Here is a 72089-nt window from a genome sequence, read left to right as displayed (position 1 = left end):
TCCGAGACCAGCCACCAGGACAGCTGATGAAACTGTGGGTTTGCACAACCAAAGAATTTCTGCACGAATTGTCAGACACCGTGTCAGGGAAGTGCATCTGTGTGCTCGTCGTCCTCACCAGGGTCTTGACCTGATTGCATTTCAGCGTTGCAACTGACTTCAGTGGGAAAATGCGCACCTTCGATAGCCACTTGCAAGCTGGAGAAGTGTGCTCTTCACGGATGAATCCTGGCTTCAACTGTACCGGGCAGATGGTAGACTTTGTGTGGGTGGGTGGACAATGAACACAATTGCATTTTATCGATGCCAATTTCAATCCCCAGAGATACTGTGACAAGATCCTGAGGCCCATTGTCGTGCCATTCATTCGCCGCTATCACCTCATGTTAGAACATGATAATTCACAGCCTCATTTCGCACGGATCTGTACACAATTCCTGGAAGCTGAATGTCTCTGGAGTAATGAAACACGCTTCACCATCTGGCAGTCTGACGGACGAATCTGGGTTTGGGAGATGCCAAGAGAATGCTACCTGCCCGAATACATAGTGCCAACTGTAACATTTGGCGGAGGAGGAATAATGGTCCAGGGTGGTTTTTCATAGTTCGGGCTAGGCTCCTTTTAGTTCCAGTGACGGGAAATCTTAACACTACAGCATACAATGACATTCTAGACAATTCTGCACTCCCAACTTTGTGGCAACAGTATGGGGAAGGCCCTTTCCTGCTTCAACATGACAATGCCCCCGTGCACAAAGCAAAGTCCATACAGAAAGGGTTTATTGAGATCGGTGTGGAAGAACTTGACTGGCATGCACAGAGCCCTGCCCTCAACCCCATCGAACACCTTTGGGATGAATTGGAATGCCCACAGCAATGATCCAACATCTAGTGGAAAGCTTTCCCAGAAGAGACCAACTCTATATTCTTGCCCATGATTTTGGGATAATGTTCAACCAGCAGGTGTCCACATACTTTTGGTCATGTAGTGTAGCTGGTCTTTACATGCCCATTAGATATTAATTTAGTATCCTCTAAATTCACAGAAGAAAAAACATTTTTTACATAAGCTCCACAAATATCTTGTTAACAAACTATAGTTTTGGCAAGTTGGTTAGGACATCTACTTTGTACGTGACAAGTAATTTTTCCAACAATTGTTTAGACAGATTATTTCACTTATAATTCACTATCAGATTTCCAGTGGGTCAGAAGTTCACTGTGCATTTAAAAATTCCAGAAAATGTCATGGCTTTAGAAGCTTCTGATTGGCTAATTGACATCATTTGAGTCAATTGGAGATGTACCTGTGGATGTATTTCAAGGACTACCTTCAAACTCAGTGCCTCTTTGATTGACATCATGGGAAAATCTAAAAAAAATCTGCCAAGACCTCAGAAAAAGAATTGTAGACCTCCACAGGTCTGGCTCATCCTTGGGAGCAATTTCCAAATGCCTGAAGGTACCACGTTCATCTGTACAAACAATAGTACGCAAGTATAAAAACCATGGGACCATGCAGCCGTCATACCGCTCAGGAAGGAGACGTGTTCTGTCTCCTAGAGATGAACGTACTTTGGTGTGAAAAGTGCAAATCAATCCTAGAACAACAGCAACGGACCTTGTGAAGATGCAGGACGAAACGGGTACCAAAGTATCTATATCCACAGTAAAACGAGTCATATATCGACATAACTTGAAAGGCCGCTCAGCATGGAAGAAGCCACTGCTCCAAAACCGCCATAAAAAAGCCAGACTACGGTTTGCAACTGCACATGAGGACAAAGATCACACTTTTTGGAAAAATGTCCTCTGGTCTGATGAAACAAAAATTGAACTGTTTGGCCATAATGTCCATCGTTATGTTTGGAGGATAAAGGGCTTGCAAGACGAAGAAACACCATCCCAACTGTGAAGCACGGGAGTGGCAGCATCATGTTATGGGGGTGATTTGCTGCAGGAGGGGCTGGTGCACTTCACAAAATAGATGGCATTGTGAGGAAGAAACATTTTGTGGATATATTGAAGCAACATCTCAAGACATCAGGAAGTTAAAGCTTGATTGCAAATGGGTCTTCCAAATGGACAATGACCCCAAGCATACTTCCAAAGTTGTGGCAAAAGGGCTTAAGGACAACAAAGTCCAGTTATTGGAGTGGCCATCAAAGCCCTGACCTCAATCCTATAGAACATTTGTGGGCAGAACTGAAAAAGTGAGTGCCAGCAAGGAGGCCTACAAACCTGGCTGTTACACCAGCTCTTCAGGAGGAATGGGCCAAAATTCACCCAACTTATTGTGGGAAGCTTGTGGAAGGCTACCTGAAACATTTGACCCAAGTTAAACAATTTAAAGACACACTCAATTAGTATTTGGCAGGTTTATGTAAACATTCTGATCCACTGGGAATGTGATGAAAGAAGTAAAAGCGGAATTAAATCATTCTCTCTACTATTTTTCTGACATTTCACATTCTTAAAATAAAGTGGTGATCCTAACTGTCCTAAGACAGCTGATTTTTACTAGGATTAAATGTCAGGAATTGTGAAAAAATGAGTTTAAATGTACTTGGCTAAGGTGTATGTAAACTTCCGACTTCAACTGTACACTGTAGGCCTACCATAGGCGACATGAGTCACTAGTGCTGAGTAATGTGCTGTGTAATGTGTGTTAAAAGTGGTCTAAGTCTTATTTAAGTTAGAAGCAATAGGATTTGAAACAATAGCCTCCCGCCGTGGTCAATTATTTCAGAACTGTTTCGCGCTGCTCTGAGATAAGCATTGGGACTGGTCTTGATAAATCAATGAGGTTGTTTTCACTGAATCTCCTTTTGGGTATTGGTTAGATTGCAATTAGGGTGTGGAAATGTTATGTTCTTAGTACTGTAGCCTATTCCTGACCGTCACATTTTCCTGATTTAAAACCCAGAGTTTTTTTCTTTTTTCTTGGAATAGAAACGTCATATTAATCAAATTCAGCTACATTTCTTAAATCAATCCCACGTACTATGTTCTTCTTCTAAAAAAAAAAAAGGTAAAAATGATCTGATTTAGCCAATATTGAAGACTATCAAATTCTTCTCTGCCCTCTGGTGGTCAAACTAGCATTAATGGCAACAACGGCAGACAATTTAAATAACGTGGCATAGAATTCTGCGGCAGCCCGCAAGGTGTGCTGCATTATGACGCAACTTTTACAGGAGGAACCACTAGGTTCTAGTTCATGTGGTTTTAGATGATTCATAGCACAGCTGGCATACACTAAGTACAATTAAAGCCAGCTCTGCATAAACAACTGCACATATACCATGCTGTTAAGGTAAGTCATACCATGCTGTTCCTACAAACATTTTTAAAACAAAGGGTTAGACAATTCAGCCACACAGCACTCAGCGGATTGCAATGTCCCTACAGGTAGCTAACTGTAAGCCTGTGGTGCATTTAACAGCTTGTTCTGCAGCCTTGAGCATATCCTGTATATTGTCCTCCCTGCACTGAATATATTTTACATTTCTGAAGACCTCCCTACACTGAGAACTGTATCCATAGATAAGGAATATTATTTCAGAGGTGTGTTGCTCAGTATGTACGAGTTTAACACTGGTAACATCAATGCATCACCATGGATTCAATTCCCGCAGCGATCACATACATCTAACATTCATTTTTTTTTATTTGGCATAGCAACTTGTACATAAAAAGTCAAAAGCAGACAAAGAAACTAGGTCTCAAACTGCAATTGCTCACACGAAGTTGACAAAGTATACTACTAAACATCTTTAAGCCTACACAACATTTGAGCAAATTGACCTTGAAAGATACACTGCCCTACCAAGCAAAAATGCAGTAACTGCTCATAGTGTGGAAAAATGACTTTTATTTACCTTGGTTTCACAGTACGTTTATGCAGTTAGTTCTAACATGACCCCCATTTTCTCCAAAACACAATATAAGGCAGGATACTTGTCCACATGATTAAGCATGTATTTAATGTAGCAAAAATGACTTAACTCATTTTTGACCAAATGAGCAGTTACTGCCTGCTTGGTAGGACAGTACAGATTACACAGATTTGGACTTAATTGACCCAGCATGCCTTGTGGTGCATTATGACCATTGGCCACCCTGCTGCAATATAAATTAAACATTAGAACACAATAGTTTAATTTACCTGTTGCCCAAAGATAAGTAGAATTAGAAAACATTTAACTTAAGTGCAGATCATTTAAAAAACACAAATAATTCAATATTCCTCCCCACTTTAGACCATTTAATGCAAGGCACCATTTTAAAACTCATGGTGGAGTATCAATTTACATGTAGCAAAAGAACCAGTAAGCCCCTTTACTTCCATTTATCATGTTCCAATACAGATTCAATTAATGTAACTGATGACTTTCAGTTTGATTTGATGTGATTAAAACATGTAATGAGTCATTTTGACTCTCTCTCATTGCAACATGAATGCAGGTTTAACATTTATGATAAAACAATTACTCCCATAACACCAATAATATCAGGATACATAAACATGAAATTACAAATACCACTCCCACTACAAATAGATATACACAAACACATACAGTAGTTTGACAATCACTAGTCTGAAAATCATTTGAAGCAGTGGTTCGATCATGCATTGCAGTATTTACAAAGTGGCTCTAAAATACAATGGCATTTGGTTATTGTAAAAACCTATTACAAGATGGTAGACTTCCCTCACATGGGGAGGCTTCCAGTTGTCAGAATAATACATACCTGTGTCTGCAGGCAAGTACTGTCTGTGTCAAATGACATGCTGCACAAACACTGCTATCACAATTGGAGTCAAATATATATCCGTTTAAATTTTGAGGTAAACTGAAAATCCAATTTTCCTCAAGGTTTACAAGTGCGGTATGATCTCCAAAGTGCACAGGGAATGAGGGCTTAAGGTTGACATTGGATTGGCCAGAGTTTATCTGGTGCCGTCCGTTTCCAGCCCTGCCTTTGTTTCCTTCGGTTTATATCGCAGATCGCTTGCTACGGCCCACCACCTGTCTGCTTTAGTTTGAGACGATCAATCTCTGTCGAAGGAGATGTTTTTTTTAAACTTATTGTGTATATGTATTTATTCTGAACACATCTCCGTTTGTTGGCAATGTCAATTCTTGCAAATGTAGTAATAATAATAAAATAAAAAAATTGGTTAGCTAGCTGGACAGGCAAAACGCCGCCCAGTACTAAACTGTAAAACCTGTGTTCTATCTCTGCTGATCATGTTATCTGTATCTAAGGTAGTAGACAGCTGGTGACAAACTGCTATCAGGTTTTTATTGATTTATTTGTAAGCTATCTTTTGAGTTATAGAAATGTGATACAATCAATGCAAGCTGTAAAATGACTCCAAACAGAACACAGCAACCCTAGCAATGTGGCTAGCTAGTCACAAGTACTGTAGATCTGTTGCTAGCTAGCAGGAGCAGATAGCTGTATCACTAGCTAGCATGTCATTCTGGGACAAGGAGTTTAAGCTATCAGTTTGTTCAAAGTAATAATTTAAGACTACAAAAATCTATAGGACAAGTAGTGTAAATGTAATAGTCATCAAGGCACCACCCACTATTTTCATTCATACTAACAAATAAAGAATGCCAAATTATCCCTGTCTATATTTGGAGTAGGATGATTCCAGACCACTCTGCCTCAGACTGTCGGGATGTTCATTTTCTAGCTCTCAAACTACATTCCTTTGATGTGATTTATTCAGCACTCCTGTATCCTTCTTCCAGAGATCAACCAAGTGCTATTCACCAAGCATGGGTTGACTCACTCATCTGTGAGAACTATCCTACTACAGTTTGAATTAGCCCTGCCGTCACTATTTATACATCAGAATGCAGAAGAAGAAAAATTGGCAGGGCTGAAGAAGTCTATATTGGTCCACTGATACAGAACTAGTAAAGGCCCAGTGCACTACTTTTTTAATTTATTTTTTAAGTAAACTAAACATATGAGTGTTTACTAACATTTGTAACTTGAGTCTGATCATACTTGTCTGATCATACTATGTAAAATCTGAAATGGTCTATTTCCTATTCCATTTTAGTAGACACTCTTATCCAGTGTAAATTTCAGTAGTGAGTGCATACTTTTTCCCAGTGGGAATTGAACCCACAACAGTAGCATTGCAAGCGTCATGCTCTACCAAATGAGCCACACCATCACAAATCACTTGATGTCTCAACTTACTCAATTACTGTATTGTGCATAGTTTTTCTTCATGGTGATGGAAAGTCTACAGGTACAAACCTAGATGACCAGACTATGCAAAATACAGTAATGTACATTAAGTAAATCATTACTGCACAAAGTGGTTTTCTATGTTATTTGATAAAGATAAATATTTAATTTGATATGGATATTTTGTCCTTGAGCATTTTGAGGACAGGGTTTTGTTCTTTACTGATTCCATTGGAATAAAAATCACAGAATGGGACAGGGCAACAACTCTTAACTCCAACTATTGAATCCTGAAAGATACAATTCTTTATTAAACAACTCTCCAAAGTGGAGATGCTGGAGAAAAAAATGTGTACCTGTGCTACAGACACCTGTCCACTAACACTAAAAGCCCAATGCACTACTTTTGTGTAGAAAAAAACGTTTTTTTAATTCAAATTTCTCAGGTCAGCAACCCTACCTCCCATGGCTATGGCCCAAAAAAATGGGTCTTAATAAATGGTCAACAAGTTACCTTTTCATACGATCAAGACCATTCGTATTGCATGCTGCATATTTCAAATGCACTCAAACATATATTTCTCTTAATTCATTCTTTGGGAGCAAGTTACAGTGCATTCAAGTATTCAGACCTTGACTTTTCTACATTTGTTATGCTACAGCCTTATACTAAAACGGATGACATTTTACCCCCTTAATCTATGCACCATACCTGATAATGACAATACGAAAAACAGGTTTAGACATTATTGCAAATCTATTAAAAATGAAAAACATACCTTATTTACATAAGTATTCAGACCCTGCCATGAGACTCAAAATTGAGCTCAGCTGCATCCTGTTTCCATTGATCATCCGTGAGATGTTTCTCTAACTTGATTGAAGTCCACCTGTGGTAAATTTAATTGAGTGGTCCGTAGAGCTCTGAGACAGGATTGTGTTGCAGCATAGATCTGGGGAAGGATACCAAACAATTTAAACAACATTGAAAGTCCCCAAGAACACAGTGTTCTCCATCATTCTTAAATGGAAGAAGTTTGGAACCACCAAAACCCTTCCTATAATTGGCCGGCCAGGCAAACTGCGATCGGGGGAGAAGGGCCTTGGTCAGGGAGGTGACCAAGAACCCAATGGTCACTCTGACAGAGCTCCAGAGTTGCTCTGTGGAGATGGGAGAACCTTCCAGAAGGACAACCATCTCTGCAGCACTTCACCAATCAGGCCTTTATGGTAGAGTGGCCAGACGGAAGACACTCAGTAAAAGGCACATACATGAAGCATGGTGGTGGCAGCATCATGCTGTGGAGATGTGTTTCAGAGGCAGGGACTGGGAGACTAGTCAGGATCGAGGGGAAAGATTAAAGGAGAAAAGTACAGAGAAATTTTTGATGAAAATCTGCTCCAAAGCGCTTAGGACCTCAAACTGGGGCACAGATTCACCCTCCAACAGGACAACGACCCTAAACACACAGCCAAGACAACGCAGAAGTTTCTTCGGGACAAGTCTCAATTTCCTTGAGTGGGCTAGCCAGAGCCTGGACTTGAACCCGATCAAACATCTCTGGAGAGAAAATAGCTGTGCAGCGATGCTCCCCATCCAACCTGATAGAGCTTGAGAGAATCTGCAGAGAAGAATGGGAGAAAATCCCCAAATACAGGTATGCCAAGCTTGTAGTGTCATACCCAAGAATACTTGAGGCTGTAATCACTTCCAAAGGTGTTTCAACAAAATACAGGGTCTGAAAATGTATGTAAATGTAATATTTAGGTTTTTAAAAATTAAGTGTAAAAACCTGTTTGATTTGTCATTATGGGGTATTGTGTGTAGATTGAGGGGGAAAAAATAAATGAATCAATGTTAGAATAAGGCTGTAACAAAATGTGGATAAAAGTCAAGGGGTCTGAACAGTTTCCGACTGCACTGCATATCTGAATGCAGTTCGTATTTTCACAAGAGGCTGTGTTTACATCATAGATAGAAGCAGGCCATTGGCTGCCTTCATCAGGAGGGGTATGTACGGGAGATCTGATTTGGTTTAGCAGTTTGGCAAATTTGCCTGAGCAGACAGTGTTAAAATATGCTTTTTATGAGAACATTTTATAGTCATAAGAATGTTTGAGCGTCATACAATAAATCCCCACACATCGCCTCCCGAGGAAAATAGGAATTTCATTTTTCATTAGCATGTATTGGGGGTATGAGCTTCGACACTAACCTTCTCACTCAATTCATTCAGGATTATCTGTAGTCATGGTAGCATCCACATGAATGTAGAAGTATTTAGAAACATTCTATTCTTATTTACAATGTAGATGACTCCAAAATGACTACATTATTTACCCTTAATATCTATTGGGCACAAAATATAATCTGGAAAAACAACCAAAAACTTTAAATGCATCCAACAAGTTTGTAGAGTCACAAGCTTGATGTCATTGCGTGCTAGGAATATGTTCCATCTAGGAATATGTTCCATCTAGGAATATGTTCCATCTAGGAATATGGGACGTTCTAAACTTTTTACTACGTTATGTATACAAATCCTTAGGAATACCACTTTTCTTGTTGTACAATTGCTCAGAGAAAGATTTAAGTATAATTTTTTTTTAAATACAGTATAGTGCAATATGAATATATTCATTATTGCTAATCTTTATCAAGGGCGTCAATAATTTTGTACCCCACTGTATATACTTAACACAACACATATGGAGGCTTTAAGTGCACCAATGCAGTATCATGCCATTGCAACTGTCAATACAACCGTTGTAACGGTACCATAACGGTACCATACCACTTGAACATGATTCAGCAGATCTTATTGCAAGCAACTTTGATCTTTAAACAGTTGCAAATGAGTTATCGTTTGTTCAATTGTATCTTATCAGCTTACGGTTTGTTATCTTGTATTCAATGAAATATTAGCTAGATTTAGTCTTGTAAGTGTTACATACCCCAATAAGAAACTAAAAATCGTTGCTCAACAGGTAGGTAATTAACAAATGAGCCATGGAAATCCAAAAAACAAAACGCATTGGGTCCCAAACATGGGTTCCGAATGGCATCCATGGGAGAGCTGGGCAAGCATCTCCAGTTGAGTCCTAAAAGATCCCCACCATGGACACCCACTGGACTTGCCCTAGTTCCGACAAAAACCAATTTAGGATAGGGAGCGAAAACAAAAGTGGCGCAAACTCAAATATGGGAAGGCAAAGGCTCTGTTCAACAACCTAAAGCCAAGTGGAAGCGCTAAACAGAGGAGTAGCAGCTCTTCCAACAACCTTTCGGTTACTGGCCCAACGCTCTAAACGCAACATCTAGTTGGTCTACAAATAAATGCTTGATATGTTCGACTCACGTCTCCATCTTTACCAAAAATCTAAGTCTAAAAATAGTTCTAAATCAAACTTTATTTGAAGTGCATTTAGAGTTTTTGATTTGATTTAGTGCTATTCTTTAACTTAGATTTTTGGTTGAGATAGAAACGTGAATCTAACATATCAAGCATTTATTTGTAGACAAACCAAATGTTGCATTTAGAGCGTTGTGCCAGTAACCGAAAGGTTGTTGGTTCAAACGCCAGAGCCAACAAGGTGAAAAATATGTTGATGTGCCCTTGAGCAAGGCAGTTAACCCTAATTTGCTCCAGGGGTGCCGTACTACTATGACTGACCCTGTAAAACTGCACCTAGCCGGTGTATGTGGCAAAAAAAGATGACGATTAACAAGTAATACTTTTTTTCTCTAAGGTAGGGGTAAAAATGTTCACCCTAAAAGATTATGAATACAGTAGTCAAAACTTTAGTATTTGGTCCCATTATTTCTAGCACGCAATGACTACATCAAGCTTGTGACTACAAACTTCTTGGATGCATTTGCAATTAGTTTTGGTTGTGTTTCAGACTATTTTGTACCCAATAGCAATGAATGGTAAATAATGTATTGCCATTTTGGAGTCATTTGTGTTATAATTAAGAATAGAATATATGTTTCTAAACACTAGTACATTAATGTGGATGCTCATAGCAGCGGGAAGTAGGGAAGCTGAGAGCGCTGCAACACCCACCCCTTGTGGAAAAAAAAATATACAGTACCAGTTGAGTTTGGACACACATACTCATTCAAGGGTTTTTCTTGTTTTAGCAATGAAACAAGATAGTACCTACTAACAATTGGATACCATGAAAATTGGGGAGCCGCACCAATGTGTCGGAGGAAACACCGTGCACCTGGCGACCTGGTTAGCGCGCACTGCGCCCAGCCTGCCACAGGAGTCGCTAGTGCGCGATGAGACAAGGATATCCCTACCGGCCAAACCCTCCCTAATCCGGACGATGCTAGGCCAATTGTACGTCGCCCCATGGACCTCCCGGTCGCGGCCGGCTGCGACCAGAGCCTGGGCGCAAATCCGGAGTCTCTGGTGGCACAGCTAGCACTGCGATGCAGTGCCCTAGACCACTGCGCCATCCGGGAGGCTTCCTTCTTAATACGTTTGAGCCAATCAGTTGTGTTGTGACAAGTAAGGGGTGGTATAAAGAAGATGGCTCTATTTAGTAAAAGACCAAGTCCATATTATGGCAAGAACAGCTCTAATAATCAAAGAGAAACGACAGTTCATTACTTTAAGACATGAAGGTCAGTCAATCCGGAACATTTCAAGAACTTTGAAAGTTTCTTCAAGTGCAGTCGTAAAAACCATCAAGCGCTATTATGAAACTGGCTCTCATGAGGACCGCCACAGGAAAGGAAGACCTCTGCTATAGAGAATAAGTTCATTAGAGTTACCAGCCTCAGAAATGGCAGCCCAAATAAATGCTTCACAGAGTTCAAGTAACAGACACTTCTCAACATCAACTGTTCAGAGGACACTGCGTGAATCAGGCCTTTGTGGTCAAATTGCTGCAAAGAAACCACTACTAAAGGACACCAATAAAAAGAGACTTGCTTGGGCCAAGAAACATGAGCAATGGACATTAGACCGGTGGAAATCTGTCCTTTGGTCTGATGAGTGCAAACTGGAGATTTTTGGTTCCAACCGCCGTGTCTTTGTGAGACACAGAGTATGTGAACGGATGATCTCTGCATGTGTGATTCCCACTGTGAAGCATGGAGGAGGTGTGGGGGTGCTTTGCTGGTGACACTGCGTGATTTATTTAGAATTCAAGGCACACTTAACCAGCATGGCTACCACAGCATTCTGCAGCGATACTCCATCCCATCTGGTTTGCACTTAGTGGGACTATCATTTGTTTTCAACAGGACAATGACCCAACACACCTCCAGGCTGTGCAAGGGCTATTTGACCAAGGAGAGTGATGGTGTGCTGCATCAGACGACCTGACCTCCACAATCACCCGACCACAACCCAATTGAGATGGTTTGGGATGAGTTGGTCCACAGAGTGAAGGAAAAGCAGCCAACAAGTGCTCAGCATATGTGGGAACTCCTTCAAGACTGTTGGAAAAGCATTCCAGGTGAAGCTCGTTGAGAGAATGCCAAGAGTGTGCAAAGCTGTCAAGGCAAAGGGTTGGCTACTTTGAAGAATCTCAAATAAACAAATCCAAATATTTTTACAACACTTTGTTGGTTATTTCAGAGTTTTGATGTCTTCACTATTATTCTACAATATAGAAAATAGTAAAAAAATAAAAACCCTGGAATGAGTAGGTGTGTCAACTTTTGACTAGTACTGTATATCACCTTAAAAATAGTTTATTTACAACTTCTGGGATTTAACATGTTGGGCAAAGTGGTAAAGGAGAGCCTGACCTATAACCCCTAACTTGAGTTCAGTCTTCGACAATGAGAACCAAGAGGGGCCTACTTCGTCCTTCCTGACAGGGAAAGGACTCGATTCTAGGCCGTAAAAAAAATCCTACTTCCATCTCATTAGATCAGACCAGGATGGAACAACGGTGGTTTGCATCCTAAAAAAATAGTTGTTTTTTCTTGCATAACACACCATTATTTGTCTACCCATATGATGTGGATCATTGTCAGGTTATTAGATATTCATGCTTCAGTAACAAAACACCACCATGGTTGTAATAACACTTTAAACAGGTAGTTAGTAAATGTGTAGAATGTGTTTTTGTTTTTTGGTCCACACTGGTAAGTTAACTTATGTAAATTAGACAGTCACAGAGGATTTCCTTCTGAATAACTGGTCAGGGCAAAGCACTTTCCATTCAGCTTCAGGCAACTTTGATGTAATGCTTGATTACACCTGTAGTGGCTACTTCTATCCATCACGGTCCGCTTGTGGAATATAACATTGTTGCTTATCCATTGTTCACTAGCTATATCACCGTAATTACACCCAACACAGTGTTGAAAAACAGAATGCTTCCCACCACTAGATCACATAATTAGACGCAAGCTGTATGTGATTCCAACGCTGCCACCAATGAAGTGGAAGAGTGAAAGCTGCAACAGGGACTCTGAACACGGCTCATACCTAGGAAAAAAAGTCAGCTCTAACGGCAGTTGCCATGGAAGCCTAGTAGGTCCTCTGGACAAAGCCAGTAGGCCTACAATGCTGGCATATACCTTGTTACAATAGCCTAAGTACATAACATGATTGACACGACCATAATAATCATAATGAAACAGCCTTGGAAGTGCTATAAGTGACAGCCAACATTAATTCATTCTTTTCCATGAACCTGTTTAACTGCATTTATAGCTTGATCATAGCCCAGACTCGTTATAGTTGCAAACATAGCACCAGTATCCCAAAGTATTAAGCAAAAACAAACATAGAAGACAGCATAGGCATTAATCAAAAAGATTCCAAAACTATTTCGGTGACAACCTGGTTGATTAACAATATTGGGTTGTCCACAGTTTTTATATGAATAAATGTGGGACACAAAAAGGCAGTGTAGAACAGCATTTGTCAAAATGCATTGCTCCAATAACTTTCAAAGATTGTTCCTCAGTTTGCACCCGACAAAATGTATTTTCCTCTGAATGAAGTTGCACAAAAATGTATATTTTCACATAAATGAAGCCTCTCAAACGCACAATCTGCCAAAATACTTTTTGTACATATTTGCATGAATTTAGTGTGAGATTTCATTGGTATTGTACATAGGCTCTTCATCTAGGTTTGTACCTGTAGACTTTCCATCGCCAAGAAGAAAAACTATGCACAATACAGTAATTGAGTACATTGAGACATGAAGTGGTTTGTGAAGACATGATGTGGCTCAGTTGGTAGAGCATGGTGCTTGCAATGCTATGGTTGTGGGTTCAATTCCCACGAGGGACCAGTATGAAAATGTATGCACTCACTAAGTAGCCCTGGATAAGAGTGTATGCAAAAATGGAATAGGAATGAATAGGCCATGTCAGGTTTTACATAGAAATAAGTTGCATTTGCAACATATTTCAAGAAACTGGAAAACATATCAAGAAAGTATTTTTATATTCCACAAGTATTATCAGATTAACTATTTTGTACACAATTATCAGACTCAAGTTACAAATGCTGGTAAACACTCATACGTTTAGTTTTTTTTCTTTTCTCATAAAAGTAGTGCACTGGGCCTTTACTAATTCTGTATTAGCGGATCGATATAGACTTCTTCAGCTCCGGGAATTGTTTTTTGCTGCCTCCCTCTTTTCTACAAGTTATTGAGTCAAGGGTGTGAATACTTATGTAAATGAGATTCCTGTATTCCATTTTCAATAAATGTGCAAAGAAATATTTGTAATGATGGGGTACTGTGTGTAGACGGGTGAGAAAAATAGATTTAAATGTGGAATAAGTCTAGGGGTATGAGTACTTTCTGAAGGCACTGTATGTCTAATCAAATATGAAATTCAACATAATTCCAACCACCCAGAACAATGTATATTGAATATAGGATGAAAAAGATTAACATTTCTATGTAGAATTTAACCCAGTTTAAAGTAGACATGATTATTATGTTGGAATTAGATTAACAGGTTGTTTAATCTATGTATTTAAGTTTGTTTTATTCTAATTTCAATTACAACGCTGGTACAACGCTGGTTGAAATATGATAAACGGCACACGTTGATTCCACGGCACAACGCGTTGACAAATTACGTTGAAACAACGTTGATTCAACCAGTGTGCACCCAGTGGGATGTCTCTATTCTCAGCACTTATTATGACCAATTTTCTATTCAGACACTTTGTGGATACGGGCCCAGGTCTTTTTTTTTGTGGTTGGAGGGATCTTAGAATGACTCCAAGATCAAAGTTTGTCATGTGGTCTAATTCAATGTTGACTTGAGTCCACATACCACATCATCTGAAAGAAAATGAAATAAGACTGTGCCTATCTTTTCTATTCGTAAGGGATGCTGAAATCACCTCCATGGTTTCAATCCCCACTAATGATCCCAGGCCTGACACACTCCCATTGGGCTGGTGGGCTCCTCAACATGAATCCCCTTTTTGTTCATCACATAGCCAATCCCCATTCCTCCACTCGCCCCAGTCCCCCTGCCCTCAATATGGGCCGTGTTGCTTCCCACCTTAGAATTCTTCTTCAACTCCAGCTCAAGGAGCACAGAGTCTGCTACATTACCGTCGGTGTATACTTTGTTTCTTGCCCCAAACAAGAGAGGATTGGGGTTGCTTGTGGGATCCCTCAGTCCGCCTCCATCCAATCCACCATTACCCCCATCTCTTGCTCTACCTTCCCTAGTTCCCCTTCCCGTTACCTCACCCCTATTCCCTGTGGGGCAGCAAGAGTTGGTCTGGCAGACGGCCTGGAAGCCCCTCTTGAAGTTCTCGTTGAAGTATCCGTAGATGATGGGGTTGACAGAAGAGTTGGAAAAGGCTAGCCAGTGGGCGAAGGGAAAGATGTATCCAGTGAGGAGCTCCAGCTGTTCTTCTCCCAGCCCTCCGTAGTCCGTCAGCAGCATCAGAGTCCACAGCGGCAGCCAGGACAGCATGAACAGCAGGGCCACCACGATCAGCATCTTGATCACCTTGATCTTCTTCTGGGAGATCTGTGGCCTTCCCCCCTCATGCCTTGCTGGGGGGGGAGGAGGTGCTGCATTCTGAGGTTCTCTGCTTGACACCACAGAGGTGTAGAGCTTCACCCCGATGCGCCCGTACATGACAGTGATGAGAGTCAGGGGCACCAAGTAGATGTGGGCGAACAGAACCGTGGTGTAGACCTTCCTCATCTTCGGGTCAGCAAAGTTCTCATAGCAGGAGTACAGGGGGTAGGTCATGTTGTAGTTCTGGCTGTAAACCATATAGTGATCAGCCACCTCCTCCACGGTCAGGGCAGCTGCTGAGGGACACATGATTACCACAGCCAGAACCCAGATCATCGCTATGGTCGCCTTGGCAACTAAGAGGGTGAGTTTGGGCTGAAAAGGGTACACAATGCAGCGGAACCTGTGGAGAGTAGAAATAGAGAGAGGAAAAGGAAGAATGCTTGCTGTTTTTTTTGTGCCAAGGCATTATACAAATGTGGTCAAATATATTGGCACCCCTTGCACTTAGTGCAATTTTCTGTATTTTTACATTCAAAACTGGTTGAATGGCTGTTTCTACACTGTAGGGCACCCTCAATCACAGGTGAGATAAATTACACAGTAAACAAGAATCATTGCCTGCAACCAAATTCCCTCCATCATACCAACCTGTCCACTGCGATGGCCACCAGGGTGAAGACTGAGGCAGCCACAGACATCCCCTGCACCAGACCACTCAGTTTACACACAGTGTTGGTAAACGGCCAGCCTGTTGACAAAATCAATGACAATGACCAACAACTACAAAGAGACAGCAGCCATATAGTTCAATTTACTTGGTAAAATAAGGACAAATTCAAATATATAGACTTTCCCAGCTGCAATTTCCTAGGCCTTGTACACAGTTGTCATATGCACTAACAAGTTGATGGCAAAATATATACATTTACACAGACACAATCACTCAACCCACAGATGGAGATATAAACACTGGTTAAACATCTATTCTGTTTGTTTTGAAGGACTTTATGAACAAGGCATAAGATGGTAATGAAAACCAATTTGAATGAGTCTATAGAATGGGGAATCATAAGTATAATTTGCTATTTGGCTGTAATTTGCTATCTTGTAGTTATACAACTATAGATGAGCCATTCTTTCTATGTATAACAGTTATACAACTAGTCTGTAAATTAGCCATTTACATCCCCCCATTTTCCATCAGTAGAAAGTGCATAATGACAGTCTGAAATGAACATGATGAAATATGCATTAAATAAAACTCAAACAGTGTCTAAGATTTCTAAGTTATGTTTGAACAGAGCTCTTCATCACACCAAGCTCAGCAGGGTATAGGCACAATTTATATTCCGTTGCCAGGATAAATTGCAGAAAATGTATATTAACAAGATACCCAAAGCAATGATTTTCTGTTCATTAGATTGCTTTCTACAAAACACTTTAGTTCAATAGTAATTTAATTTCCTCAAATGAATGGGCATGCAAAAGATTAACATTATGAATAATGAACACGAGGATATGTACACCCATTATAGGGATAGTTTCTCGACAGAGAATGTAGAGAATCAAGATCTGATCTTTGTCCATGAGGTGCTACTCTTACCCATCATTAATATGAATTAAATCTCATTATGACTCTACATTGTCTCGGAGGAAAAGGGGGTTATGTACTCAAACAACTGGAGTAGTGGTACTACTCTGCCTTATGAAGGTCGTTGACCGAAATGTCACGCTATGTTTCTAACTTTGGATACATTTTTCATATATTTTTACAGGGGTGCAACTTTCACTGGGGACGTGGGGTCATGCAAAGCTTCTGGAAGGCTGGCTGGACCAGCACGCAAGAGTTGAGCATAGTTCAGTGTGTGTGTACCTCTTTCACTGAGTTGTAAACGCAAGTAGAGCAGAAACTGGCTACTCTTTAGTTGACTGATATAGCTGGCCAGGTAACTGCTGTTTAACTTTATAGAAAAAAACTAAACTAGTTTTTATTCGCAGTTCTGAGCTGGTATTGTAACTGACATGTAACGTTAGCTAATGTTTCATCCCCTCTCGACTGAGGTGGATGAATTAGCTATGCTAGCTAGTAGCTACCACAGCCAGGTCAGCTCTAGCCTCTAGCTATCTGTCAGATAGTGATATGAGGTGGCTATTATTACTATCTAACAGCAGTTGTTTGTATGGAAATGTTTTGCAGCCTTTGTTTTGTCCCATTTCAACAGAAGTAAATTCACTTGGCTAGCTTACACCAGTTGATGTACCATTAGAGAAAGAGAGAGCTTGCCAAAAGTTGGCTAACTTTAGCTATTATTTTTGCCTCAATCACACTAGACCTGAATCAAATGATGAAACCATCAGCCAAACAATTGAAGATTTCATATTCTGACGGTTTTTTTCAGTGCAATGTCAGTTTTTATTAGTCTGTATGTCGATGTAACATTATTGATCTGTCAGTTTCCCTAGCTAATTCCCTACTTTTCACACCGAGACAGTAATAAACAGCACTAGTGTTACAGGCATTAGAGTCATGGTGCAAGGTAGAGGTCTGCACCGCACATCCACAGCTTTTCATATCGCATTCCAGCCGCACCTGCTGGTTTTCTGCCTGACTCCCTGGTCCCAAACTCAACTGCAGTCCCGCAATGTTATTTTAGGCGTATGTCACACAGCTCACCCTGGAATGAGTAGGTGTGTGTTTTGACTGGTAATGTATGTCCACTGGCAGGGTTTAGCCTTCACATTGGGTCTTGGGGGTGACGAAAAGATAGTGGGGTGGACCAAGGTTAAAATGTTCAATGCTTATGGGCATACATGGGTCCCTCCAATATCCAAACCCAGTGATAAAATATGAATTCTTATGTAAATTGAGGTCTGAAGTAGCCAAGTTTCCTATTTTTTTTTGTCCTGCTTTTGGACGATAAGAAGAACATGGCCAGTGGTAAAAATAAACTCATGAAAAGTATTCAGCAGGAAGGATCTCTGACAATATTCCCCACTCTGTTATGTCTCCTCTGATCATTTAATGTTGCCTGCAGCAACACTTTGTTTATATTCATTCTAACAATGTTTCTGTTCTTTGTTTTTGATGAGTCATTCAGTCAATTCACAAATTACTAAAGACATGCTCTGGAACTTTGCTATTAAGTCTATTTTTTAACCTCCCGCTGTGGGCTGGATGTGTCAATGTGTAGTTCATACATGCATAATCTATGAGCAGACTGTCTTACCTCAATTAGCAACAAAATCCCTAGTTTAAAATCAACCATTTTTTTGGAAGCTGTGCTGCACCATTTCCCCCCACATTGGCCAGCCCCCTAACAATTTGAGTTTCTGCCAATGAGCTTCAGCCCCTGCCATTTGCATGACAGTTAGCAAGATGCACACACAGCAAAGCGAGACAGAGACCAATGACATGGTACACATACAGTGCATTCGGAAAGTATTTAGACCCCTTCACTTTTTCCACATTTTGATACGTTACAGCCTTATTCTAAAATTGATTAAATAGTTTCCCCCCCACATCAATCTACACACAATACCTCATAATAGTAGACCAAAAACAGGTTTTTAGAAATGTTTGCAAATGTATTACAAATAAAAAACTGATATCACATTCACACAAGTATTCAGACCCTTTACTCAATACTTTGTTGAAGCACCTTTGGCAGCAATTACAGCCTTGAGTCTTCTTGGGTATGACGCTACAAGCTTGGCACACCTGTATTTGGGGAGTTTCATGCATTCTTCTCTGCAGATCCTCTCAAGCTGTGTCAGGTTGGATGGGGAGTGTTGCTGCACAGGTATTTTTAGGTCTCTCCAGAGATGTTCGATCGGGTTCAAGTCCGGGTTCTGGCTGGACCACTCAAGGACATTCAGAGACTTGAGAAGCCACCCCTGCGTTGTCTTGGCTGTGTGCTTAGGGTCATTGTCCTGTTGGAAGGTAAACTGTTCTTCCAGTCTGAGCGCTCTGGAGCAGGTTTTCATCAAGGATCTCAATATACTTTGCTCTGTTCATCTTTCCCTCGATCCTGACTAGTCTCCCAGTCCCTGATGCTGAAAAACATCCCCACAACATGATGCTGCCACCACCATGCTTCACTGTAGCGGCTACCATCTGGCCACTCTACGATAAAGGCCTGATTGGTGGAGTGCAGCAGAGATGGTTGTCCTTCTGGAAGGTTCTCCCATCTCCATAGAGGAACTCTGGAGCTTAGTCAGAGTGACCATTGGGTTCTTGGTCACCTCCCTGACCAAGGTCCTTCTCCCCCGATTGCTCAGTTTGGCCGGGCATCCAGCTCTAGGAAGAGTCTTGGTGGTTCCAAACTTCTTCCATTTAAGAATGATTGAGGCCACTGTATTCTTGGGGACCTTCAATGCTGCAGACATTTTTGTTGCCCTTCCCCAGATCTGTACCGTGAGAGCTCCCAGACAGGATAGTGTAAGGACAATTCTTTTGACCTCATGTCTTTGTTTTTATTTTTTACATGCACTGTCAACTGTTGGACTTTATATTGGCAAGTGTGTGCCTTTCCAAATCATCTCCAATCAATTGAATTTACCACAGGTAGACTCCAATCAAATTGAAGAAACATCTCAAGGATGATCAATGGAAACAGGATGCACCTGAGCTCAATTTCGAGTCTCATAGCGAAGGGTCTCAATACTTACGTGAATAAGATATATTTTTTTGTTTTATACATTTGCAAAAATGTCTAAACCCGTTTTTGCTTTGCCATTATGGGGTATTGTGTGTAGATTGAGGAACATTTTGTATTTAATCAATTTTAGAACAACACTAACGTAACAAGATGTGGAAGGTGAAGGGGTCTGAATATTTCCGAATGCACTGTATCTGTACATATTTGACGTAGTAGACCAGTTTTGGTTCGCCGGCTCAGACAGAGTTGCCTTCGCCAGCTCCAACAGAATTGCCTTCGCCAGCTCCGACAGAATTGCCTTCGCCAGCTCCGACAGAGTTGCACTCGCCACCCCATACAGAGTTGCATTCACCAGGTCAGTCAAACCGTTGCCTACCTGTGATGAGGTTGTCCACCAGCGTTGTGGGGATGCAGAAAATGCCCACCAACAGGTCGCTGACCGCCAGGTTGAGGATGAAAAGGTTGGTGACGGTTCTCATGCGGCGGTTCCCCAGCACGATCAGACACACCAGCACATTACCCACCATGCACAGCAGGAAGATGAACAGGTAGGCCAGGATGAAGCTAGCAGCCACAGGGAGGGAGTGCTGGTAGTAAGGGAAATAGGTGATGTTGTTGGTGGTGGTGGTGTAGTTGGTGTGGTTAGCAGCATCATAGTAGAGGAGGAGGTGGCTGGAGGAGTTCAAGGCTATCATGGTGCCTGTCGAGGCCTCCAGTTCAGTCAAACCCTTCTCTTCTTCGCTGCTCCACACCTCCATCACTACTCTCTTCTTCAGGGTGGGGCACGCAGCCACTCACACGCCGCTCTGCACCTTAGGACACAGACAAAAATAAGCAAATAATTTCCTTATACAATTCTAGCAGATTCATACAGTGCATCTCCAGACGTTCTAATTATTCAGTCATTTGAATTTCATAGCCTACTTAATGTGGCCAATGCACTTCATACTTGGTAGCGCACACGTTTGGATATTGGTACAAAGACACTGTAATAGATCTGACTTGAGGACATTGCTTTCAGAATAAATAACAAGGATCTCGTATCACCAATTTGTCATTGTAGTAATTTACGCTTACCTCAGACACACCGAGATGAATCACATTGACATGAAGCACAATTCTTAGTAATAGATAGTTAGCTCACAAGCAGCTCCCATTGATGAGAGCTAAAATTACATGCCAGTTAGCCCTGTCGTTGACCTTAAAAAATTCCTGCAACTTAGATCACCTCCTGAATCAAACACTAATCAGGTTCTACACAGTTCTATATTTGAACCAGTTACTGTAATACAATTATGTGCACGATACCCAAATCCTCGACAAACGTCTACTGTATGAAATAAGCCATGCTAACCAATTGCTTATTCTGAGTTGAGTGGACTTTAAATGAACAAGAATTTGGGCCAATGTGTTAGTTTGTTCGATCAACAAACTGCTAGAAGTGAGCTGAATTTGTAAAAGCTTGTTGAGTAAAATTACAAATTCATGTGTTTGCCTTTGGAAGGCAGTAGAAAAGTAAATTAATATTTAGTTGGAAAATAACCTCACACTCAACGTCAACAAAACTAAGGAGATGATTGTGGACTTCAGGAAACAGCAGAGGGAACACCCCCCCTATCCACATCGATGGAACAGTAGTGGAGAGGGTAGCAAGTTTTAAGTTCCTCGGCATACACATCACAGACAAACTGAATTGGTCCACTCACACAGACAGCATCGTGAAGAAGGCGCAGCAGCGCCTCTTCAACCTCAGGAGGCTGAAGAAATTCGGCTTGTCACCAAAAGCGCTCACAAACTTCTACAGATGCACAATCAAGATCATCCTGGCGGGCTGTATCACCGCCTGGTACGGCAACTGCTCCGCCCTCAACCGTAAGGCTCTCCAGAGGGTAGTGAGGTCTGCACAACGCATCACCGGGGGCAAACTACCTGCCCTCCAGGACACCTACACCACCCGATGTTACAGGAAGGCCATAAAGATCATCAAGGACATCAACCACCCGAGCCACTGCCTGTTCACCCCACTATCATCCAGAAGGCGAGGTCAGTACAGGTGCATCAAAGCTGGGACCGAGAGACTGAAAAACAGCTTCTATCTCAAGGCCATCAGACTGTTAAACAGCCACCACTAACATTGAGTGGCTGCTGCCAACACACTGACAATGACACTGACTCAACTCCAGCCACTTTAATAATGGGAATTGATGGGAAATGATGTAAATATATCACTAGCCACTTTAAACAATGCTACCTTATATAATGTTACTTACCCTACATTATTCATCTCATATGCATACGTATATACTGTACTCTATATCATCGACTGCATCCTTATGTAATACATGTATCACTAGCCACTTTAACTATGCCACTTTGTTTACATACTCATCTCATATGTATATACTGTACTCGATATCATCTATTGTATCTTGCCTATGCTGCTCTGTACCATCACTCATTCACATATCCTTATGTACATATTCTTTATCCCCTTACACTGTGTATAAGACAGTAGTTTTGGAATGGTTAGTTAGATTACTTGTTGGTTATTACTGCATTGTCGGAACTAGAAGCACAAGCATTTCGCTACACTCGCATTAACATCTGCTAACCATGTGTATGTGACAAATAACATTTGATTTGATTTGTAGGTTAAATCTCAAGATGTTCTCCAATTAAAAGGGCACATTCAATCTTATTCAGTCTAATTATTTTAAGTATTTAATTATATACTGTACATAAAATGTTCTGATACGGCATTTATTCTGCATCTATAATTCTATTCCAAAAATGTCATGTCTGTCAATGTCTGTTTCTTCATACAATATTAGTACACTTAGACATGTAGGATCTTTATTTGAAGAGAAAATCAAGTCTGAAATCTCAAAGTGGCTATTAAACTTCAATAGCGTTTTTAATCCTCAAAGATTTAAATCTCCTGCATTGCAGGAAACTTGTCCTGCAACAGGGTGATCAAATTAAGATCCTACACCTGTTAATGTTTTCATGCCATCTACTGAAAACCTTTTTATTTTACTTGGTACTCATTTTCAAATGTTTTTAAATGTTTTCCAAGACACCAATCACTTCCCACTATTCCACGTTGTTTTTACGTAATAGCGTTGATCCAACCAGTGTGTGCCCAGTGGGTTCCCCTTAGAGACTCACTGTCACTAATCATTTATCTTACATTGCATCTTTGACAGAGTCATGTACAAGGATCATTGTATGCACTCAGTGAATCGTACAATGAGAGACCTTTACAATAAGTGGCCTTAACCTGAAAATTGTTCTTGTTAATTTCTTTCTTTCACAGACGCCTTCTTGAAACAGCATACTGTAGGCCAGGAAGTCATTATGTGTGTTATAATTCTAAATCTATGAACAAGGCCCTACGATAATAAGAGCATGAGAACAAAGAGAGACATTTACAATAAGTAACCTTATCTTGAACCTTTTTCTTAATAACTGCCTTTCTTTCACAGATACAGTACATACTGGAAATGTGTTTTATAGTAATTATATTATAAAACAATGAACCGGGCCTTAACTATCATGTGTGCAAGAAGAAAAAAAAATCACACTGCCTTGCAAAAATATTCAGGACCCTTGGATTTCTTCACATTTTGTGTTACAAAGTGGGATTTAAATTGATTTAATTGTACTTTTTCGTCAACAAGCTACACAAAATAAAAATTATTTAAGATAATAAAAATATATATATATATTTAAAATATAGTCATTGCATAAGTTGGCCTATTCAGCCTCTTCAGCTAAATTAGTTCAGGAGTCAAATTTGTCTTAACAAATCACATAATAAGTTCCATGGACTAATAGGGAATTAATAGGGGTTGACATGATTTTTGACTGACTAACCCTTCCTCTGTCCCCCATACATACAACATCTGTAAGGTTCCTCAGTCAAGTATTGAATTTCAAAACACAGATTTAACTATAGGGAGCTTTTTGAAAGCCTCATAACGAATGGCAGTGACATTGACAATCTCTTTAAGTCGACTCTTTAAGCCGCCTCTCTTGAAGCCGCCTCTCCTTCCAGTTCTCTGCTGCCAATGACTGGAATGAACTACAAAAATCTCTGAAACTGGAAACACATCTCCCTCACTAGCTTTAAGCACCAGCTGTCAGAGCAGCTCATAGATTACTGCACCTGTACATAGCCCATCTATAATTTAGCCCAAACAACTACCTCTCCCCCTACTGTATTTATTTATTTTGCTCTTTTGCACCCCATTATTTCTATCTCTACTTTGCACATTCTTCCACTGCAAATCTACCATTCCAGTGTTTTACTTGCTATATTATATTTACTTCGCCACCATGGCCTTTTTTTGCCTTTACCTCACTTATCTCACCTCATTTGCTCACATTGTATATAGACTTATTTTTCTACTGTATGTTTGTTTTACTCCACGTGTAACTGTGTTGTTGTATGTGTCGAACTGCTTTGCTTTATCTTGGCCAGGTCGCAATTGTAAATGAGAACTTGTTCTCAACTTGTCAACCTGGTTAAATAAAGGTGAGAAAAAAAAGTATTAATAATTATGATGTGAATTATGTATTAAACCACCCAGACACAAAGACAGTCTTCTTTCTGAATTGAGCTGCAGGACAGGAATGAAACTACTCAGGGATGTTGCAATGAGGCCAAAAACTGGGGAGTTTATCAGAATAAAAAGAAACAGGATGTAGCTAAGCACAGGCAAAATCCTAGAGGAAAACCTGATCCACTCTGCAGGACAATAACCTATAACACAAGCCTAAATCTACACTGGAGTTGCTTACCAATAAGTGACTGTGAATGTTACGGAATGGTCAAGTTACAGCTTTGACTGAAATCTGCTTGAAAATCTATGGAAAGACTTGAGAATTGCTGTCTAACCATGATCCCCAACATCTTGAAGAATTTAGAAAATAATAAATGGGCAAATATTGCACAATCCAGGTGTGCAAAGCTCTTATAGACTTACCCAAGAAGACTCACAGCTGTAATCGATGCCAAAGGTGTTTCTAACATGTATTACCTCAGGAATGAGACAGAGATGGCCGCCTCGCTTCGTGTTCTTAGGAAACTATGCAGTATTTCGTTTTTTTATGTATTATTTCTTACATTGTTACCCCAGGAAATCTTAAGTTTTATTACATACAGCCGGGTGGAACTATTGGATATAAGAGCAACGTCAACTTACCAACATTACGACCAGGGATTCGACTTTCCCGAAGCGGATCCTCTGTTTGGTCCACCACCCAGGACAATGGATCGGATCCCAGCCGGCGACCCAAAACAACGGCACCGCAGAAGGGGCAGACGAAGCGGTCTTCTAGTCAGGCTCCATAGACGAGCACATCGTGCACCGCTCCCGAGTATACTACCAGCCAACGTACAGTCTCTTGACAACAAGGTAGATGAAATCTGAGCAAGGGTTGCATTCCAGAGAGACATCAGAGATTGTAACGTTCTTAGTTTCACGGAAACATGGCTCACTCGGGATACGCTATCAGAGTCGGTACAGCCACCTGGTTTCTTCACGCATCGCGCCGACAGAAACAAACATCTCTCTGGTAAGAAGAAGGGCGGGGGTGTATGCCTTATGATTATCGAGACGTGGTGAGATCATAACTGTAACGGCGTTCTTCGTTTGTTGAAAGAGAGTCGGACCGAAATGCAGCGTGGTGGTTACTCATGTCTTTAATGAAGAAAAAAGTGACGATAGATGAAATAACTTAATAAATACAAAACAACAAACGGAGCGTGAAACCTAATACAGCCTATCTGGTGAACACTACACAGAGACAGGAACAATCACCCACGAAAGACAACGCGAACTCAGGCTACCTAAATACGGTTCCCAATCAGAGGCAACGAGAAGCACCTGACTGCTGATTGAGAACCGCCTCAGGCAGCCAAGCCTATACAACACCCCTAATCAGCCACGATCCCAAATACTACAAACCCCAATACGAAACACAACACACAAAATACTAAGACCAAGGCGTGACAGAACCCCCCCCCCCCCCAAGGTGCGGACTCCCGGATGCACCTCAAAACCATAGGGAGGGTCCGGGTGGGCGTCTGTCCATGGTGGCGGCTCCGGCTCGGGACGTGGACCCCACTCCATAAATGTCATAGTTCCTCCCCTTCGCGTCCTGGGATAATCCACCCTCGTCGCCGACCATGGCCTAATAGTCCTCACCCAGAACCCCACAGAACTGAGGAGCAGCTCGTGACTGAGGGGCATCTCGGGACTGAGGGACAGCTCGGGACTGAGGGACAGCTCGGGACTGAGGGACAGCTCGGGACTGAGGGGCAGCTCGGGACTGAGGGGCAGCTCGGGACTGAGGGGCAGCTCGGGACTGCGGGGCAGCTCGGGACTGAGGCAGCTCGGGACTGAGGGGCAGCTCGGGACTGAGGGGCAGCCCGGAACTGAGGGGCAGCCCGGAACTGAGGGGCAGCCCGGAACTGAGGGGAAGCCCAGTACTGAGAGGAAGCCCAGTACTGAGAGGAAGCCCAGTACTGAGAGGAAGCCCAGTACTGAGAGGAAGCCCAGTACTGAGATGAAGCTCAGGTAGGTAGTAGGCTCCGGTAGATCCTGGCTGGCTGGCGGATCTGGAAGATTCAGGTTGACTAGCAGATCTGGAAGATTCTGGTTGACTAGCAGATCTGGAAGATTATGGTTGACTAGCAGATCTGGAAGATTCTGGTTGACAGGCTGATCTGGAAGAATCTGGTTGACTGGCAGATCTAGAAGATCATGGCTGACTGGCGGATCTAGCTGCTCTATGCAGACTGACAGCTCTGACTGCTCCATGCAGGCTGACAGCACCCTGCAGACTGGCAGCTCCTTGCAGACTGGCAGCTCCTTGCAGACTGACGGCTCCTTGCAGACTGACAGCTCCCTGCAGACTGACAGCTCCCTGCAGACTGACAGCTCTGACTGCTCCATGCAGGCTGACAGCTCCTTGCAGACTGACAGCTCCTTGCAGACTGGCAGCTCCTTGCAGACTGGCAGCTCCTTGCAGACTGGCAGCTCCTTGCAGACTGGCATCTCCGACTGCTCCATGCAGGCTGACTGCTCCTTGCAGACTGACAGCTCCTTGCAGACTGGCAGCTCCTTGCAGACTGGCAGCTCCTTGCAGACTGACAGCTCTGGCTGCTTCATGCAGGCTGACAGCTCTGACTGCTCCATGCAGGCTGACAGCTCCTTGCAGACTGACATCTCTGGCTGCTTCATGCAGACTGACAGCTCTGACTGCTCCATGCAGGCTGACAGCACCCTGCAGACTGGCAGCTCTTTGCAGACTGGCAGCTCCCTGCAGACTGGCAGCTCCTTGCAGACTGACAGCACCCTGCAGACTGACAGCTCAGGCTGCTTCAAACAGGCAGGAGGCTCCGGCAGCGCAGGAGAGGAGGAAGGCTCTGGCTGCGCTAAACAGGCGGGAGACTCCGACAGCGCAGGAGGGAAGGAAGGCTCTGGCTGTGCTGAACAGGCGGGAGACTCCGACAGCGCAGGAGGGAAGGAAGGCTCTGGCTGTGCTGAACAGGCGGGAGACCCCGACAGCGCAGGAGAGGCGAGACGCACTGTAGGCCTGATGCGTGGTGCGGGCACTGGTGATACTGGAGCGAGGACACGCACAGGAAGCCTGGTGCGGGGAGCTGCTACCGGAGGACTGGTGTGTGGAGGTGGCACAGGATGTGCAAGGCTAGGGATGTGCACAGGAGGCCTGGTGCGTGAGGCTGGCACCAACTTCACCAGCCGACTAACACGCACCTCAGGACGAGTATGGAGCGCTAACTCAGGTGCCATCAAATCCCCGACACGATCCGTCGGACGAATATGATATCTATAGCACCAAGCTAGCAACTCCCTCATTATTCTCCACTCCACTTTCCCCATTAACTCCTTCACAGTCTCATCTTCGCTCACCTCTAACACCAGCTCTGGTTCTGGTCTCCTCCTTGGCTCCTCACGATAAACAAGGAGAGTTGTCTCAGGTCCATCTCCTGACTCAGCCACTCTCCCTCTGAGCCCCCCCCCCCCCAATACATTTTTTGGGGTGACTCTCGGGTTTCGCTCTGCGCCGCCGTGTCTGTTTCTCCAACTCCATTCGCCTATAGCCTTCTTCGCACTGCTTTAGCGAATCCCATGCGGGCTCCTGCACTCTCTCTGGGTCGGCCGCCCACCTGTCGATTTCTTCCCACGTCGTATACTCCATGCCATTGCTGTCCATAACGTCCTCCTTTCGCTTTTCCTGCGGTCGCTGCCTGTAACCACGCCGCTCGGTCTGTATGTGGTGGGTGATTCTGTAACGGCGTTCTTCGTTTGTTGAAAGAGAGTCGGACCGAAATGCAGCGTGGTGGTTACTCATGTCTTTAATGAAGAAAAAAGTGACGATACATGAAATAACTTAATAAATACAAAACAACAAACGGAACGTGAAACCTAATACAGCCTATCTGGTGAACACTACACAGAGACAGGAACAATCACTCACGAAAGACAAAGCGAACTCAGGCTACCTAAATACGGTTCCCAATCAGAGGCAACGAGAAGCAACTGCTGATTGAGAACCGCCTCAGGCAGCCAAGCCTATACAACACCCCTAATCAGCCGCGATCCCAAATACTACAAACCCCAATACGAAACACAACACACAAAATACTAAGACCAAGGCGTGACAATAACAACATATAGGAACTCAAATCCTTTTGATCACCTGACCTAGAATTCCTTACAATCAAATGTCGACCGCATTATCTACCAAGAGAATTCTCTTAGATTATAATCACAGTCATGTATACCCCCCCCCCCCCCCCCCCCCCCCAAGCAGACACCTCGACGACCGTGAAAGTACTTCATTGGACTTCATGTAAACTGGAAACCACATATCCTTAGGCTGCATTTATTGTAGCTGGGGATTTTAACAAGGCTAATCTGAAAACAAGGCTCCCTAAATTTAATCAGCATATCAAATGCGCGACCCGGGCTGGCAAAACCCTGGATCAGTGTTACTCTAACTTCCGCGATGCATACTAAGCCCTCCCTCGCACTCCTTTCGGAAAATCTGACCACAACTCCATTTTATTGCTCCCAGCCAATAGACAGAAACTAAAACAAGAAACACCCGTGCTCAGGTCTGCCCAATGCTGGTCCGACCAATCTGATTCCACGCTTCAAGATTGCTTCGATCACGTGGACTGGGATATTTTCCGCATAGTGTCAGACAACAACATTGATGAATACCCTGATTCATTGAGCGAGTTTATTAGCAAGTGCATTGGTTAACTTGTACCCACAGCGACTATTAAAACCTTTCCCAACCAGAAACCATGGATTGATGGCAGCATTCGCGCAAAACTGAAAGCGCGTACCACTGCTTTTAATCAGGGCAAGGGGACCAGAAACATGACCGAATACAAACAGTGCAGCTATTCCCTCCGCAAGGCAATCAAACAAGCTAAGTGTCAATATAGAGACAAAGTAGAGTCGCAATTCAACGGCTCAGACACAAGAGGTATGTGGCAGGGTCTACAGTCAATCACGGACTACAAAAAGAAAACCAGCCCCGTCGCAGACCACGATGTCTTGCTACCAGACAAACTAAACAACTTCTTTGCTCGCTTTGAAAACAATACAGTGCCACCGACATGGTCCGCTACCAAAACCTGCGTGCTCTCCTTCAATGCAGCCAACGTGAATAAAACATTTAAACGTGTTAACCCTCGCAGGGCTGCTGGCCCAGACGGCATCCCTAGTCGCGTCCTCAGAGCATGCGCAGACCAGATGGCTGGTGTGTTTACGGACATATTCAATCAATCAAACAATCCTTATCCCAGTCTGACCCCTCCTGTCTCAGCCCTAGGACCATGCCTCAGGACTACCTGACATGATGACTCGTTGCTGTCCCCAGTCCACCTGGCCGTGCTGCTGCTCCAGTTTCAACTGTTCTGCCTTATTATTATTGGACCATGCTGGTCATTTATGAACCTTTTGAACATCTTGGCCATGTTCTGTTATAATCTCCACCCGGCACAGCCAGAAAAGGACTGGCCACCCCACATAGCCTGGTTCCTCTCTAGGTTTCTTCCTAGGTTTTGGCCTTTCTAGGGAGTTTTTCCTAGCCACCGTGCTTCTACACCTGCATTGCTTGCTTTTTGGGGTTTTAGGCTGGGTTTCTGTACAGCACTTTGAGATATCAGCTGATGTACGAAGGGCTATATAAATGAATTTGATTTGATTTGATGTTCCCACATGCTTCAAGAGGGACATCATTGTTCCTGTTCCCAAAAAAGCTATGGTAACTGAGCTAAATGACTATCGCCCCGTTGCACTCACTTCCGTCATCATGAAGTGCTTTGAGAGACTAGTCAAGGACCATATCACCTCCACCCTACCGCACACCCTAGACCCACTCAAATTTGCTTACTGCCCCAATAAATCAAATCAAAATGAAATAAATTTTATTTGTCACATACACATGGTTAGCAGATGTTAATGCGATTGTAGCGAAATGCTTGTGCTTTTAGTTCCGACAGTGCAGTAATAACCAATGAGTAATCTAACCTAGCAATTCCAAAACTACTGCCTTATACACACAAGTGTAAAGGGATAAATAATATGTATATAAAGATATATGAATGAGTGATAGTACAGAACGGCATAGGCAAGATGCAGTAGATGGTATTGAGTACAGCATATACATATGAGATGAGTAATGTAGGGTATGTAAACAAAGTGGCATAGTTTAAAGTGGCTAGTGATACATGTATTACATAAAGATGCAGTAGATGATATAGAGTACAGTATACACATATACATATGAGAAGAGTAAAGTAGGGTATGTAAACATTATATTAAGTAGCATTGTTTAAAGTGGCTAGTGATATATTTTACATCAATTTACATCAATTCCCATTATTAAAGTGGCTGGAGTTGAGTCAGTGTGTTGGCAGCAGCCACTCAATGTTAGTGGTGGCTGTTTAACAGTCTGATGGCCTTGAGATATAAGCTGTTTTTCAGTCTCTCGGTCCCTGCTTTGATGCACCTGTACTGACCTCGCCTTCTGGATGACAGCGGGGTGAACAGGCAGTGGTTGTTGTCCATGATGATCTTTATGGCCTTCCTGTGACATCGGGTGGTGTAGGTGTCCTGGAGGGCAGATAGTTTGTCCCCGGTGAGGTGTTGTGCAGACCTCACTACCCTTTGGAGAGCCTTACGGTTGTGGGCGGAGCAGTTGCCATACCAGGCGGTGATACTGCCCGACAGGATGCTCTCGATTGTGCATCTGTAGAAGTTTGTGAGTGCTTTTGGTGACAAGCCAAATTTCTTCAACCTCCTGAGGTTGAAGAGGCTCGGCTGCGCCTTCTCCACGACGCTGTCTGTGTGGGTGGACCAATTCAGTTTGTCCATGATGTGTACACCGAGGAACTTAACTTACTACCCTCTCCACTACTGTCCCATCGATGTGGATAGGGGGGTGCTCCCTCTGCTGTTTCCTGAAGTCCACAATCATCTCCTTTGTTTTGTTGATGTTGAGTGTGAGGTTATTTTCCTGACACCACACTCCGAGGGCCCTCACCTCCTCCCTGTAGGCCGTCTCGTCGTTGTTGGTAATCAAGCCTACCACTGTAGTGTGATTGAGTTGGAGGCGTGCATGGCCACGCAGTCGTGGGTGAACAGGGAGTACAGGAGAGGGCTCAGAACGCACCCATGCTGAGCTGTAGACGATGAACAGCATTCTTACATAGGTATTCTTCTTGTAAAGATGGGTTAGGGCAGTGTGCAGTGTGATTGCGATTGCGTCGTCTGTGGACCTGCAATCCCAGTCTGCTGTTCCCACATGCTTCAAGAGGGCCACCATTGTCCCAGTTCCCAAGAAAGCTAAGGTACAGTAACTGAGCTAAACGACTACCGCTCCGTAGCACTCACTTCCGTCATCATGAAGAGACTAGTCAAGGACCATATCACCTCCACCCTACCTGACACCCTAGACCCACTCCAATTTGTTTACATACCCTACATTACTCATGTATATACTGTACTCTATACCATCTACTGCATCTGGCCTATGCCATTCGGCCATCACTCATCCATATATTTTTATGTACATATTCATTCCTTTACACTTGTGTGTATAAGGTAGTTGTTGTGGAATTGTTAAATTACTTGTTAGATATTACTGCACGGTCGGAACTAGAAGCACACGCATTTCGCTACACTCGCATTAACATCTGCTAACCATGTGTATGTGACAAATAACATTTGATTTGAAGGTGAAAACTTACAACAACTATATTTTAGTCCACTTTGACATTAGAGTATTCTGCCTGGAAGGCCAGCATCCCGGAGTTGCCTCTTCACTGTTGACGTTGAGACTGGTGTTTTGCGGGTACTATTTAATGAAGCTGCCAGTTGATGACTTGTGAGACGTCTGTTTCTCAAACTAGACACTAATATCCTCTTGCCCTCCGAGGCCTTCCACTCCTCTTTCTATTCTGGTTAGGGCCAGTTTGCGCTGTCCCGTGAAGCGAGTAGTACACAGCATTGTACGAGATCTTCAGTTTCTTGGCAATTTAATGAAATAGCCTTAATTTCTCCGAACAAGAATAGACTGACAAGTTTCAGAATAAATGTATTTGTTTCTGGCCATTTTGAGCATGTAGTCAAACCCACAAAGGCTGATTCTCCAGATACTCAACTAGTCTAAAGGCCAGTTTTATTTCTTCTTTAATCAGAACAGTTTTTAGCTGTGCTAACATAATTGCAAAAGGGATTTCTAATGATCAATTAGCTAATCCAAGTTTATCATTTGAAAAGGCTAACACAACGTGACATTGAAACACAGGAGTGATGGTTGCTGATAATGGGCCTCTGAATGCCTATGTAGATATTCCATTTAAAAAATCTGCCGTTTCCAGCTACAATAGTCCTTTACAACATTAACAATGTCTACACTGTATTTCTGTTCAATTTGATGTTATTTTAAAAATGGACAAAAAAAGTGATTTTCTTTCAAAAACAAGAACATTTCTAAGTGATCCCAAACTTTTGAACGGAACTGTACACGTTGCTTTATAGAAACCAACAACACGTGATACACAGAAGGGTCATTCTGTGTGAAACTGGAACCAAAAAAAAACACTCCGTTTGGGTCCTTTTTAAATGGTCAAATTTGTACCAAACATGAGAAAAAAAATGGTTTACTTGGAGAATGTCCAAAGGATCAACATATAGTAAAGTCCAAAGACCTACAGTGGGTGTAAAAAAAATAATACAGTTGTTGAATTCTGAATCATATGATTGCGTGTTCCTAGGCAATATGCTATCCAGCTTGTAAACTCTTGGGTCTCATTAAAAATAAGGTTGATGAACTCTGGAATGCACTGTACACAGCATAGTTTTCTATTGATGTTTACACCCAGATACTTAAAGACGATGTGCTTCTCAGGTGTCATTATGGAAAGACTCAGGCTAGTTGAAAATGATTTCCTCTAGTCTGTTTTTTTGTTGACAGTAAAGTAAGTATGAAACGTTGTTCATCCATCAGACCACTGTACTAACCACTCTGAATCTCGGACCTGTTCACACCTGTTTCCAGATTGCATATCCTTTATAATATTTTAGAACAACAAAGACATCACAGAGACGGTTTCATTCTTTATCTGTCATTTTTGGTCATCACCAAAATATGGACATAGTCTGTGTCAATCTTTGTACTTCATAATTGCCTGACTGGTTCTGAAATAAATTATCTGCATAGAAAGCACCCCTTCAATGCCTCTAATTAATCCTCAATCCATAAATTCACAGTTTGCTGCTTTCAAGGGCTTTTCATTAACGTAAAACCCTTGAGATGAGATGGACAATGTTATGATGACAGTTGGACAGTGCTGTCAAGGCATCGTTGATATTTCCATGGCATTTATCGATCTAGGGTTCTGTCCTTATCTATTTGCCATTTAGAATGTCTAATAAATAATGTATTATTTGTGCAGCTTACAAATATGAAATACAGTCAGTTTTGGCCATAAAATGTGATCTGTACTGTAGCACAGTAAAATAAAATGCTTCAAAGTGGATGTACTGTAACTGAACCATCAGAGGTATATTTCAGAAATGTATTTCCTTATTACATCAGTTATTGTTAATTGTAGATATTGATAGGCGGATTTTTCTAACCTGGCGTCGTCCTGCAAGAGCTTGTACCTTGCACCACACACACACACACACACAATTAATCCACTTCTGTGGTTCTATTTAATAGGCTTTAGCAACAATCACTTGCAGGTATGCATCACAAATGGCACCCTATCCCCTAGTGGACTACAATATACCATAGGGCTCTGGTCAAAAGTAGTACACTATATAGGAAAAAGGGGTTCCATTTGGGAAGCAGTCCTGTTCTGCCATATAGAAGACACGTTTCTATTCTGTTCTCAGATGTATTATTATGGGTAGACTTCTAAATGCCATGGTTAATTGCTGGTGTGTGGGTGGACAGTATTGTGTAATTATAGTCAGAAAAGGGAGAAATAAATGACAGTATACTGTTAGGGTACTAGCTCACAGTCAATTTTTCATTTTTTAAAATTGTACCTTTATTTAACTAGGCAAGTCAATTAAGAACAAATTCTTATTTTCATTGACCGCCTAGGAACAGTGGGTTAACTGCCTTGTTCGGGGGCAGAACGACAGACTTTTACCTTGTCAGCTCGGGGATTCAATCTTTCGGTTAATAGGCCCACGCACTAACCACTAGGCCACCCTGCCGTCTTATTATCATGGCCTATAGGATGAAGTATTTTCTTCAGTTTTCCTCCAAGAACATCTTTAATGAACCCAAGTCACATGTGATTCAGTTTATCAATGGAACAAAGAAAAAGTGTTCCATTCTATTACATTTAAATAAAAAGATAACGGGAAATAAAAGGAATATAAAGCTTGATAGAGAGAAAACAAAACAATTAAAGATGGAAAAGGCTTTTATTCAATGTGCTTCATTCTACATATGTGACCGACCGCCTTGATTCGGTCTTATGTAGCCAAATTGTGTTTTTTACTTTGGATAAAAGCAGAGACACAGAGCTGCAAAATGGAATATCATACACTGCATTTGAGGAACAATGGGAAGGTAATTCCGCTTTGAAAGTTGATCAACTTGTAACCTCACTTTTTCAGAAAATTGCCTTTTAATGTTTTGGTACCTACCGGAGAGCTCTTCTTTGTCAAACCCGTTAAGCATTGTTCACACCCTCTTAAGCTTTTGCCCCCACCCAAACTCCATTTTACTCGCCCTAGCAGAGCTGGTTTGGCTGTTTTCATGTTATCCAGAGTGTTGGTGACTGTAACTGTAATGATGTGTGCTGAGAGTCGGGAAGCAAGTTCAGGGACTGAGTGTTTTAATAAAATAAACAGAACATAACACAAAACAAGAAACACTGACAGCACACAGACAAGAAACATAAGCAATGACACCTGGGGAAGGAACCAAAGAGTGACATATATAGGGCAGGTAATCAAGGAGGTGATAGAGTCCAGGTGAGTGAGTGTCATAATGCGCTGATGCGCGTCACGATGGTGACAGGTGTGCGCCATAACGAGCAGCCTGGTGACCTAGAGGCCGGAGAGAGAGCACACGTGACAGTCCCCCTCCCCAACGCGTGTCTCCGGCCGCAGGACGCCGACCAAGATGACGATCCCGGGGATCAGGAGCGGACCGGTCACCTCTAAGGCGCAGAAACCTGTCGAACCTGAGGCACGGGAGCATGGCAACCTAGAGCGCTGGAGAGAGAGCATACGTGACAGTACCCCCTCCCTGGCGTGTTCTGCTCCCGCCGCAGGACGCCAACCACAGGGACGATCCCGGAGAAACCTCAGTCCCTGTCTCAGCCTCCAGTATTTATGCTGCAGTAGTTTATGTGTCGGGGGGCTGGGGTCAGTTTGTTATATCTGGAGTACTTCTCCTGTCCTATTCGGTGTCCTGTGTGAATCTAAGTGTGCGTTCTCTAATTCTCTCCTTCTCTCTTTCTTTCTCTCTCTCGGAGGACCTGAGCCCTAGGACCATGCCCCAGGACTACCTGACATGATGACTCCTTGCTGTCCCCAGTCCACCTGGCCATGCTGCTGCTCCAGTTTCAACTTCCACCTGACTGTGCTGCTGCTCTAGTTTCAACTGTTCTGCCTTATTATTATTCGACCATGCTGGTCATTTATGAACATTTGAACATCTTGGCCATGTTCTGTTATAATCTCCACCCGGCACAGCCAGAAGAGGACTGGCCACCCCACATAGCCTGGTTCCTCTCTAGGTTTCTTCCTAGGTATTGGCCTTTCTAGGGAGTTTTTCCTAGCCACCGTGCTTCTACACCTGCATTGCTTGCTGTTTGGGGTTTTAGGCTGGGTTTCTGTACAGCACTTTGAGATATCAGCTGATGTACGAAGGGCTATATAAATAAATTTGATTTGATTTGATTTGAAACCTGATGAGCCGGCTGAGCCCTCCCTGGTTGCCTCGATTGAGGCACGGGAACCTGTTCACCAAACTGAGGTATGGGAGCCTATCGAGGCCGCTGAGGCATGGGAAACTGTCGAACCCGCTGAGGCAATGGAATCACTGATGCTTCCCTTTGGTGAGGCGTCATTCTGTAAAGATGTGCGCTGAGAGTCGGGAAGCAAGTTTTAATAAAATAAAACGGAACATAATACAAATCAAGAAACACTAACAGGTAATCAAGGAGGTGATGGAGTCCAGGTAAGTATAAAAATGCGCTGCTGCACGTAACGATGGTGACAGATGTGCGCCATAACGAGCAGCCTGGTGACCTAGAGGCCGGAGAGGGAGCACATGTGACAGTAACTGTGCTGCTGGCAACAATTTAATTACGCCCTTTTTGCTGACGTTTACTGACACCGGCCATATTCAACAAGTGTTGAGCGTTCGTAAATTCATCTGCGCTCTGACACACTCAGATGAGAGTATTCTGAAATTGGAGTATTGAATGTATGGACGCACCCAAAATGGTTACTTGCATAGTGGAGTCTTTTGTTAAGACATGCAGCTAGCTAAACAATTAACCATAATCCCAACTCATGACATTACTACCCTGCATGAATCTGCAGGTAGCTAACCAACCAGGTTCAATATAAGCTAGCTAACATTAGGCTATAACTAGCCAAGCAAATGGCTCTGAGATACGAATAATTAGTTCATACACGTAACCTTAGCTTGCGAGCCAGCCAGCTAACAGTACTCTTTAACTTGAAATGAAAAGACGATGTCAAAATTACACAAACGTGTAATATCTGAAAATTTAGCTAACTAGACTATCTTACCTGTGGTCTGAAATCGGAGTAGATACAGAGTGAATTTACCAGCTACGTGCATCAACAGTTGTTGCAGTGACATTCTATTGAAATACTTGCATAGTGGAGTCTTTTATAAGACATGTAGCTAGCTAAACAATTAAGCATAATCCCAAATCATGACGTAACTACCCTGCATGAATCTGCCGGTGCTAACCAACCAGGTTCAATGTTACCTAGCTAACATTAAGTAATAACTAGCAATGGAAATGGTTCTGAGATATGAATAATAAGATCATACAGGTAATGCTAGACTATCTTACCTGTATACATTATTCATGGGTGGACGCAACTCCTGGTCACGGATGCCACGGTTGCCCTTAGTTTAAAGATGTAATCCGAAGACAGGTTGTACTGATGGGGTTCTGAGTGATGGTTTATGACACTCTTTCATGTTCTCTGTTCCACGAGAACTCTGTCTTGTCCTGAAGGAGTGTCCATTAAGTTAACTGTTTTAGCTGACAGATTTAGTACAAACTTCCCCAAATAATTGACCATACCCAACACATGCTGAATGCCTATCTTTCTCCATCTCCTTAGCTATCATACTCGAATTCCAATGATTTCAAAACTCTGTCCTCCAGAAAGTGGAGAGCAACACTTAATGGAGTTTTACCATGTGATACACTTTAAAAAATGCTGCGTTAGACAAGATTACATAAACATACTGACCAGCTCAAATAGACAGAAGCGTGCTACAGTTGAAGTTGGATGTTTACATACACTTGGGTTGGAGTCATTAAAACTTGTTTTTCAACCACTCCACACATTTCTTGTTAACAAACTATAGTTTTGGCAAGTCGGTTAGGACATCTACTTTGTGCATGACACAAGTAATTTTTCCAACAATTGCTTACAGATAGATTATTTCACTTATGATTCTTGCTTTATTTTGCTTGATGCTTGATTTTCCAGCCTGAGGCTGCATGCTTGACCAGTACGTAAACACATTGATCACTCAAAATCAGACTTGTGTTTAGAGGTTGATAAATTCACGATTGATAGATCACTCATACTCATCCATAATTCTAAGGCATACTTGTTTTAGAGGGGTTGATAGATCATAAAGACTGCTTACTCATATGAGATAAATATACAGTACATTTGGGACAGAGATTTTAAAGTCATGCAAAGAATATGGCTAATAAGGAAAAGGTTGATGTTAATGCCTGACTAGTTGACAGCCCTTTCATGTTAAGATTTTGTTTAAATATTTGCTTCCGCTACTGCAACAAGTTCCTTTTAATTGGCTTGAACTGAACAAACCTTTCTTCTATAGTTGTTGGAGACTCCTCTGCATTATTTAATGTAATTTGGACATTGTTACATCACTATTAGCTTATGGTCTGTTCCATCTGTTTTGTTCTACCCCTACCGGAACGCAAACATCCAACCTGCACAACACAAAGTCTTAGCCAACAGAGCTAGGGTACTTCCCAAAAATATCTCATTTCTTCTCCACTTGTTCACTACTTCCCACAGATCTGAAACCGTTTGATTGGTGGAGGCATGGGCTAGTGGGAGTTTACCATATTTTTAATAGCAGTAATTTCCTTTTAAAATCAGTGAACAGAAGTGAAAAAGTGCACACTTTGGGAGGAAGGAGAGATAATTGGGATATAGCCCAAGAGACTCTCTGTGACTCTGTGAGCGACCATTGCATTTAGATCTCAGGGGAGTTGGGATGTGCCCAATGAACTTCAGCCAATATGCTACGGGCGAGTTTCACATGCATTACAGCAACAAGCTCCTTCTAACTGGCTTGAACAGAATGAGCCCATCATTGGAAGTCTCTACATACAGCAGGTACAGTACTGTAATTACAGCCAGTGAGAGCCTCCTCCATTTGTATTAGTGATGTCAAATCAGGACTAGCTAATGGTCGGTTTCTTCCATCCATCAACTAAAATGGAAAAATAAGCAAGCAGATCACACAGTTGTTGTTGACAAATGGATTGTGCTGTTTATTTTTTATTTAACTAGGCAAGTCATTTAAGAACAAATTCTTATTTACAATGACGGCCTACCCCGGCCAAACCCTAACCCGGACGACACCGGGCCAATTGTAAGCCGCCCAATGGGACTCCCAATCACGGCCGGTTGTGATACAGCCTAGAATTGAACCAGGGTCTGTAGTGACACCTCTAGCACCGAGATGCAGTACCTTAGACCGCTGCGCAACTCGAGAGCCCTAACAAGACTATAGGTGCTATTGTTAGACTGTCATCACCACCTCCATCAATGCTAAGGACAAACTGGTTACAATCAGTGATTATAGGTCAGGACAACTCCTGTGATGGTAAGTGATGCGAGTACCTTACTGAGTCATAGCCTCTGGACCCTGGTGGAGTTATTAAATGCAGTTCTTTACGGACTATGCACAGTCATAACCGTTGTAATGGGTCCAGAATAGAGGTCGACCGATTAATTGGAATGGCCAATTAATTAGGGCCGATTTCAAGTTTTCATAACAATCGGTAATCTGCATTTTTGGACACCGATCATGGCCGATTACATTGCATTCCACGACGAGACTGCGTGGCAGGTTGACTACCTGTTATGCGAGTGCAGCAAGGAGCCAAGGTAAGGTGCTAGCTAGCATTAAACATATCTTATAAAAAACAATCAAACTACACATGGTTGATGATATTACTAGTTTATCTAGCTTGTCCGTCGTTGCATATAATCGATGCGGTGCCTGTTAATTTATCATTGAATCATAACCTACTTCGCCAAACGGGTGATTTAACAAGCACATTCACGAAAAAAAGCACTGTCGTTGCACCAATGTGTACCTAACCATAAACATCAACGCCTTTCTTAAAATCAATACACAAGTATATATTTTTAAACCTGCATATTTAGTTAATATTGCCTGCTAACATGAATTTCTTCATTATATCCTGACTCTGTTGCACAGAACGCAAGAGAAGTAACATTCTGTGCAACAGAGTCAGGGCGAACTGTGAAGACCATTTCTTCCTAACAAAGACAGCCTTCTTTGCCAAACGAGGGATGATTTAACAAAAGCGCATTTGAGAAAAAAGCATACCATAATTTCCGGACTATAAGCCGCTACTTTATTCCCACGCTTTGAACCTCGCGGTTTATACAATGACGCAGATAATTTATGGATTTTTCCCGCTTTCACAAGATTCATGCCGCCAAAAAACTGAGCACCGTCACATAATGTGACGTAAATCGAGCGCGCTCAAACTTCCCATCATTCTGATTACGGTAGTCATTTTGTCACCCTCATCATGGCAAAGACTCAGAGAAATGCATATGATGCAGCTTTCAAGTTGAAGGCGAAAGATCTGGCTGTTGGAAAAGGAAATAGAGCTGCTGCACGGGAGCTTGGCCTTAATGAGTCGATGTACTCATGTACAAAATACATATTTTTTAATAATTCAGTGGGTGCGGCTTATATATAGTTGCGCTTAATAGTCCAGAAATTACGGTAATCATTGCATGAATGTACCTAACCATATACATCAATGTCTTTCTTAAAATCAATACACAGAAGTATATATTTTTAAACCTGCATATTTAGTTAAAAGAAATTCATGTTAGCAGGCAATATTAAACTAGGGAAATTGTGTCACTTCTCTTGCGTTCATTGCATGCAGAATCAGGATATATGCATCAGTTTGGGCCGCCTGGCTCGTTGCGAGCTAATTTGCCAGAATCTTACGTAATTATGACATAACATTGAAGGTTGTGCAATGTAACAGGAATATTTATACTTATGGGTGTCACCCGTTATATAAAATAAATACTGAACGCTTACGTATTTCACTGAAAGAATAAATGTTTTTATTATCGAAATTATATTTTCCGAATTTGACCATATTAATGACCTATCAACTCCCGTGATTAGGCTGGTGTAACCGACGTGAATTGGCTAGCTAGTTAGCGGGGTGCGCGCTAATAGCGTTTCAAACGTCACTCGCTCTGAGACTTGGAGTAGTTGTTCCCCTTCCTCTGCAAGGGTCGCGGCTTTTGTGGAGCGATAGGTAACGATGCTTCGAGGGTGGCTGTTGTCGATGTGTTCCTGGTTCGAGCCCAGGTAGGGGCAAGGAGAGGGACGGAAGCTATACTGTTACACTGGCAATACTAAAGTGCCTATAAGAACATCCAATAGTCAAAGGTATAAGAAATACAAATGGTATAGAGAGAAATACTCCTCTAATTCCTATAATAACCTCAACCTAAAACTTCTTACCTGGGAATATTGAAGACTCATGTTAAAAGGAACCACCAGCTTTCATATGTTCTCATGTTCTGAGCAAGGAACTTAAACGTTAGCTTTCTTACATGGCACATAATGCACTTTTACTTTCTTCTCCAACACTTTGTTTTTGCATTATTTAAACCAAATTGAACATGTTTCATTATTTATTTGAGGCTAAATTGATTTGATTGATGTATTATATTAAGTTAAAATAAGTGTTCATTCAGTATTGTTGTAATTGTCATTATTACATTAAAAAAATGTATAATACTAATAAAAAATAAAATAAATATTGTCCGATTAATCAGTATCGGGTTTTTTGGTCCTCCAATAATCGGTATCGGTATTGAAAATCATAATCGGTCGACCTCTAGTCCAGATACACTATATGTGGACACCCCTTCAAATGAGTGTATTTGGCTATTTCAGTCACACCCGTTGCTGACAGGTGTACACAAATTGAGCACACAGCCATGCAATCTCTATATACAAAGAGTGACAGTAGAATGGTCTTACTGAAGAGCAGTGACTTTCAATGTGGCACCATCATAGGATGCCACCTTTCCAACAAGCCAGTTCTACAAATTTCTGCCCTGCTAGAGTTGCCCCGGTCAACTGTAAGTGCCGTTATTGTTTAGTGTAAATGTCTAGGAGCAACAACGGTTCAGCCGTGAACTGGTAGGCCACACAAGCTCACAGAATGGGACCGCAGAGTGCTGCACGGCGCAGCGCATAAAAATCGTCTGTCCTTGGTTGCAACACTCACTACCGAGTTCCAAACTGCCTCTGGAAGCAACGTCCGCACAAGAACTGTTCATCGGGTGCTACATGAAATGGGTTTCCATGGTCAAGCAGTCGCACACAGTCCTAAGGTCACCATGCGCAATGCCAAGCATCAGCTGGAGTGGTGTAAAGTTCTCCGCAATTAGACTCTGGAGCTATGGAAATGCATTCTCTGGAGTGATGAATCATGCTTCACCAGTCCGATGGACGAATCTGGGTTTGGCGGATCCAAGGACAACCCTTCCTGCCCCAATGCATAGTGCCAACTGTAAAGTTTGGTGGTGGAGGAATAATGGTCTGGGGCTGTTTTTCCATGGTTCGAGCTAAGCCTTTTAGTTCCAGTGAAGGGAAATCTTAACGCTACAGCATACAATGACATTGTAGACGATTCTGTGCTTTCACTTTTGTGGCAAAAGTATGGGGAAAGCCACTTCCTGTTTCAGCATGAAAATGCCCCAGTGCACTAAGCAAGGTCCATACAGAAATGGTTTGTCGAGATCGGTAAGGAAGAACTTGACTGGCCTGCACAGAGCCCTGACCTCAACCCCATCGAACACCTTTGGGATGAATTGGAACGCCGACTGCGAGCCAGGCCTAATCGCCCAACATCAGTGTCTGACCTCACCAATGCTCTTGCGGCTGAATGGAAGCAAGTCCCCGCAGTAATGTTCCAAAATCTAGTGGAAAGCCTTCCCATAAGAGTGGAAGGAGAAGGCTGTTATAGCAGCAAAGGGGGACCAACTCTATATTAATGCCCATGAAATTAGATGTTCGACGAGTAGGTGTCCACATACAGTACATGACCAAAAGTATCTACCTACCCATCTTCTGTTATTGTCAGGCAAAGAAAATAATATTTCCTTTGTTATCTGGGGTAATGGTGACAGGAAAAATAATAATAACTTGATTTGTATAGCACTTTTCAATACAAGGAACAAATCACATCATAAAATAATAAAATACTAACAAAAGAAACAAAAACAGGGGGAAGAAGAATACCAAAACAATCTAAGTAAAATGCACGAGTTTTGTCTTGGAGGCAGAACTAAGCAGTTTCTTTTTAGATAGACCAACTGCAAAGTCAAAAAAAAGAAGAAAAAAAAAGAAAGAGTGCATTTTGGTCTTAATTTAAAGTTAGGCATTAGGGTTAGCAGTGTGGTTAAGGTTAGGGTTAAGGTTAGTCAAGTGTGATCAAACGCACATCTTTTAATGGGGTGCAGGGCCAAAAAAAGCAGGTATAAAATAAATAGAACTAGTACACTTATAAGCTCCACCACGTACCTTTATTAATAAACCAAACATTTTGATCGTGCAAGGAAATAACCTACCGAAGATCCTTGTGTGATCCAAATGTTGTTTGTTTATTAATAAAAGGTATGTGGTGGAGCTTATGAATGTGCAGGCTATATTTACTTTATAGGGTTAAGGTTAGGTTTAAAATCAGATTTTATGACTTTGTGACTGTGCCAGCTAGAGATCACTCTGAAGAGCTGCCTCCAGAACAAGATTCATGACGAAGAACGTTAACCTGCCATTAAAAACATAAATTGAAATCATAGATTAAAAGCATCTTTATAAAAGTGTGTCTTCGGCAGGGATTTAAAAAGAGGCACTGAAACTGCAAGCCTGATCTCCTCTGGCAGACCATTCCAAAGTCTAGGGCCCCTAATGCAAATGCCCAGTCTCCTTTCATTTTCAACCTAGACTTTGTAATGGTCAACAGTGTCCTTCCAGAGGATCTCAGGCTGCAATGTGGCTCTCAGGGAGATAAAATATCAGAGATATAGGATGGGGCTAAACCAAGCCTAGCCTTAAAAGTGATTAATACATTTTTACAATTCTAAAAGTGACTGGTAGCCAATTTAGAGAAGCTAAAATAGGTGTGATATGGTTACATTTTCTGGCACCTGTTAAATGCAGAATTTTAAACTAACTGTAGAGGATGGAATGATTTCTGACTGAGACATGTATACAAAGAGTTACAGTAATCTAGGGTCAAAGAAGACATCAAGGTGAATAGATGCTTAGGACAATACTGAACCACCCCATGCTCACTGAGAAACATCTGCCACATAGACATGACCTGAACCTGTCGAGGGAAACGTTGCAGATTCCCACCCACCTCTGCAGCCAGTCAACAAGGATGTTATGATCAATTGTGTCAAATAGGGCACTGAGAACCACAAGAACTAGAATGGAGCATTATAGGATGTGTCCAAAATGGCAACCTATTCCCTATAGTTGAACAGGTCAAAAGTAGTGCACTATAAAGTGAATTAGAGTGCCAACCGTGCCATTTGGGATGCAAAAATTGTCTTTAATGGCCCCTTCAGCACAGAGCTTTCATCTCGGTAGTGGCTCAGAGAGCCTGGAGCAATAGGTGCCAAAGCCAATATCTTCCTCAAGTACAGTGGAATAAGGTATGTAGCCCATTTTCAGTTGACTCACTGAACTGGCAGAGTTATAAAATGCATTTTTAAAAGTACAGTTGTCAAGTGTAATTGGTGCAGATAACTACCTATCTACTGAACTTTTCATATTTTCCTTGTGTAATATCTGACAATGAGGATAATGGATTTCCCCAGCTAACACGTTGCTACAACTTTAGAGAACGTTCCTTTAAGAGTCTCATTAGGTCATTAACTCATGTTTTCGTAGGAATGCTCCTGTGATGGGCAAGGAATGTTTCAAAGAGACCATTCCCTTAATGTCAAATAGAACTTACCCAGAACCTTGTTACCATGTTCTCCGAACTTAAGATATTAATGTTCTAAATCAAATCAAATTGTAATGGTCACATACACATGGTTAGCAGATGTTATTGCTAGTGTAGCGAAATGCTTCTAGACACGTTTCATGGGAACTTGGAAAAAACAATGCGTCCAGTTTTTTGGGAGGTTTAGGAGAATATGCCGTCAACGTTTGACCAAACATACACAGAACATAAGATATTAAATTACACATCACGTATTGTTACTGTTGCCGAGCCAATCAAGGCCCTGATTGATGAACCACAGATCCATTCACAGCTCTTTTTCTGTTGGCAACGTTACCAATACTAATGAAAAGCATGAGCTGATGGACACCACAACAAAGTTGGTAGAGGTGGTGACAAGCGAAGACTAAACTAAAGGCTATAAAAATAAATAAAAGAGAGTCCTTAAAGAAGACACATTGATGCCAAAACTTGTGGTTTAACCAATAAATTACTGGAAGCATGTATACACAGTGTGCGACTCATTATTTTGAAAGGAATACTCACACAAACAGTGCTTTTAAGATAGTGTTTTCAAATTACATATTTGACGCACATGATTACATTGTGCATGGTCAATTAAGAAAATGGTAGTTATTATTCAACATGTCCTCACCTGGGATTTGAACTCGTAACCTCTTGGTTCACAGTATTCTAATATTCCTGCTGCCACCATACCCATGTCAATTAATCAGACTATTCTCTCATAATTTATTTGATTGACTTATTTCAGCAATTAAGGGCTTTCTGTATAGTTGCCTCATGTTGGTGTGGCATATTAACATGTTTTAATGATACTCCTGAATCACTATGATCAATAAAATATTTTATTGAGTGCACACTTTAACAGAGCTGAGATTTACTTCAAAGTGCATTCACCCCATTGCTTATACCTATCAAGTTGTTTCACATCTACAAACGTGCCCAGGGAGAAGGGGTTAGGGTTTTTTTCTGGACAGGACTGATGGATTCTGTTAAAATGTAACAAGTTAAACTGTAGTTTGTTTGTTACCTGTTTAGTGAATGATTACCTTGAGTATTAAATGGAGTTCAGACAATGAAACGGTGTGTATGCTCATTTAGAAAGGTTGACCTAATCAGATAACAGGAAATGACCTCGGATCAGAGAAGGGTCAGGCCAGAACAGAAGATGGACGGGGTGTGATTCTGACACCTGGCTAAACAAAGAGAGGACCATGGACATTCCACAGGGGAAAGGACGGAAACATATTGGGGTCATAAAATGTATAGCTGGGGAGGTGACGCCGACAAGGGAAGAGTATAAAATGTGTTGTGAACTTTCTAAATGTATGCAGTCAGCTGACTGTATCCTTGGTATTAAACACTTGAAACTTCGCTTGAGCTTTTGGTCAAAATCCCTCATTGCCAAGAGGTTCCAAAAGCGTTTTTCTTTATAACAGGACCTAACGACAGTATACTGGCCAAAAAGCACATGTCCAAGAGATATCCCTTACTGGTACAGTAGTTAGGGAATTTGTCATTGCTGCTGGTAGCCTGGGTTCAATACCCAATAGGGGATTCTATAATCATGGCCTCTATACCTTCAAGCTGCATACTGGACCCGATTACAACTAAACTACTGAAAGAGCTGCTTCCTGTGCTTGGCCCTCCTATGTTGAACATAATAAATGGCTCTCTATCCACCGGATGTGTACCAAACTCACTAAAAGTGGCAGTAATAAAGCCTCTCTTGAAAAAGCCAAACCTTGACCCAGAAAATATTTAAAAAACTATCGGCCTATATCGAATCTTCCATTCCTCTCAAAAATGTTAGAAAAGGCTGTTGCACAGCAACTTACTGCCTTCCTGAAGACAAACAATGTACACGAAATGCTTCAGTCTGGTTTTAGACCCCATCATAGCACTGAGACTGCACTTGTGAAGGTGGTAAATGACCTTTTAATGGCATCAGACCGAGGCTCTGCATCTGTCCTCGTGCTCCTAGACCTTAGTGCTGCTTTTGATACCATCGATCACCACATTCTTTTGGAGAGATTGGAAACCCAAATTGGTCTACACGGACAAGTTCTGGCCTGGATTAGATCTTATCTGTCGGAAAGATATCAGTTTGTCTCTGTGAATGGTTTGTCCTCTGACAAATTAACTGTAAATTTCGGTGTTCCTCAAGGTTCCGTTTTAGGACCACTATTGTTTTCACTATATATTTTACCTCTTGGGGATGTTATTCGAAAACATAATGTTAACTTTCACTGCTAATGCGGATGACACACAGCTGTACATTTCAATGAAACATGGTGAAGCCCCAAAATTGCCCTTGCTAGAAGCATGTGTTTCAGACATAAGGAAGTGGATGGCTGCAAACTTTCTACTTTTAAACTCGGACAAAACAGAGATGCTTGTTCTAGGTCCCAAGAAACAAAGAGATCTTCTGTTGAATCTGACAATCTTAATGTTTGTACAGTCGTCTCAAATAAAACTGTGAAGGACCTCGGCATTACTCTGGACCCTGATCTCTCTTTTGAAGAACATATCAAGACCATTTCAAGGACAGCTTTTTTCCATCTACGTAACATTGCAAAAATCTGAAACTTTTTATCCGGCTACCCGGATAAAGCACTAAATTAACTTCAGTTAGTGCTAAATACGTCTGCTAGAATCCTGACTAGAACCAAACATTTTTATCATATTACTCCAGTGCTAGCCTCCCTACACTGGCTTCCTGTCAAAGCAAGGGCTGATTTCAAGGTTTTACTGCTAACCTACAAAGCATTACATGGGCTTGGTCCTACCTATCTCTCTGATTTGGTCCTGCCGTACATACCTACACGTACGCTACGGTCACAAGATGCAGGCCTCCTAATTGTCCCTAGAATTTCTAAGCAAACAGCTGGAGGCAGGGCTTTCTCCTATAGTGCTCCATTTTTATGAAATGGTCTGCCTACCCATGTGAGAGACGCAGACTCGGTCTCAACCTTTAAGTCTTTACTGAAGACTCATCTCTTCAGTGGGTCATATGATTGAGTGTAGTCTGGCCCAGGAGTGTGAAGGTGAACGGAAAGGCTCTGGAGCAACAAACCGCCCTTGCTGTCTCTGCCTGGCCAGTTCCCCTCTCTCCACTGTGATTCTCTGCCTCTAACCCTATTACGGGGGCTGAGTCACTGGTTTATTGGTGCTATTTCATGCTGTCCCTAGGAGGGGTGCGTCACTTGAGTGGGTTGAGTTATTGACGTGATCTTCCTGTCTGGGTTAGCGCCCCCTCTTGGGTTGTGCCGTGGCGGAGATCTTTGTAGGCTATACTCGGGCCTTGTATCAGGATGGTAAGTTGGTGGTTGAAGCTTTCCCTCTAGTGTTGTGGGGGCTGTGCTTTGGTAAAGTGGGCGGGGTTATATCCTTCCTGTCTGGTCCTGTCCGGGGGTATCATCGGATGGGCCCGCAGTGTCTCCTGACCCCTCCTGACCCCTCCTGTCTCAGCCTCCAGTATTTATGCTGCAGTAGTTTATGTGTCGGGGGGCTAGGGTCAGTTTGTTATATGTGTGTTATATGTGTGAATTTAAGTATGCTCTCTCTAATTCTCTTTTTCTCTCGGAGGACCTGATCCCTAGGACCATACCTCAGGACTACCTGGCATGATGACTCCTTGCTGTCCCCAGTCCACCTGGCTGTGCTGCTGCTCCAGTTTCCACTGTTCTTCCTGCGGCTATGGAATCCTGACCTGTTCACCGGACGTGCTACCTGTCCCAGACCTGCTGTTTTCAACTCTCTAGAGACAGCAGGAGTGGTAGAGATACTCTTAATGATCGGCTATGAAAAGCCAACTGACATTTACTCTTGAGGTGCTGACTTGCTGCACCCTCGACAACTACTGTGATTATTATTATTTGACCATGCTGGTCATTTATGAACATTTGAACATCTTGGCCATGTTCTGTTATAATCTCCACCCGGCACAGCCAGAAGAGGACTGGCCACCCCTCATGGCCTGGTTCCTCTCTAGGTTTCTTCCTAGGTTTTGGCCTTTCTAGGGAGATTTTCCTAGCCACCATGCTGCTACACCTGCATTGCTTGCTGTTTGGGGTTTTAGGCTGGGTTTCTGTACAGCACTTTGAGATATCAGCTGATGTACGAAGGGCTTTATAAAGAAATTTGATTCGATTTGATTTGATTCACCCTCCTGTCACATTCTTAGCAAAATATGTTAATGTCATTATTTAAAATTAATTATGTGAGAAATGGCGGTGGAACCGCCTTGATGTTTAAGTAAACTTGCAGTCACGTGATGAACTTGTGTGTAGTCTTCTCTCTACGACTCGGGTACAATGCAGTTTATTCAGCTATAGTTGAAATAAGTTATGAATTTCACAGGTTGATGAAAGTGCATGACGAGCTTGATGCTCATTTCCAATAAATATAGAAGGTCATATTCTGGTGACATGGTGGTCGATGTAGAGCTGGCACAGATGGTGCCGGCTGAGAAAACGCTTTTCAACGCAACTGCGCTGCAGCATACTCCTTTCCACAACCTCTCTCCGGTATCTCTCATTACCTTCTTCTATCAACTCCCACACAGGCTCTGGCTCACTATCTGGTTCCGCAGACCACCCCATGTGCCCCCCCCCAAAAAATATTTGGGCTGTCTTTTGGGCTTTGTCTGTGGCCGCGAACCCCGGCGTCGTCACTGTCCTCCCTTCTCTCCTTGCGTCTCCCGCCAAGGAAGGCGATCCTGTCCTACCAGGATTTCCTCCTAAGTCCAGGATCCCTTCCCATCCAGAATCACCTCCCAAGTCCATGTTACCGACTCCCCCTGGGCACGCTGCTTGGTCCTGTTGTGGTGGGATATTCTGTCACGATCGTTGGAAGCATACTCGAACCAACATGCAGCGTGATCTGGGTTCCACATCTTTATTTAGTGAAACGCACAAAACAATAAAGCAAGAACAAAACGTGCTGACATACAGTAACTACCCATAAACAATATCCCACCAAACACAGGTGGAAAAATGCTACTTAAATATGATCCCCAATTAGAGACAACGATAGCCAGCTGCCTCTAACTGGGAATCATACCAAACACCAACATAGAAAAAAAAACTAGAACCCCACATAGAAAATATAAACTAGACTAACCCTCCAGTCACGCCCTGACCTACTCCACCATAGAAAATAAGGACTCTCTATGGTCAGGATGTGACAGGTTCACCAACCAGGGCCTTGATGGGCTTGGCAACAGTAACACATTTTGATGTGTAATGAACTTTTTTATTTATTACACATCACAAAACATTCATATCTTGCATTCTGAGAACATGGCAACCATGTCCTGCGCATGTTTGGTGGAACATTGATGGAATATTCTCTTAACTCAGAAAACTAGACACATGAATGTGCTTACAATGTCCCATAAAAAATTACGTATCGAGAACATTAATCTGTATTCTGAGAACATTGTTAACCACCTTTTAGATAAGTTCTGTTTGAGATGAAGGGAATGTTCTCCCACCTTTAACACCAAAACATGCTAAAAAAGGTTCACAGAAGGTTTTTGCAAACATAGACAGAAGATGAACATTATGGGTAACATTACAACAATGTTATTGCTCCCTAGAATTGTTAGCTGGGTCAGGATAGAGCTTCGATCTTTGTAGTGGCTCAGACAGACAGGTTCCAACACTATCTTCTCAAGCACAGTGAACAGCGAGGCAGGTAGCCCATTTTCACTCTGACACATCGCCTCTGTACTCATCTCACACACTCCTCAGCTCACCTCACTTAACACGGTTTTTGACTTGCCCAGGCCAAAAAAAGGAGTCAAAGCTGTGTCTATCTAATTTCATTACATCTTCAGCTCAAAACACAAAATGCTCTGGGCTACTTAAGACTGAAACCAAGCATCCTTAGCCAGATCACACCACTCCTGGCTAAATGCCACCCCTGTGTATAATTATGCATACCCACATACTTAATTTCTTGCACACATTAAATCAATGACTCATATCTACACGGGGTGTACAAAACATTAGGAACACCTGCTCTATCCATGACATAGACTGACCAGGTTAATCCAAGTGAAAGCTATGAACACTTATTGATGTCACTTGTTAAATCCACTTCAATATGTGTAGGTGAAGGGGAGGAGACCGGGTAAAGAAGGATCCTTAAGCCTTGCGAAAAATGAGACATGGAAGCCATTCAAGAAAAAAAATACATATTACAACCTATGTGTTGTAATAATTGCATTGCTTGCTCTATAACCTGTTAGTTCATATCCCTTGGCACCATGATAAGGCTGAGACAATAAAAAGACAGTGGCAGAATCAATTCATCCAAACCTTTGTTTCATCACAAAACCAGAGAGCATCTGTCTGGTAAAGTCCACAAACCATATTGCATAAAACAAATAGTTACATGACCTACAGCATAGTCAAGCAAGTTAATGTTTCTGACTACTAAACAACTATTGATTTGGAACCACGGAGAGTTACCGAAGTCGCAAAGAAAACGAGAGCAGCCTCCACTATTCCAGCACCATTTCAATGTCAATATTTCAACATCCTCAAATATCTGTGATTAGTCTAATACAGCTAAGATATCAAAAACATTTTTTTTCAAAATAGAGTTAAATCAGGCTGTTGATTGTGGCCTGCCAAATGTTGTCCCACTCCTCTTCAATGGCTGAGCAAAGTTGCTGGATATTGGCGGGAACTGGAACACGCTGTTGTACGTGTCGATCAATAGGTGACATCTCTGATGAGTATGCAGGCCATGGAAGAACTGGTACATTTTTAGCTTCCAGGTATTGTTTACAGACTCTTGCGTAATGGGGCCGTGCATTATCATGCTGAAACATGAGGTGATGGCGCGACAATGGGTCTCAGGATCTCGTCTTGGTATCATTGTGCATTCAAATTGCCATCGAAAAAATGCAGTTGTGTTCATTGTCCGTAGGTTATGCTTTCCCATACCATAACCCCACCTCCACCATGGGGCACTCTGTTCAAAATGTTGATGTCAGCAAAACGCCCACACAACGCCCTACACACTTGATTCATCCGTGAAGAGCAGACTTCTCCAGCATGCCAGTGGCCATCGAAGGTGAGCATTTGCCCACTAAAGTCAGTTACGACACCGAAATGCAGCCAGGTCAAGACCCTGGCGAGGACGATGAGCACGCAGATTAGCTTCCCTGACACGGTTTCTGACAGTTTGTGCAGAAATACTATGGTTGTGCAAAGTCACAGTTTCATCAACTGTCTGGTTGGCTGGTCTCAGGTGAAGAAACCGGATGTGGTGGTCCCGGGATGGTGTGGTTACACGGTCTGCATTTGGGAGGCTGGTTGGATGTACTGCCAAATTCTCTAAAACAATGTTGGAGGCGGCTTATGGTAGAGAATTGAACATTCAATCATCTGGCAAAAGAGAATGCACACTCCCTCAAAACTAATGATCATGCTGTTTAATCAACTTCTTGATGTTACACCTGTCAGGTGGATGGATTATCTTGGCAAAGGATAAATGCTCACTAACAGGGATGTACAGTGCATTCGGAAATTATTCAGACCCTTTGACTTTTTCCACATTCTGTTACGTTATAGGCTTATTTTAAAATGGATTAAATAGTTTTTCACCCCATCATCAATCTACACAGTACCCCATAATGACAAAGTAAAAACAGTTTTTATTTGTGCAAATTTGTTTCTTGGCACACTGGTATTTGGGGAATTTCTCCCATTCTTCTCTGCAGATCCTCTCAAGCTCTGTTAGGTGGGATGGAGAGAGTCGCTGCATAGCTATTTTCAGGTTGCTTCATAGATGTTCGTTCAGGTTCAAGTCCGGGCCCTGGCTGGGCCACTCAAGGACATTCAGAGACCTGTCCAGAAGCCACACCTGTGTTGTCTTGGATGTGTGCTTAGGGTTGTTGTCCTGTTGGAAGGTGAACTGTCAAACCAGTCTGAGGTCCTGAGCACTCTGGAGTGGGATCTCATCAAGGATCTCTCTGTACTTTGCACCGTTCATCTGTCCCCTCGATCCGGACTAGTCTCCCAGTCCCTGCCACTGAAAAACATCCCCACAGCATGATGCTGCCACCACCATGCTTCACCCTAGGGATGGTGCCAGGTTTCCTCCAGATGTGAAGCTTGGCATTCAGGCCAAAGAGTTTAATCTTGGTTTCGTCAGACCAGAGAATCTTGTTTCTCATGGTCTGTGAGACCTTTAGGTGCCTTTTGGCAAACTCCACGCGGGCTGTCATGTGCCTTTCACTGAGGAGTGGCTTCCATCTGGCCACTTTACAATAAAGGCCTGATTGGTGGAGTGCTGCAGAGATGGTTGTCCATCTCTCTGGTAAGAAGAAGGGCGGGGGTGTATGTCTTATGATTAACGAGACGTGGTGTGATCATAACAACATACAGGAACTCAAGTAATTTTGTTCATCTGACCTAGAATTCCTTACAATCAAATGCCTACCACATTATGTACCAAGAGAATTCTCTTCGATTATAAATCACAGACACATCACCGGCCCTGAAAGAACTTCATTGGACTCTATGTAAACTGGAAACCACATATCCTGAGGCTGCATTTATTGTAGCTGGAGATTTTAACAAGGGTAATCTGAAAACAAAGCTCCCTAAATTTTATCAGCATATCAAATGCGTGACCCGGGCTGGCAAAACCCTGGATCATTGTTACTCTAACTTCCGCGATGCAGACAAAGCCCTCCCCCACCCTCCTTTCAGAAAATCTGACCATGACTCCATTTTGTTGCTCCCAGCCTATTGACAGAAACTAAAACAGGAAACGCCCGTGCTCAGGTCTGTCCAACGCAGGTCCGACCAATCGGATTCCACGCTTCAATATTGCTTCGATCACGTGGACTGGGATATGTTCCGCATAGCATCGGACAATAACATTGATGAATAAGCTGATTCGGTGAGCGAGTTTATTAGCAAGTGCATCGGTGATGTTGTACCCACAGCGACTATTAAAACCTTCCCCAACCAGATACTGTGGATTGATGGCAGCATTCACGCAAAACTGAAAGCGCGAACCACAGCTTTTGATCAGGGAAAGATGACCGGAAACATGACTGAATACAAACAAGTTTCCAAAACTGTTAAAATAATGTCTGTGAGTATAACAGAACTGATATGGCAGGTGAAAACATGAGAAAAATCCATCCAGGAAGTATGATTTAAAATTTTTTTTTTGTAGTTTTCCGTTGACTGCCTATACAGTATCCAATGACTTAGGAATCAGATTGCACTTCCTATGGCTTCCACTAGATGTCAATAGTCGTTAGAAATTGTTTCAGGCTTGTATTCTGAAAAATGAGGGAGTAAGACCACTGAGTGCGTGGACCCTGGGAAGTCCCAGAGCTGTTTTCTGGGCGCGACCGAGTGCGCCTTTCTTGTTTTTTTTTTATATTGACGAAGCTATTGTCCGGTTGAAATATTATTGATTATTATGACTAAAAACAATCTGAGGCTTGATTATAAACATTGTTTCATATGTTTCTACGAACTTTACTGTTACTTTTTGGATTGTTCATCTACCTTTGAGCCAATGGATTACTGAAGAAAACGTGCCAACAAAACAGAGGTTTTTGGATATATAGAGGGATTTTATTGTACAAAATGAACATGTATTGTGTAACTGGAAGTCTTGTGAGTGCAACCATATGAAGATCATCAAAGTTTTTAATTTTATCGCTATTTCTGACTTTTGTTACCCTACTTGGCTATTAACTGTTTGTAATGTTTTGTGTTCTGGACGCTGTCCTCAGATAATCGTATGGTATGCTTTTGCCATAACGCCTTTTGAAATCTGACATAACGGTTGGATTAACAAGAAGTTAATCTTGAAGCCGATATATAACACTTGTATGTTTTATGAATTTTTATTAAGAGTATTTCTGTTTTTGAATTTGGCGCTCTGCAATTTCACCGGAAGTTGGCCAGGCGGGACGGTAGCGTCCCACATACCCTAGAGAGGTTAACCCTCGCAAGGCTGCCGGCCCAGACAGAATCCCTAGCCACGTCCTCAGAGCACGCGCAGACCAGCTGCCTGGTGTGTTTGCGGACATATTCAATCACTACTTATCCCAGTCTGCTGTTCCCACATGCTTCAAGAGGTCCACCATTGTTCCTGTTCCCAAGAAAGCTAAGGTAACTGAGCTAAATGACTAATGCACTGTAGCACTCACTTTCGTCATTATGAAGTGCTTTGAGAGATGAGTCAATGACCATATCACCTCCACCCTACCTGACACCCTAGACCCACTCCAATTTGCTTACCGTGCCAATAGGTCCACAGATGACGTAATCACAATCACACTGCACACTGCTCTAACCCATCTGGACAAGAGGAATACCTATGTAAGAATACTGTTCATCGACTACAGCTCAGCATTTAACACCATAGTACCCTCCAAACTCGTCATTAAGCTCGAGACCCTGGGTCTCGGCCCCGCCCTGTGCAACTGGGTCTCGGACGTCCTGACGGGCTGCCCCCAGGTGGTGAGAGTAGGAAACAACATCTCCACCCCGCTAATCCTCAACACTAGGGCCTCACAAGGGTGCGTTTTCAGCCCTCTAATGTATTCCCTGTTCACCCATGACTGTGTGGCCATGCACACCTCCAACTCAATCATCAAGATGCAGACGACACTACAGTGGTAGGTTTGATTACCAACAATGACGAGACATCCTACAGGGAGGAGGCGAGCGCCTTCGGAGTGTAGTGTCAGGAAAATAAACTCACACTCAATGTCAACAAAACAAAGGAGATGATTGTGGACTTCAGGAAACTGCCTGTTCACCCCGCTATCATCCAGAAGGCAAGGACAGTACAGGTGCATCAAAGCTGGGAACGAGAGACTGAAAAACAGCTTCTATCTCAAGGCCATCAGACTGTTAAACAGCCATCACTAACATTGAGTGGCTGCTGCCAACATACTGACTTATCTCTAGCCACTATAATAATAAAAAAATTGGATGTAATAAATGTATCATTGGTTTTTGCTTACATAGACGGGTGTGTGCCTTTCCAAATAATGTCCACTCAATTGAATTTACGAGAGTTGGACTCCAATCAAGTTGTAGAAACATCTCAAGGATGACCAATGGAAACAGGATGCACCGGAGCTCAATTTCGAGTCTCATAGCAAAGTGTCTGAATACTTCTGTTTTTAAAGTTTAAAAAACAACCTGTATTCACTTTGTCATTATGGGGTATTGTGTGTAGATTGATGAGGAAATGTTATTTAATTCATTTTAGAAACACGTTTGAACGCCAACTAAATGAATGCACTGTAAGCAGATTTGTGCACAAAAATTGCAGAGAAATACACTTTTTGTTCGTAATGGAACATTTCTGGGATCTTTTATTTCAGCTCACCAAACATGGGACTAAAACTTTACAAGTTGCTTTTATATTTTTGTTCAGTATATAAAACACAGGAAAGTCATGCCTTTGACTGCACTGGACCTTTAAGGTCTATATGTTGGAGTTCAAGCTTTATTTGAAAAGTAGGAAATTGCATGAATTTGGTCCATTAGGCTACAGAGTAGGTCGCCACGTCTGAAAAATGTATTTTCAGTCCATCACATTTTATGGCTTTTAGAAAGGGCTCACAGAGTTTGTTTTTCCACTCACAGCTGTCCAATATTAGTGGTGAAGTTGTGATGTTAATGAAGCAATATAGACCAAATTGAAGGGTCTTGAGTTTTGTTTGTGTTTCCACAGTGAGCGGCTGACTCTGACAGGCAATGTAGCCTAATAACCATAACGTTTTTTAGGAAAAGCTTTAGTAAAACATGCACCTTTCATCGTATTATCTTGAAACTTTCTCTGCAAAACTAACTTTCATCAATGTTTTAACATCTACGGCAGGTATTCCCAAACTGGTGTATGTAATGCCGTCTGGCGGTACGCCAAATAAAAATGTGATTCACATTAAAAATACAATTCTTCACATTTTCAAACAGTACATTGATATTTTCCAACGGGGCTATACATTTGGGTGAGTTTTTTCCCCCCTCGCCTGAGTAGCCTTGTTTCACTTCCAAAAATAACATGAAACCATCTAGTGTTCAGCGAAATAACAACACAATGTCAAATACAGGTTGTCTAGTAAAATAATTCACATCCAATCACATTAACCGTTACTCTCTCTCGAGGGAAACCTTCACTCTTGTGCAAACATTTAGAAACAAAAGGACGTTTGTGAGCGAGAATAAAGACGACTTTCGAGTAGTAAGACATGTGTAAAAGCAACAGATACCATGAATAAGAAGGGGCTAGAAGGGGCTAGAAGCGTCTTATATGGTGAGTTACCAAGTGGCTAGGACAGGCGAGCCCCATACTATTGTGGAGGACTTAATTTTCCTGCTGCAGCAGATATGGCGGGGACGATGCTGGGGGAAAAGGCCCAAAAAAACTATACAGACAATGTCTTCATCAATCAACACTATTTCACAACGCATCAGTGACATGGAAGGAGATGTTGAAACAATTCCTGCTTCACATACTAGCCAGTGAATAATATGCATAACAGCTGGATGAGTCAACAGACTTGGCAGGCCTGGTACAGCTCCTGGTATATGTCCGTTACATTTATGTGGAGTCAATTAAGGAAGACATCCTCTTTTGGAAACCAGGACAACATGAGAGGGTATTTTTTAAAGTAATGGACAGCCTTGTGACATCTAATGGACCTTGGTGGTCAAGATGTGTTGGTATCTGTACCGATGGCACAAAAGCCATGACAGGGAGACATAGTGGAGTGGTAACGTGCGTGTAAGCAGTTGCTCCCGACGCCATTTGGGTACACTGCAGCATCCACAGAGAGGCTCTTGCTGCCAAGGGAATGCCTGACAGCTTGAAAGACGTTTTGAATACTACAGTGAAAATGGTTAACTTTGTTAAAGCAAGGCCCCTGAACTCTCGTGTATTTTCTGCACTATGCAATGATATGGGCAGCGACCATGTAACGCTTTTACAACATACAGAAGTGCGCTGGTTATCAAGGGGCAAAGTATTGACAAATGTATTTTTTAAATTGAGAGTCAAGCTTAAAGTTTTCTTTACTGATCATCATTTTCACTTGTCTGACCACTTGCATGATGACGAGTTTCTCACACGACTGGCCTATCTGGGTGATGTTTTTTCTCGCCTGAATGATCTTAATCTAGGATTACAGGGACTCTCCGCAACTATATTCAATGTGCGGGATAAAATTGAGGCTATGATTAAGAAGTTGGGGCTCTTTTCTGTCTGCATTAACAAGGACAACACACAGGTCTTTCCATCATTGTATGATTTTTTTATGCAAATTAACTCAAGAGTATGGACAATGTCAAATGTGATTTAGCGAAGCACCTGAGTGAGCTGGGTGCACAATTACGCTGGTACTTTCCCAAAACAGACGACACAAACAACTGGATTTGTTATCCCTTTCATGCCCTGCCTCCAGTCCACTTACCGATATCTGAACAAGAGAGTCTCATTGATATTGCAACATGCGGTTCTGTGAAAATTGAATTTAATCAGAAGCCACGTCTTGATATCAACGGCTAGATATCTGCGCTCAGAGTTTCTTGCCTTGGCAAATCGCGCTGTTAAGACACTGATGTCCTTTGCAAACACGTACCTATGTGAGAGGGGATTCTCGGCCCTCACTAACCTGAAAACTAAATACAGGCACAGACTGTGTGTGAAAAATTATTTAAGACAGATACACTCTCCAATACAACCCAACATTGCAGAGTTATGTGCATCCTTTCAAGAACACCCTTCTCATTAACCTGTGGTGATTTATTCGCAATTTTTGATGAACAAATTTTATATGTAAGATGGCTAAATAAAGAGTAAAATCATTGATTATTATTATTATATTATTATTATTTGCGCCCTGGTCCTATAAGAGCTCTTTGTCACTTCCCACGAAACGGGTTGTGATAAAAACTCACACTCATAATTATGTTTAATAAATGTATCGTATAGTGTGTGTGTGTGGCAGGCTTACAATGATGTCAATTATATTTGAGAGTGCGCTGACCCTGGTGCTAGAGGGGGTATGCAGCAGGAGATTGAATGTTTGAAGGGGTACGGGACTACAAAAAGTTTGGGAACCACTGCTCTACTGGATCGGTGTCCCTATACCGGGACGGTTGATGCTAACATGCGCTAAACGTGTGCTAATGTGACTAGAATGACATTGTAAGTAACAGCAAACTTTGCTGGACATAGACATGTCTTACATGGGCAGAAAACTTAAATTATTGTAAATCTAACTGTACTGTCCAATTTACATTAGCTATTAAAGTGAAAAATACCATGCTATTGTTTGACAAGAGTGCACAACAACAAAAACCTTTTATCATGGCAAATGGTTTGATACATTCACCTCTGAAAGTAAATCATTTACTTACAGTTGAAGCCAAGGGTTAACATACACCTTAGCCAAATACATTTAAACAAAAATTTTCGCTATTCCTGACATTAAATCTAGTAAAAATTCCCTGTCTTGGGTCAGTTAGGACCACCACTTTATTTTAAGAATGTGAAATGTCAAAATAATAGTAGAGAGAATTATTTATTTCAGATTTGATTTCATTCATCACATTCCCAATGGGTCAGAAGTTTACATAAACTTCTAAACATTGCCTTTCAATTGTTTAACTTCGGTCAAACGTTTCTGGTAGCCTTCCACAAGCTTCCCACAATAAGTTGGGTGAATTTTCGCCCATTCCTCCTGACAGAGCTGGTGTAACTGAGTCAGGTTTGTAGGCCTCCTTACTCGCACACGCTTTTTCACTTCTGCCCACAAATGTTCTATAGGATTGAGGTCAGGGCTTTGATGGCCACTCCAATACCTTGACTTTGTTGTCCTTAAGCCATTTTGGCACAACATTGGAAGTATGCTTGGGGTCATTGTCCATTTGGAAGACCCATTTGCAACCAAGCTTTAACTTCCTGACTGATGTCTTGAGATGTTGCTTCAATATAGCCACATGATTGTCCCTCCTCATGAAGCTATCTATTTTGTGAAGTGCATTAGTCCATCCTGCAGCAAAGCACCCCACAACATGATGCTGCCACCCCCGTGCTTCACAGTTGGGATGGTGTTCTTCAGCTTGCAAGCCTCCACCGTTTTCCTCCAAACATAACGATGGGCATTATGGGCAAACAGTTCTATTTTTGTTTCATCAAACCAGAGAACATTTCTCCAAAAAGTATGATTTTTGTTCCCATGTGCAGTTGCAAACCTTTTTTATGGCATTTTTGGAGCAGTGGCTTCTTCCTTGCTGAGGCCATTCAGGTTGTGTCAATATAGGACTTGTTTTAGTGTGGATATAGATACTTTGGTACCTGTTTCCTCCAGCATCTTCACAAGGTCCTTTGCTGTTGTTCTGGGATTGATTTGCACTTTTCGCACCAAAGTATGTTCATCTCTAGGAGACAAAACACATCTCCTTCCTGAGCGGTATGACAGTTGCCTAGTTCCATGGTGTTTATACTTGCGTACTATTGTTTGTACAGGTGAACGTGGCACCTTCAGGCGTTGGATGAACCAGACTTGTGGAGGTCTACAATGTTTTTTCTGAAGTCTTGGCTGATTTCTTTTGATGTTCCCATGATGTCAAGCAAAGAGGCACTGAGTTTGAAGCTAGGCCTTGAAATACATCCACAGGTACACCTCCAATTGACTCAAATGATGTCAATTAGCCAATCAGAAGCTTCTAAAGCCATGACATAATTTTCTGGATTTTTCCATGCTGTTTAAAGGCACAGTCAACTTAGTGTATGTAAACTTCTGACCCACTGGAATTGTGATACAGTGAATTATAAATGAAATAATCTGTCTGTAAACAATTGTTGGAAAAATTACTTGTGTCATGCACAAAGTAGATGTCCTAACAGCCTTGCCAAAAGTGTAGTTTATTAACAAGAAATTTGTGGAGTGGTTGAAAATGACTTTTAATGCCTCCAACCTAAGTGTATGTAAACTTCCTACTTCAACTGTACATTCAGTAATCTTGCTCTGATGTCATCTTGAGGGTCCCAGAGATAAAACATAATAATTTTATGTTTAAATGTAGGTAATGGGTTCTACAGTTTGAACCCCTGCCATCTCTGGCTCCACACCCACCCCGCTATCTAGATGTGTGAACGTTAGTGTATAAGCTAATGATCCATCATTTATGACATTCCTGGGAGTGTGTAAAATTACAAAAATTATATGGTAATACAAAATGTATGTTCTCTATAGTTACGTACTTGAAAATGTTTTAACTGACCAATTTGGCATATTTGGGCAGACTTGATACAAAATACTGTGCAGTATTGCAATGCCTCACTGGATCAATCTGAAACTTTGCACACACACTGCTGCCATCTAGTGGCCAAAATCTAAATTGCACATAAACTGCGATATTATATTATGGCCTTTCTCTTGCATTTCAAAGATTGAACAAAACAAACAAGTATTTTCTTTTACCAGATCTAATGTGTTATCTTCTCCTACATTCACTTCACATTTCAACAAACTTCAAAGTGTTTATTTTCAAATGGGATCAAGAATATGCATATTCTTGCTTCAGGTCCTGAGCTACAGGCAGTTAGATTTGGGTGTCATTTTAGGCAACAAAAAAAAGGTTTAGATCTTAAATGATCTACAATTGGTTTATATTTTCTTTGCCAGTAGGCCTATTGTTTTTCAGTGTTATGATAGGCTGCCTATTCGTAACATCCATAATGGTTGTGGATCTGATGGATATTGATGTATTATTTGTTTGCTTCAGAAGCTTGTGCATTCACCACATTGTGTTTGCTTGTTGTAATTTTTACCCCCCATTTTTCTCGTGATTACGATTTTGTCTCATTGCTTTTTTTTTTTTAAGATGTTAATGTCTATTTCAGACTAACATCCACAACGGAGGGTGTAACGTCCATAACGGAGGGTGTAACGTCCCTAAACAGTTTTTCCTCTCTAAAGTAATAATGGAAATGAAACTCTTTAAAAATGATAGTTTTTGTGTTCAACCGAGTCTTTCCTTCAAAATGTCAATCCCTGTTTTGACAAACAAACTCAGACTTTTGCTAATATGTCTCCTCCGCCCCTTTCATGTAGCCTAACATCCGTAAACACTTCTTATTTGCTTTACTTCTCCAAAATGTCAATATTTACAAGTCTGCTTTTTGGGGTATACACTCCCCTCCAAGGGTATAGACACACACATCAAAAGTTGTGATTTTGCACGCAAATGTAAAGCCCATAATGCTGGAATTGACCACGAGTAAGAAGAGATCAAATCAAAGAACTCTGATTTTAAAATGTCTTCTCATTTTAGTTATATATATGGCTATGTAATTGTTGGTGTTTAAAGATAACCTAGGTTGTGCTGGAACTACCGTATCTTTCCAATTGGCGAGAGATTTTCATGTTAATATTCTAAAATCTGCTTAAAACAGATGGTTAAAATATCAGAGGACTAATATAAATACTGTATTATGCATGCCAGTCTCTCTTGGCTGAGAGTTAAGGAGAGACTGACTGCATCACTTCTTTTTATAAGAAACAATGTGCTGAAAATCCCAAATTGTTTCCCGAGTCAACTTACACACAGCTCTTACACACACACTTACTCCACCAGACATGCCACCAGGAGTCTTTTCACAGTCCCCAAATCCAGAAGAAATTCAAGAAAGGGTACAGTATTATATAGAGCCATTACTGCATGGAATTCCATTGTATCTCATATTGCTCAAATTAACAGCAAACCTGGTTTCAAAAACAACAGATAAAGCAACACCTCGTGGCACAATGCCTCTCCCCTATTTTACCTAGATAGTTTGTGTGTATGCGTTGATATGTAGGCTACCTGTGCCTTTAAAAAATGTTTTATGTAGTTGTGTTCTTGAGCTGTTCTTTTCTACCAATGTTCTGTTTCATTCTTTGTGTGGACCCCAGGAAGAGTAGCTGCTGCTTTCCCAACGGCTAATGGGGATCCTAATAAAATACCAAATACCAAAACCAATATGAGCATTTTCTCACCAGAGGGGTGTTTACATCAAACTGACAGTGCATGATGAGGTAGTGCACATACAATAACTTGTGTGGTTAAATTCCCCACTACCACCAGTTCAAAAAATATAACTTTCCATCACATTTTCAACTCTACTGATTTTTTTTTTCCAGTAACAATTTTGTGTTATATGGTATTGGCACATGCGCTCTAGCCAACAGCTCGCAGATACAGTGCGTGGAGAGCCTATATGAGGAGATTTATTACGGACAAGAGTGAGATTATTTTTATTTGTCAAAAGGCAGCCAAGCATCAATCATCATGTCACCTAGCCCAGTGGACTAAAGTAGCCTAGCATTACTCCTTATAGTCAAAGGACTTTACATGTTCTGTATAGAGAAGAATTGGCTCTGACAGCCAAATACCCCATCTAAACGTGAATCGATTGTCAATTGTGGTAAAAACATAAAGCACTATACTTTCAAATCACATCAAAAATCATTTCACAAATGCTAAATATACACTGTTTTAACCGGTTCTATCAGTTGCAGCCGACAGTTTTGTGGTTTCCGTCTTCCGTTTACACACAGGTGTTCGGAGACGCAGATAACTCATTTGCACAGGTACGCATCTGTCTTCTGTAAATAAGCACTATAACATGGAAATATGTCGGTGTGGGAACACTATAAAAGGTGTGTAATAATTTAACCTTTGGGTTTCTTGACAAAAAAAATGTATTGCTGATATGAAAGATTCCTTATTTCCACAACCATTGCATTTTAACGTTCCGAACGAGTAACACCCCTGCCATAAGATTCTATCTTCAATCGGGTCAAGCTCATCACTGTGCACTTTCACCACCCTGTGAAGTTAATCATAATTGATTTAATCGGTAGCCTAAATTGCATGCTTTCTCGATTCGTAGTAGGAGGAACACACGATATCAACATCATTGCGAAACTCCCAATTTTACTTCGATATACTTATATCAATATTTGCGCATAAAGGCATTTCCACCGCCATTTTTCACAAATTTTACAGGCGAAAAAAAAAATCGCATTTTGAAAGTTTACCGAAAAATGTGCTGTTTCCATCAGGCCTGTCATTACATTTTTTTTATCCAACATTGTACTTTACTCTCAGAAAAAGGTTGGATGGAAAACTGGTTAGTAACACCAAAAAAAGAGATGACTTACCGTATTGAGCGAGCGCTTCACTCCAATTTGGCTACTTTGACAGTAGTTTACAATAGTTCAGCGATGCAGCTATGAAAATGTAGATGCATAAACGCGCAATATTAAAGTAGCCCTTTTCCCAATTCAGCCAAATGGAGATGGGGAAATGGATTCTCCAGTGTTGATCAAATTGAGCAAAATCAACGCTTTTTGTTAGGGAATTCCATATTTCTCATATTCATGTCTCGCTTCTCAATTCCAACTAAACTACTGAGTTTAGGGAGCTGGGTAACTCATACCCATCTCCCACCTAACAGAGAAGCCCCTTGCCGGGCCAACCCCGCCCACCACACGATTTCATTTGCGGAGGCTTTCCAGACAGATAAGCGATGAGCAAAACGGGGTTCGTACAGCATGTTGTGTATATGGGTATGTTCAATACAAAAACGTTTTGGAACGTTGCAGATAGAAAAGAACAGACATGATTCCTTAGAATTAGAGGCATGATTGTTCTACATAACACATTTCTATCTGAACGTTGGCCATCGTTGTGTCTATCCTGCTGAATGCGGACCTGGTACCCGCATGAAGCTAGCCACTTTAATGATTAGCAGTTTACTTTCAAAATAAAAGTCCCTCGTTTGAAAGCGAGGCTAACGGATACAAATAGTGGAATCACGCTATATCTGGACTAGATGATGCTGAACAAGTTTGGAATGTTGTTGCACAATTACAAATGAAGTACAATAATTAATTCGTTTGATAATAAACAGAAGAAACTGTTGAAATCCCACCGTGGATTTATTAGCAATGTTCCCTCTAAACTGCGCACCTCCTCCAGGACAGCAGTGCAGAAGAATTGCCAGACTGCGGAGAGACGCAAGAGATTGAGCTTCAATGGGTTCACCCTATTAGTTTGCACTATAGATCAGCGTTTTTCCTCTATGATCAAATCAAAATGATATCAGCCCCTTTTTAATGGAACAAACCAAAACGAATCTAATTTTTCAAGATTGAGTCTGTGATTTTGATCTAGGCAGAGCCAGAGAGCAACAGAGTAAAATAATGTTGACAGGAAGCCCACAAGCGGTCTTTCAGTCACCCACGATTTAATGCGCTTCTCAGATCAGTTCAGGTCGCAGAGCCGCGCTTGTGCACGTTTGTTGATATTCTTTGCTATAGCGAGTTATTAGCCCTATTGTAGGTAAGTACTGGTCAGCAATGGGGAGTTACTTATTCCTATAAGACCACAAAACGTGTAGGCAACATTTCAATGTGTATTTGAAAAGGTAGTCCGGTAAAAAGCTTGTCTGTGTCTTAATTAAAGATTTCAGGAGGCCTAGCTCTGAACTTCTGACAATTGATTTTAAAATACTGATTCGAGCACTGAGAGATTACAAATAGCAGCCAACCATTTCAGGTCCGGTACAATCGTTGGGCCTTGGGTGTGAAAGATTCATCAGGCTACTGGCTTTACACACCTGGCTAAAAGATTACTGTAGGTCTGTTGGAATCACTTTTATTGATATATCTGACACCTTCTGGAAACAGAAGATACCCTACAGGAATGATGGAGTCCATCCTAATCATCTTGGCTCCTGGACTTTGTTAACGCATTTCAAGGCTGCATTGAGACCAGTGGTGACCCGTCATTTTGAGCCCCACCATTCTAACAAAACATTATATATCACCAGTCAAAAGTTTGGACACATGGAATCATGTAGTAACCAAAAAACTGTTAAACAAATCAGAATATATTTTATATTTGAGATTCTTCAAAGTAGCCAGCCTTTGCCTTGACAGCTTTGCACACGGTTGGCATTCTCTCAACCAGCTTCATGAGGTAGTCAACTGGAATGAATTTCAATTAACAGGTGTGCCTTGTTAATTTGTGGAATTGCTTTACTTCTTAATATAATTAAGCCAATCAGTTGTGTTGTGATAAGGTAGGGGTTGTATACAGAAGATAGCCCTATTTGGTAAAAGATCAAGACCAATTAACAGTAGCTATTGAGGAGAGTGCACAACAACAAAACACTTTTATCACGGCAACTGGGTTGATACATTCACCTCTGTAGGTAAATAATGTAATTCCATTCAGTAATCTTGCTCTGATTTGTCATCCTGAGGGTCCCAGAGATAAAATGTAGCATAATTTTGTTTGATAAAAATCATTTTTATGTTCAAATGTAGTAACTGGGGTCTACAGTTTGACCCAACTGCTGTCTCTGGCTCCACACCCAACCGGCCATCTAGATGTGTGAATGTTAGTGTATGTGCCAATGGTCCATCATGTATGACATTCCTGGGAGTGTGTAATCTTACATGTTTTATTACCATAGCATTTTTGAATGTTCTCTAAAGTTATGTACTTGAAAATGTATCAATTGACCAATTCGGCTCATTTGGGCAAACTCCTGGCAGGCTTGATACAAAATATTGTGCAGTAATGTAATTCTTCACTGGATCAGTCTGGAACGTAGCACACACACTGCTGCCATCTGAAAGTATGGCCTTTCTCTTGCATTTCAAAGATGATGGAACAAATACATTTAAAAAATGCATGTTTTTTTGTTTGTATTATCTTTTACCAGATCTAATGTGTTATATTCTCCTACATTAATTTCACATTTCTACCATCTTCAAAGTGTTTCCTTTCAAATGGTATCAATAATATGCATATCCTTGCTTCAGGTTCTGAGCTACAGGCAGTTCGATTTGGGTACGTAATTTTGGGCGAATATTGAAAAAAAAAGGGTACGAACCATTAAGACATGAACTGTCTGTGATTGCATTAGAATTCAAGGCACACTTAACCAGCATGGCTACCACAGAATTTTGCAGTGATACGTCATCCCACCTGGTTTGCATTTAGTGGGACTATCATTTGTTTTTCAACAGGACAATGACCCTCCAGACTGTATAAGGGCTATTTGACCAAGAAAGAGAGTGATGGAGTGCTGCATCAGATTACCTGGCCTCCACAATCACCCAACCTCAACCCAATTGAGATGGTTTGGGATGAGTTGGACCGCAGAGTGAAGGAAAAGCAGCCAATAAGTGCTCAGCATATGTGGGAACTCCTTCCAGACTGTTGGAAAGGCATTCCAGGTGAAGCTGGTTGAGAGAATGCCAAGAGTGTGCAAAGCTGTCATCAAGGCAAAGGGTGGCTACTTTGAAGAATCTCAAATATGAAATATATTTTAACATTTTTTAACACTTTTTGGGTTATTACATGACTCCATATGTGTTATTTCATAGTTTTAATGTTTTCACTATTATTCTACAATGTACAAGAAAAACCCTGGAATTAGTAGGTGTGTCCAAACTTTTGACTGGTACTGTACATGCTAAAATCGCCACTGGTTGAGACAATTACTTATCAATGACCCAAGACCAGCTCAGTTAGACCCTACCATTGTGACGCTGAGTTGTCTTAATGCTGCATCAAAATGTACATTATCCCAAAGGGGTTGGTAGACACAATGTAAGTAACTTAATTTATGTCCCCATAACTGCCCTGAATACCTCAGTTGATTGTACAGCTATTGTATGCAGTAATCATGTGTATATGAAGCAGAGTTGCATTGTTAGCACTGAGGCAGTGTGCCCTAGTAGGAAGTCCACTGTGTGCAGCTCACAGTACACTATCAGCTCCAATATAAACAACATGTGCAAGTATACTTCTGATAATCTTCCAAGTCAAGCATAACAACAATCAAGCAGGGCCTCAAGAGTGGCGCAGTGGTCTAAGGCGATGTGTCGCTACAGATCCGGGTTCGAACCCGGGCTGTGTTGCAGCCGGCCACGACCAGGAAATGCATGAGGCGGTGCGTCCAGGTTAGGGGAGGGTTTGGCCGGCTGGGATGTCCTTGTCCCATCGTGCTCTAGCGACTGCTTGTGGCGGCCGGGCTGCTGGCTTCGGTTACCAGCTGTACTGTGTTTCCTCCGACACATTGGTGCGGCTGGCTTCCGGGTTAAGTGTGTCAAGAAGCAGTGTGGCTTGGCAGGGTCGTGTTTCGGAAGACACATGGATACCTCAGTTGATTGTACAGCTATTGTATGCAGACCCTCACCTCTCTCGATTCCGTGCGGGAGTTTCAGCGATTAGACAAGACTGTAACTACCAATTGGATGTCATGAAAATGGGGAGAAAAAGGGGTAGAAAGTACCAAAAAAACAATCAAGCAAACCAGAAAAGTGCTAGAAATAGCCCATAGTTCATGAGGTCAATAACTTGCTTGTAACAGATGACATACCTTTTGATGATACAGTGGTAGCAATACATCTACCGAAAAGACAGAAATGCCTGTAAAGCTTAGAGAGGATCTCATGTTAAATACTGTTGAAGTTAGGTTAAAGCTGCTATAGACCACCAAGTGCTAACAGTCAGTATCTGGATAATATGTGTGAAATGCTTGATGAATGAATGAATGAAAATTGTATTTTTGTGTCAAATCGGCAGTTGGCAAGCCATCCCTTACGGGATTAATTGACACAAACAAACATTACAATAATTTACTGTGATTATTCAGTGATAATTCTTCCAGTGTTCTCTGCCGTGCGCATCGCATAAAGAGTGAATAAATTCAAGATAAAAATCAATATATAATAGTAAGGTTATCCAAACAAGACTTTTATCCCTAGAGCATATACTGTACATGCACATACAGTGCATTTGGAAAGTATTCAGATCCCTAGACTTTTTCCACATTTTGATACCTTACGGCCTTATTCTAAAATGGATTAAATGGTTTTTTTCCTCATCAATCTACACACAATACCCCATAATGGCAAATCAAAAACAGGTTTTAGAAATGTTTGAAAAAGAAATAATCACATTTACATAAGTATTCAGACTCTTTACTCAATACTTTGTTGAAGCACCTTTGGCAGCGATTACAGCCTCAAGTCTTCTTGGGTATGACGCTACAAGCTTGGCACACCTGTATTTGGGGAGTTTCTCCAATTTTGGCAAACTCCAAGCGGGCTGTCATGTACCTTTACTGAGGAGTGGCTTCCATCTGGCCACTCTACCATAAAGGCCTGATTTATGGAGTGCTGCCGACATGGGAGAACCTTACAGAAGGACAACCATCGCCACAGAGGAACTTTGGAGCTCTGTCAGAGTGACCATAGGGTTCTTGGTCACCTCCCCGACCAAGGCCCTTCTCCCTCGATTGCTCAGTTTGGCCGGGCTGCCAGCTCTAGGAAGAGACTTTGTGCTCCCAAACTTCTTCCATTTAAGAATGATGGAGAACACTGTGTTCTTGGGGACCTTCAATATTGCAGAAAATTGCTGGTACCCTTCCCCCTCTACGGACAATTCCTTCTACCTCATGGCTTGGTTTTTGGGCTGACGTGCACTGTCAGCTGTGGGACCTTATATATGGACGGCAGGGTAGCCTAGTGGTTAGAGCGTTGGACTAGTAACCGAAAGGTTGCAAGTTCGAATCCCCGAGCTGACAAGGTACAAATCTGTCGTTCTGCCCCTGAACAGGCAGTTAACCCACTGTTCCTAGGCCGTCATTGAAAATAAGAATTTGTTCTTAACTGACTTGCCTAGTAAAATAAAGGTAAAAAAAAAAAATATATATATATATATATATATAGACATGTGTGTGCCTTTCCAAATCATGTCCAATCAATTGAATTTACCACAGGAGACTCCAATTAAGTTGTAGAAACAACTATTTGTATTTATTATGAATCCCCTCTTCCTGGGGTCCAGCAAAATTAAGGCAGCTTATACAGTTTTTAAACATTACAATACATTCACAGATTTACATGACACTGTGTGCTCTCAGGCCTCTACTCCACCACTACTACATATCTACAGTACTAAATCCATGTGTATGTTTAGTGTGTGTGTGTGTGAGTGTGTGCCAATGAACGGAGAGAGTTGTTGAGTTGGTGGAAGATGCACGACATTTACCCTAAGGAGCGTCTTATCAATTTAATGCCACCTGAATCAGCTCCCCGTACTCGTCCTGAGGAGCGTGCTATTAGTCTGGTGAAATCTGTGCCGGCTCCACGCACCAGGTCGCCAGTACGCATCCACAGCCCAGTACGTCCGGTGCTAGCTCCACACACTCGCCGTGCGAAGTGTGTCATCGTTCCGGTACAATTTGTGCCAGATCTACGCACCAGGTCTCCAGTGGGCCTCTACAGCCCAGTGTGCCTCTGTGCCAGCTCCTCTCACTTGCCGTGTGAAATGTGTCATCGTTCCGGTACAATTTGTGCCGGATCTACGCACCAGGTCTTCAGTACGTCTCCACAGCCCATTACGTCCAGTGCCAGCTCCATGCATCAGGCCTCCAGTACACCTCTCCAGTCCGGTACATCCTGTGCCTGCTCTCCGCACCAGGCCTCCAGTGCGCCTCACCAGTCCGGTACGTCCTGTACCTGCTCCACGCATTAGGCCTCCAGTGCGCATTCACAGTCCAGAGCCTCCGGCGACAGTTCCCGGTCCGGAGCCTCTGGCGACGGTTCCCGGTCCGGAGCACCCGGCTACGGTTCCCGGTCCGGAGCTTCCGGCGACGGTCCCTGGTCCGGAATCTCCTGCGACGGTCCCCGATCCGGAATCTCCTGCGACGGTCCACGGTCCGGAACCTCCTGCGCCGGTCCACGGTCCGGAACCTCTTGCGCCGGTCCATGGTCCGGAACCTCCTGCTCCTGCGCCGGTCCACAGGCCAAAAATGTTTGTTTACACTGTTGCTATGCTTACATGTTGTGGTCTCCATTATGTGGAATTTGCGTCTCGCATTTCAAAATAAAAGTCCCCAATTGAAAGTGATGCATACTGATACAAATAGCGGAATCATGTCATATTTGGACTAGATAATGCTAAACAACGTTGGAATGTTACATCATTTAAAATTAAATACATGAATGAATTAGTTTGACAATAAACATACTTTTGGGGGGAAATCCCACTGTGGATGTGTTAGACTGCATTACTGAATTGGGGGCATACTGAGGCCTATCAGCCTACACCGTGACACCTACAGAACACAACTATGTAGAGTTTACACAAATATGACTGTCTTAGCTCTTACTGCAGAACTCCGAAACCACAGTGACATGAGCCACATTAGCTCTGAATGTTCAATACCCATAGTATGTTGACTGGCTAGCTAATGTGGCTCATTTCACAGTGGTTTCAGAGTCCATAAATAGAGCTAAGACGCTAATATTTGTGTAAACTCTACATAGTTGCGTTCTGTGGGTGTCACTGAGTAGGCTGATACCCAATTTCATGGGTGAACAATCCATAGGTTAGCCTGTACAGTGTAATGTTCATTGCGCACAATAGACTGACTGGGAAGGGGATTTTCCACAGTCGAAGCCCTGCAATAAGAGCTTAGATGCTCATATTTGAGAGAATGGCTTACCAAGAAAAACTTACAAAAATACTAATTTGAGGTAAAAAGTAGTTGGAGCACTCAACAAAAAAAAGCAGATTGGTTTATTTTTGCTCACTTGAATTCCTTGTACAGGATGTGAACAGGTGACTGATGTTTCTAGGTCTAACTGACTTCTTCCTCAGTGATCTGAACATTGTACTTAGTTACTATTTATAGCCTACTGGCCCATTGAGACATATCAATGTAAAAACAAGAATCGTGATATGTTTCAAGGTAAATAGCAAATTATAGAACAAAATAATTCGATAAATAGTGTGCCTCATGAATCCGTAGACAAAGAGTTCCCCAAAACAACATTATAGAAATGTTAGGACAATGAAAGATCATAGTTTAGCCCCTTTGGATCCACAGTGTGTAAGGAGTACTGCCAGAATGCCTCTTTCTCTCGATGTCAGCTCTTTGTGAAATTTGGATGATGCAAAGTTTCAATGCTAGTTTAGTTTGACAAATACAGTATAAGCAGCCC

At 42.0% G+C, this 72089-nt stretch overlaps 1 protein-coding gene across 1 annotated transcript; it reads right to left on the bottom strand.

The window, feature by feature from the left end:
• Nucleotides 1-13373: 13373 nt before the first annotated feature.
• LOC109873895 (neuropeptide FF receptor 1-like) lies at nt 13374-64445 on the bottom strand. The gene is made up of 4 exons (XM_020465605.2): nt 64218-64445; nt 20243-20678; nt 15857-15956; nt 13374-15608 (listed from the first exon to the last, which is right to left on the bottom strand). Exons 2-4 carry the CDS (start codon nt 20622-20624, stop codon nt 14588-14590), a joined length of 1503 nt encoding a protein of 500 aa, XP_020321194.1. The 5' UTR covers nt 20625-20678; nt 64218-64445; the 3' UTR covers nt 13374-14587.
• Between the last annotated feature and the right edge of the window lie 7644 nt (nt 64446-72089).

The sequence above is a fragment of the Oncorhynchus kisutch genome, linkage group LG3 (genome assembly GCF_002021735.2).
Source record: "Oncorhynchus kisutch isolate 150728-3 linkage group LG3, Okis_V2, whole genome shotgun sequence".
Taxonomy (NCBI): Eukaryota; Metazoa; Chordata; class Actinopteri; order Salmoniformes; family Salmonidae; genus Oncorhynchus; species Oncorhynchus kisutch.
This window is presented reverse-complemented; position numbering and strand designations above follow the sequence as displayed.

Bases quoted from the DNA above. Each gene is read 5' to 3' on its own strand.
- LOC109873895 (XM_020465605.2), bottom strand. From the start codon at position 20,624: ATGGAGGTGTGGAGCAGCGAAGAAGAGAAGGGTTTGACTGAACTGGAG. The intron at 15,957-20,242 runs GTAGGCAACGGT...TTTTGTCAACAG, and splicing joins GGTGGACAACCTCATCACAG to GCTGGCCGTTTACCAACACT. The intron at 15,609-15,856 runs GTTGGTATGATG...TACTCTCCACAG, and splicing joins GTGGCCATCGCAGTGGACAG to GTTCCGCTGCATTGTGTACC.